The 72,089-nt window shown below is 42.6% G+C and overlaps 1 protein-coding gene and 1 long non-coding RNA gene across 2 annotated transcripts in view; both read right to left on the reverse strand.

The window, feature by feature from the left end:
• Window positions 1-9,511: 9,511 nt before the first annotated feature.
• LOC138363835 (uncharacterized) lies at window positions 9,512-56,661 on the reverse strand. The gene is made up of 5 exons (XM_069323193.1): window positions 56,545-56,661; window positions 28,650-28,729; window positions 28,288-28,429; window positions 11,237-11,455; window positions 9,512-10,984 (listed from the first exon to the last, which is right to left on the reverse strand). Exons 1-5 carry the CDS (start codon window positions 56,659-56,661, stop codon window positions 9,512-9,514), a joined length of 2,031 nt encoding a protein of 676 aa, XP_069179294.1.
• A 13,011-nt stretch (window positions 56,662-69,672) lies between these two features.
• Window positions 69,673-72,089, reverse strand: part of LOC138356385 (uncharacterized) — a 9,972-nt gene continuing 7,555 nt past the window's right edge. The window contains exon 4 of the long non-coding RNA XR_011224435.1: window positions 69,673-72,089. This exon is cut by the window's right edge and continues 163 nt beyond it. This is a non-coding gene — a long non-coding RNA (uncharacterized lncRNA).

Genomic DNA, 72,089 nt, shown 5'->3' on the forward strand with positions numbered 1-72,089 from the left:
ACGATTTTCATCATCTCCGTACTCGTTCCCTGAGTGAAGTTCCTGGGCGTTGGCTCGTCCAGTCGTCACTGCACACGTCGTTCCCTCAAGCACTCCTTCACCGAGATCACTCACTAATGGATCAGGCTGATTTTGAAGGGTGTCTCCCTTCTGAGTTCCCAGTGGGCATGATCCCATCACAACTGCTCTGAGTTCCTTGGAGTTCCACTGACGGCGAGCCACTCACTACTCCAGCTGTCGTAACTCTCTCGACTTCTCCAAGACTTTCACCCCAACCATTTAGGATGGACGGTAGAGCGACGGTCTCGCTTCATGCATGTCTGCGTTCAATGCCCGACCGTCCAAGTTCTTGCGGACCATTCATTACCCCCGTCCCATCCCTACTCCTCATCCTGACCCCTTCCCAGTGCTATATAGTCATAATGGCTTGTCGCTTTCTCCCTGATAGTTTCCTTCCTACCAAGACACTCAGCTCACAGTCCTCGACGCCCTTACACCGCTGGAACTCGGCTTCCACGCACTTCCCTAAAGTACTGCAGTCCTTGGCTGTTAGCTTTAAAGTGATGTATACAAACATAGATGGGATTATGAATAAAATAAGTGAAATTTGACAAAGCATACTAAGAAGAAACCCCAAATATAATAGCATTCATAGAAACAAAACTCTCAGGCATTGCAACAAATGCAGTATGTCCACAGGACTAATATATAGTAAGGAAAGAGAGAGAAGGGAGGAGGAGGAGTAGCTCTATGACAATGGTGCATACGAATAAAGGTAATTGCAGACGGCCTATTGACCCATGAATTGGCAGATGCATGGTAGGACTAAGAATAAAGGCAGTAGTAATATATAATCCCCTTGTTAAACGACAGAAGACCTAAAGAGGAGTACGACAGGAACAGCATGGCAACCATTAACATAATAGATAGAGAGCAGCATCTATTACCTGCAGGATGAAATCTAAACTTTTAATCATAGGTGACTTCAACCATGGAAAGATAGACTGGGAAAATGAAGCATGAAAAGGGTGGGCAGACTGCATTTTCTTGGACTGTCAGAAAGCTTTTGACAAAGTTCCCCAAATGAGACTGTTGCATATGTTGGAGAAACATGCTGGAGTAAGTGGTAAGGTGCTTCAATCGATTAGGGAGAACATAAACAACAGGAAACAGAGAGTTACTGGGAGTTTTGAGACCTCAGAATGGCGTGATGTCACCAGCAGAGTCACACAGATGAAATCTAAACTTTTAATCATGGGTGACTTCAACCATACAAAGATAGACTGGGGAAATGAAGCATGAATAGGGTGGGCAGACTGCATTTTCTTGGACTGTCAGAAAGCTTTTGACAAAGTTCCCCAAATGAGACTGTTGCATATGTTGGAGAAACATGCTGGAGTAAGTGGTAAGATGCTTCAATCGATTAGGGAGAACATAAACAACAGGAAACAGAGAGTTACTGGGAGTTTTGAGACCTCAGAATGGCGTGATGTTACCAGCGGAGTCACACAGAGTTCTGTACTTGGACCTATCTTGTTTCTGTTATACGTAAATGATATTCCAGAAGGTAAAGACTGATTCCTCTTAATGTTTGCTGATGATGCTAAAATTATATGAATGATTAGGTCAGAGGAGGACACCAAGAGGCTACAAGATGACCTGGACAGACTGAAGGAATGGTCCAAGAAATGGCTACTAGAGTTTAACTCGATCAAGTGTAAAGTGATGAATATAGGCATAGGGAGCAAGGGGCCAAACACAAGGTACCAGCTGGTTGAAGAAATCCTTCAGGAATTAGGAAGAGAGAAAAAAAATCAGGGGAGTTAATATCACACCAGACCTGTCCCCTGAAGCCATCAAAAGGATAACATCATCGGCATATGCAAGGCTGGGAAACATAAGAAATGCCTTCAGAAATTGTGTAAGGAAGCATTCAGAACAATGTATACCTCATATGTCAGACCAATACTGGAGTATGAGGCTCCTGCATTGATTCAATATATAGTCAATCACAGAACGAAGTTAGAAAAGGTTCAGAGGTATGCCACGATGCTAGTCCCCGATCAGAGGTGATGACCTACGAGGAAAGATTTCTGGAACTAAACATCACGAAACTGAAAGACAGAAAAGTTAGGGGAGACACGATCACTACGTAAAAAAAATTCTGAGTAATTGACAGAGTGAATTAAGTTAAACTATTTACCATGGGTGGTACGCGAACACAGGATAACAGGTGGAAACTTGGTACCCAAATGAGCCATAAGGTCATAAGAAAGAACTTTTTCGGTGTCAGAGTAATTAACTGATGGAATGCGTTTAACAGTGTGGTGGAAGCAGACTCCATATAGTTTCAAATGTAGATATGATAGAACCCAATAGACTCAGGAATCTGTACACCAGTTGATTGACAGTTGAATAGCAGGACACAAGAGGCAAAACTCTAACCCAACAAGCACAACTAGGTGAGCACAACCTGGTGTGCATGCACACACACACACACACACACACACACACACACACACACACACACACACACACACACATGGACACACTTGTGACCATCGTGTTGGGTGGACGTGGGTTGGGAGCTCCTGTCTCACTAGTTGAGTGGGAGGGGTAATCAGGCAACTTCGAAGTGAAAAAGTGTGTACAAGTGGATGAAAAAACCTTGAGTTTTGGCCAGAGCCATAAGGTAGTGAAGAAAAACAGTTTAAATAGCGTAATTCAAAATAGTTGAGGAAGTAATTGTGGCAGTGTGGGAGCAGACCTCACCGACCTCTGACCGCGTGACCTCACCCCGGCAGCAACCTTCTACCACCACGCAGGACGACGCTTGGAGATTCACTCACCTATTGTGTTAGCAGGACGGTAAGATACTTGGAACCCCTGTGGGTAAGGTTGCAGTATAGCAATGACTAGGTCAGGAAGGGTGTCTAGGTCCAACAGTATTATGATTGAGGAAGAAGATAGGTTTGTGGAGAAGATGATTGGGAAATTTGTAGAGAAGAGGGATGTTTGGATAGGTGATCTAATCCAGGGGATTAAAAGTGAAGTCTTTAATAAGATACAGGGCGAGGTTCAAAGACTCAAACAAGAGTTTATGGATTATATTCAAGAGGAAATCAGGAAGAGCAGGGTAGAATGGCAAGGAGAAATATCTAGGCTTACTAATGAATTTGGCAGGAATAAGGGAAGCTTGGCAGGGGAAGGGGGAGTAGTAGTAGGTGGAGTAGCGGGTGTAGGAGGGGTGGGGGTCAGCCAGGGAGAGGGCCACCAGCATGACCATGAACTGAGAAAGAGGACAATCATAATCCATGGATTACTTGAAGCCAGGGCACCATCGAGGCAGGAAAGGATGGAGATTGAGGATTTGGAACTACAGGGGATCTTGAGAGACATGAGAGCCCAGATGGCAGGGAATGAGGTGCAAGTCCACCGACGCATTGGACCATACAACTGTAACAGGAAACGACCTGTCCTGGTACAGTTCACTAACGAAGAGGCAGTGGATTACATACTGCATCACAAACACCTACTCAGAGGTAGCGAAAATTACTACAACGTATTTATTGACAAATTCATGACGAAGGAGGAACAGATTGCCCACAGAGCAAGCAAACAACAGTACGACTCTTCCCATTTGAGCGCAGCTACACACCCCAGTGCTAAACCACCCCATGCTAACCAGCTCACACGTGCTTCTCAGGTCACCCCTTTCCCAAATCAGCCGCCCCTGCTTATCTCCCCAGCACATCCCTTGACCCCTCTGACCCCACTGGAGTCAAATTCATCCCACATTCCAAGGACCCCCTCATCACCTCAGCCCCCAAAACCCGTCCAGCCCTCATCCCCTCAACCCCCAAAACCCACCCAGCTCTCATCCCCTCAACCCCCAAAACCCATCCAGACCTCATCCCCTCAACCCCAAGAACCCACCCAGACCTCATCCTCTCAACACCCAAAGCCTACCCAGCCCTCACCCCTCCTCATCCCCTCTCCTTCCATGTGACCCCCCACCCTTGCGAGGGAGGTGGGAGGTCCCCCCCACCCCCTCTATCCTTCCCCCTCCCAACCTCTCAACCTCTATCTGTCTCCCAACCTTACGCTATCTCCCAACCCCTCTATGCCCTCCCCAATCTTCAGACCCAGTATGCCCTTCCTACTCCAGACCTACCTACCCAGGCCCTACCCCAGACCCTCCTACCTACCTTCCTAGAAGCCCAGCCCCCAGTAGCCCCCCAAGCACTCTTTCTGAACACCCCCCTCCTGAACTCTTTCACCCCCCATACACCCCCCGGACCCCCCCAGACACCCCCCGGATCCCCCCGGACATCCCCCGGACCCTCCCCGCCCCCAGTCATCCCCCAGACACCCCCCAGATCCCCCAGATCCCCTCTGCCCCCAGTCACCCCCCAGACATCCCCCAGATCCCCCCAGACCCCCAGAGAAAGGGAGAACTCTGGTACAAGAGTTTCCATGAAGAATCTCAAGGTTTGGTACACCAATGCTGATGGGGTATCTAATAAAGCAGAAGAGATAAAAGAAAGAGTGAGTGAAGCAGATCCTGACATAGTTGCAATTGTGGAAACTAAAATTAATGACATGATCTCAGATACAATCTTTCCTGAAGGGTACCAGGTGATACGAAAAGAGAGGACACAGAGACAGGGAGGGGGAGTAGCACTCCTAATAAAGCGGAAATGGAAGTTTGAAGACCTGGGAAATCGAGTTACCAATGAGTGCACAAGCTTCATACATGGAACTCTGACAGTAGATGGGAGGAAGATTGTGATCCTGGTAATCTACAATCCCCCACCAAACAGTAGAAGACCCAGGCAGGAGTATGATGACAACAACAAAGCATGTATAGATGAACTGCAGAAGGCAGCAACACTAGCCCACAGAATGAGAGCGAAGCTGCTGATCATGGGGGACCTAAATCATGGAGAGATAAATTGGGAATCAAGGAATCCCCATGGAGGGGACGAAACGTGGGGAGCAAAATTAGTAGATGTTATAGACAGGAATTTCCTGACACAACATGTGAAGGAAGACACAAGGGAAAGAGGAGGAGATGCACCGAGCCTATTAGACCTGATTTTCACCCAGAACGTAGAAGATATCGAGAATTTAGAGCATGAAATACCTCTAGGGGCCAGTGACCATTGTGTCCTAGTCTTTGACTACATGATGGAATTCAAACTTATGACCATGGGACAAGAGATCTGGGAAAGGAGAGCTGACTACAGGAAAGGGGACTATATGAGGATAAGGGACTATCTGGGTGAAGTGCAGTGGGAGGAAGAAATTAGAGGAAAAACAGTCCAAGATATGATGGACCTAGTCATACAGAAATGCCAGGAGGCCGAAGAGAGATTTATACCAACGGTAAAGGGAAAAAATAAGAAGGAATATAATAACCCATGGTTTAATAGACAGTGTCAGGAAGCAAAAATGGCCAGCAGACGGGAGTGGAGGAAGTACAGAAGACAAAGAACAGAGGACAACAGAAGCAGATACAACAGAGCTAGGAACGATTACATTAACATAAGACGAACATCGGAAAGGGACTATGAGAACGATATTGCAATCAAAGCGAAAAAACAACCCAAGTTACTACACAGTCATATAAGAAGAAAAATGTCGGTGAACGACCAAGTGACAAGACTAAGGAAGACAGAGGGGGCATATACTGAAAGTGACAAGGAAATCTGCGAGGCACTGAATGCCAGTTTCCATGGAGTGTTCACTACCGAGCCTGAGCAGCTCCCATTGTTGGAAGGGGTTACCCTAGATGAAAGACTATCAGATATAGAGGTGACAGCAGAGGAGGTAATGAAACAGTTGACAACTCTAGATGCAACTAAAGCAGTTGGACCAGACAAAGTATCACCGTGGATACTAAAAGAAGCAGCACAGGCCCTCAGCGTGCCTCTGGCAATGATCTTTAATGAGTCACTTATGTCAGGAGAATTGCCCAGTTGCTGGAAGAAGGCAAATGTCGTGCCGATCTTCAAGAAAGGAGATAGGGAGGAGGCACTTAACTACAGACCTGTATCACTGACAAGCATCCCCTGTAAAATACTGGAAAGAATAATTAGGCTGCGACTGGTTGCACACCTGGAGAACATTAGGTTTGTGAACAAACATCAACATGGGTTCTGGACAGGGAAATCGTGCCTAACAAACCTTCTGGAATTCTATGATAAAATAACGAGGATAAGACAGGACAAAGATGGTTGGGCAGACTGCATATTTCTGGACTGCCAAAAAGCCTTTGATACAGTACCGCACATGAGACTGCTGTTCAAGCTCGAGAGGCAGGCGGGGGTGGGGGGAAAGGTCCTAGAATGGATAAGGAACTACCTAACAGGAAGGAGCCAAAGAGTTACGGTAAGGGGCGAGAAGTCGGACTGGCGAACAGTAACAAGTGGAGTACCACAAGGATCGGTGCTGGGACCAATTCTATTTCTTGTATATGTTAACGACATGTTTACAGGCGTAGAGTCCTACATGTCGATGTTTGCGGATGATGCAAAGTTGATGAGAAGAGTTGTGACAGATGAGGATTGCAGGATCCTCCAAGAGGACCTGAACAGATTGCAGAGATGGTCAGAGAAATGGCTACTAGAATTCAACACGAGCAAATGTAAAGTTATGGAAATGGGACTAGGACATAGGAGACCAAAGGGACAGTACACAATGAAGGGGAACAGCCTACCTGTAACGACGCGTGAAAGAGACCTGGGGGTGGACGTAACACCTAATCTATCTCCTGAGGCACATATTAATAGGATAACGACAGCAGCGTACTCTACACTGGCAAAAGTTAGAACATCATTCAGAAACCTAAGTAAGGAGGCATTTAGGGCGCTTTACACTGCCTACGTAAGGCCAGTCTTAGAGTATGCCGCCTCATCATGGAGTCCCCATCTGAAGAAACATATAATGAAACTGGAAAAGGTTCAGAGGTTTGCAACGAGACTCGTCCCAGAGCTACGAGGGATGGGGTATGAAGAGCGCCTGAGGGAATTGTGCCTTACGACACTAGAAGGAAGAAGGGAGAGGGGGGACATGATAGGAACGTATAAGATACTCAGAGGAATTGACAGAGTGGACATAGACGAAATGTTCACACGGAATAGTAACAGAACGAGAGGACATGGATGGAAGCTTGAAACTCAGATGAGTCACAGAGATGTTAGGAAGTTTTCTTTTAGCGTGAGAGTAGTGGGGAAATGGAATGCACTTCAGGAACAGGTTGTGGAAGCAAATACTATTCATAATTTTAAAACCAGGTATGATAGGGAAATAGGACAGGAGTCATTGCTGTAAACAACCGATGCTCGAAAGGCGGGATCCAAGAGTCAATGCTCGATCCTGCAGACACAACTAGGTGAGTACAACTAGGTGAGTACACACACACACGCGCACACACACACGGGGGGGGAGGGGGTGGCTGTCATTTTATTGGCATGGTAATGTTATTGCAGGTTTGTTTGGGAAGAAGTTAATGGAGGAACTTCGAGGCTGGAGAAGAAGGTACGCTGAAATCTGAGGTAGAGCAGAACTCCATGTTGTAGAGTTCGAGGGTTACATGATACAAAAAGTTTCCTCTAGCATTCTATCCATCCAATTCGCAAAGGGGGGAACACATTCTCACATTCTAACTTTCGTTGTGTACGTTTTTATTTATTAAATGTTTGTTAACAGATAGTCTTCGCTCTGTTATCCCAAGTAAAGGTGACGGGGAATCCCTCTCCATGTATACAACGATTTCAGAGTGATCCTCCAATATGAAATCTTGTGTCCGTTACTGATTAATTGATGACAGCAGTAGTGTAGTTGCAGTGTTTGATCTTATTATATCAGGGAAGTGGTGGGGGTCTCTGTTCGCTAGTACGTAAAGTTAAATATCATGTTTATAAAATTTGTAACCCCTGATACATCTGAACTCCTGTTGTCTCTAACAGAACACTTAATTACACCACCACTCCTGTTGTCTCCAACTGAACACATGGTGTCAAAACCATTACTGTTGTCTCCAATAGAACACGCAGTGACACCATCACTCCTGTTGTCTCCCACAGAACACGTTTTCGCATGTTCAATTCAACTGCAAACATTTTCAAAAGGTTTAAACAAACTTTAAGATTTCGGCCTTACAGCTATCTACACTGCTTTATTTGCCCGAGATGCTAACCATATCTTCCTCATTTCTCATTATCTAGACCCTTACTCCATACTTTTGTTCAAAATATTTTATTGTTGAGCCTTTGGGGCCAATGAGACGGTTGTAAAATTTACTAGGGATGGTCAAAAATTAATTTACAATTTATGGACCTAATAGTGTATTGTTTGTTTGAGGCTGATGCTTTTCCTGCCTCCGGTCATTTTGCTCCCAACTTGTAATTAAATTTTTCATCTCAATTTTGAGGGCGTCCACTCGATCTTTCTCTCCTTCCATGAACATCTTCCCTGTGATGTCATTTTTATTCAACTTAATCAAGACCTTAAACTTATTTTCTAATTATCTTACATTTGATCCACCCGTACCCAAAATACGGCTGTGGTATTGGATGGGATACAAAAAGTTTTCAGAAACTATTTTTGATCCATCTATTGGTCCATTTTTGCCGGGAGGATAGAAGGCCGACTAGGGGCTCTATCTTTGTGTATTTAGGGTCCCTTGGGTCTTTTGAGAGCGCCGGGTTTCATTGAGATTGTCCCCTTGTTGGACGGTGCTCCCCTTGGGTCTTTCTTGGCGATTACAACCCTGAAGATTACTCAACTGCGCTGTTCCTTGGCTCCCGTGCCCTTGCGACCATTTTGCAATTTAATTTTGCATCTCAATTTTGAGGGCGTCCACTCGATCTTTCTCTCCCTCGATGAACATCTTCCCTGTGATGTCATTTTTATTCAACTTAATCAAGACCTTAAACTTATTTTCTAATTATCTTACATTTGATCCACCCGTACCCAAAATACGGCTGTGGTATTGGACGGGATACAAAAAGTTTTCGGAAACTATTTTAGATCCATCTATTGGTCCATTTTTGCCGGGAGGATAGAAGGCCGACTAGGGGCTCTATCTTTGTGTATTTGGGGTCCCTTGGGTTTTTTGAGAGCGCCGGTTTTCATTGAGGTGGTCCCCTTGTTGGACGGTGCTCCCCTTGGGTCTTTCTTGGCGATTACAACCCTGAAGATTACTCAACTGCGCTGTTCCTTAGCTCCCGTGCCCTTGCGACCATTTTGCAATTTAATTTTGCATCTCAATTTTGAGGGCGTCCACTCGATCTTTCTCTCCCTCGATGAACATCTTCCCTGTGATGTCATTTTTATTCAACTTAATCAAGACCTTAAACTTATTTTCTAATTATCTTACATTTGATCCACCCGTACCCAAAATACGGCTGTGGTATTGGACGGGATACAAAAAGTTTTCGGAAACTATTTTAGATCCATCTATTGGTCCATTTTTGCCGGGAGGATAGAAGGCCGACTAGGGGCTCTATCTTTGTGTATTGGGGGCCCCTTGGGTCTTTTGAGAGCGCCGGGTTTCATTGAGGTTGTCCCCTTGTTGGACGGGTCTCCCCTGAGGTCTTTCCCTTGTCAGAGGTGTATCCTCTGGGGGATGTTCCTTTGTCGGGGGAGTTTCTTCGGGGGGATCTTCCCTTGTCTGACACGTTTCCTCTGGGGGATCTTCCCTTGTCTTAGAGGTTTCCTCTGGGAGATCTTCCTCTGTCACAGGTGTTTTCTCTGGGGGATCTTCCTTTGTCAGGGGGGTTTCCTCTTGGGGATCTTCCCTTGTCAGACATATTTCCTCTGGGGGATCTTCCTTTATCAGGGGGGTTTCTTCGGGGGGATCTTCCCTTGTCTGACACGTTTCCTCTGGGTGATCTTCCCTTGTCTTAGAGGTTTCCTCTGGGAGATCTTCCTCTGTCACAGGTGTTTTCTCTGGGGGATTCAGACATATTTCCTCTGGGGGATCTTCCTTTATCAGGGGGGTTTCTTCGGGGGGATATTCCCTTGTCTGACACGTTTCCTCTGGGTGATCTTCTCTTGTCTTAGAGGTTTCCTCTGGGAGATCTTCCTCTGTTACAGGTGTTTTCTCTGGGGGATGTTCCTTTGTCAGGGGGGTTTCCTCTTGGGGATCTTCCCTTGTCTTAGAGGTTTCCTCTGGGAGATCTTCCTCTGTCACAGGTGTTTTCTCTGGGGGATCTTCCTCTGTCAGGGGGGTTTCCTCTTGGGGATCTTCCCTTGTCAGACATATTTCCTCTGGGGGATCTTCCCTTGTCTTAGAGGTTTCCTCTGGGAGATCTTCCTCTGTCACAGGTGTTTTCTCTGGGGGATCTTCCTCTGTCAGGGGGGTTTCCTCTTGGGGATCTTCCCTTGTCAGACATATTTCCTCTGGGGGATCTTCCTTTATCAGGGGGGTTTCTTCGGGGGGATCTTCCCTTGTCTGACACGTTTCCTCTGGGGGATCTTCCCTTGTCTTAGAGGTTTCCTCTGGGAGATCTTCCTCTGTCACAGGTGTTTTCTCTGGGGGATCTTCCTCTGTCAGGGGGGTTTCCTCTTGGGGATCTTCCCTTGTCAGACATATTTCCTCTGGGGGATCTTCCTTTATCAGGGGGGTTTCTTCGGGGGGATCTTCCCTTGTCTGACACGTTTCCTCTGGGTGATCTTCCCTTGTCTTAGAGGTTTCCTCTGGGAGATCTTCCTCTGTCACAGGTGTTTTCTCTGGGGGATGTTCCTTTGTCAGGGGGGTTTCCTCTTGGGGATCTTCCCTTGTCAGACATATTTCCTCTGGGGGATCTTCCTTTATCAGGGGGGTTTCATCGGGGGGATCTTCCCTTGTCTGACACGTTTCCTCTGGGTGATCTTCCCTTGTCTTAGAGGTTTTCTCTAGAAGATCTTCCTCTGTCAAAGGGGTTTTCTTTGGTGGATCTTCCCTTGTCCGGGTGGTTTCCTCTGGGGTATCTTCCTTTGCCAGAGAGGCTTCTTCATTAGTTACAGATTAGTCCTCATGTTGGTGTCCCCTTGTGCACAGGGGGTCGTCTTAGGGACCTTCCCGTGTGAAACAGGGGTTTTCTGACTGATCGACCCCCAAACTTTTCCACTCCTTGTACTTTCTGAGTTGATACAGCATAAATAGCAGTCCTGCTGCAAAAATAATGCAGATCTCCAACCAGGATTCCGTTTACTCGCATACTGGTTCGTCACCCAGCTACCGCACCAAGGCCTTCAGATCTTCCACCTGTTGCAGGATGTGCTGGTGCCCCAGGTGTAGCCCCACCAGAGGCACCCAGTGCCACAAGGAGTTATCGGTTATCGGCTGGACATCGAGAAAAAGGGAAATGTCAACCTTGGATGATGGCGCGGTGAGGAGGAGTTTATCAGTTAGCTGGCGCAATAAGGTGGTATGGGTGCTCCTGTGCTCTCGCAGGGTCTCCACCTAAACCAGGAGATGATGCAGGAAAACTTTTTTCTGATTGTGCCTGACCTGAAGCAACACGTGCCCACACGCCACTAGCGCTACCGTCAATATCAACACTTTAAGTTTTGTTAACATTTTGGAGGAGATATTGATCCAAAATTTAGAAGATACTGGACTGGGCAACAGAAGGAAGCAGGAAAGAAGACTATCAATGGCACATATAATATAGTGAGGTTGGAAGTGTTGATGCATTCTGTATTAGTGGTGGGTATATGTAGTTATAGAATATTGTTGTTGGGGACGAGTGTGTTGTATAATGTAATTGTGTGGTTGGAGTGTTATATAATGTTGTTGTGTGTAAGGAGTGTGTTGTACAATGTTGTGAGGGAGGAGTGTGTTGTATAATGTTGTTGTGTAGGTGGAGTGCATTGTATAATGTTGTTGTGTGGGAGCAATGTGTTGTATAATGTTGTTGTGTGGGAGGAGTGTGTTATATAATGTTGTTGTGTAGGTGGAGTGTATTGTATAATGTTGTTGTGTGGGAGGAGTGTGTTGTATAATGTTTTGTGTGGGTGGAGTGTGTTGTATAATGTTGTTGTGTGGGTGGAGTGTGTTGAATAATGTTGTTGTGTGAGTGGAGTGTATTGTATAATGTTGTTGTGTGGGTGGAGTGTGTTGTATAATGTTGTTGTGTGGGTGGGGTGTGTTGTATAATGTTGTTGTGTGGGAGGAGTGTATTGTATAATGTTGTTGTGTGGGTGGAGTGTGTTGTATAATGTTGTTGTGTGGGAGCAGTGTGTTATATAATGTTGTTGTGTGGGAGCAGTGTGTTGTATAATGTTGTTGTGTGGGAGCAGTGTGTTGTATAATGTTGTTGTGTGGGTGGAGTGTGTTGTATAATGTTGTTGTGCGGGTGGAGTGTGTTGTATAATGTTGTTGTGTGGGTGGAGTGTGTTGTATAATGTTGTTGTGTGGGTGGAGTGTGTTATATAATGTTGTTGTGTGGGTGGAGTGTGTTATATAATGTTGTTGTGTGGGAGCAGTGTGTTGTATAATGTTGTTGTGTGGGTGGAGAGTGTTGTATAATGTTGTTGTGTGGGAGGAGTGTGTTGTATAAAGTTGTTGTGTGGGTGGAGTGTGTTGTATAAGGTTGTTGTGTGGGTGGAGTGTGTTGTATAATGTTGTTGTGTGGGTGGAGTGTGTTGTATAATGTTGTTGTGCGGGTGGAGTGTGTTGTATAATGTTGTTGTGTGGGTGGAGTGTGTCTTAGGATGTTGATGGAATGGGAAGGAGGGAGGGAGGGAATTAGCAGGGGAAAGCGCCAAGCTATTACGACTAGATAGCACTTGGAAGGGGTCTGGATAAGCATTTAGGAGGAGACGGAGGGGGGGGAGGAATGATGCCCAACCACTTAGAAGGTCGGGGATTGAACGCCGCCCTGCATGAAGCGTGTCCGGTCCAGCCGAAATAAGTTGTTGTGGAGGAGGAGTGAGATTTAGAATAGTGTTGTGGAAGTCGAGATGGTGTTGTTGAATGGTGTTGTGTGGAGCCAGTACAAAATGGTGTTGTATAATGTTGCTGTGGGGGACGATATAGTGTTGTAGAATTTTGCTGTGGAGGAAGAGAGGGTGTTGTAGAATGTTGTTGTGGGGGAGGACAGTGTTGTAGAATGTTGGTGACGATGCTAGGAGTGTAGTAGTCACGGTGACGATGCTGGGAGTGGAGTAGTCAAGGTGACGATGCTGGGAGTGGAGTAGTCATGGTGACGATGATGTGAGTGGAGTAGTCATGGTGACGATGCTGGGAGTGGAGTATTCATGGTGACGATGCTGGGGTGGAGTAGTCAAGGTGACGATGCTGGGAGTGGAGTATGCATGGTGACGATGCTGGGGTGGAGTAGTCAAGGTGACGATGCTGGGAGTGGAGTAGCCATGGTGACGATGCTGGGAGTGGAGTAGTCATGGTGACGATGCTGGGAGTGGAGTAGTCATGGTGACGATGCTGGGAGTGGAGTAGTCATGGTGACGATGCTGGGGTGGAGTAGTCATGGTGACGATGCTGGGAGTGGAGTAGTCATAGTGACGATGCTGGGGGTGGAATAGTCATGGTGACGATGCTGGGGGTGGAGTAGTCATGGTGACGATGCTGGGAGTGGAGTAGTCATAGTGACGATGCAGGGAGTGGAGTAGTCATTGTGACGATGCTGGGGGCGGAGTAGTCATAGTGACGATGCTGGGGGTTGAGTAGTCATGGTGACGATGCTGGGAGTGGAGTAGTTATGGTGACGATGCTGGGAGTGGAGTAGTCATGGTGATGATGCTGGGAGTGGAGTAGTCATGGTGACGATGCTGGGAGTGGAGTAGTCATAGAGACGATGCTGGGGGTGGAGTAGTCATGGTGACGATGCTGGGAGTGGAATAGTCATGTTGACGATGCTGGGAGTGGAGTAGTCATAGTGACGATGCTGGGAGTGGAGTAGTCATGGTGACGATGCTGAGAGTGGAGTAGTCATGGTGACGGTGCTGGAAGTGGAGTAGTCATAGTGACGATGCTGGGGGTGGAGTAGTCATGGTGACGATGCTGGGAGTGGAGTAGTCATGGTGACGATGCTGGGAGTGGAATAGTCATGGTGACGATGCTGGTAGTAGAGTAGTCATGGTGACGATAATGGGGGTGGAGTAGTCATGGTAACGATGCTGGGAGTGGAGTTGTCATGGTGACGATGCTGGTAGTAGAGTAGTCATGGTGACGATAATGGGGGTGGAGTAGTCATGGTGACGATGCTGGGAGTGGAGTAGTCATGGTTACGATGCTGGGAGTGGAGTAGTCATGGTGACGATGCTGGGAGTGGAGTAGTCATGGTGACGATGCTGGGAGTGGAGTAGTCATTCTGACGATGCTGGGGGTAGAATAGTCATGGTGATGATGCTGGTAGTAGAGTAGTCATGGTGACGATGCTAGGAGTGGAGTAGTCATGATGTCGATGCTGGGAGTGTAGTAGTCATGGTAACGATGGTGGGAGTGGAGTAGTCATGGTGACGATGCTGGGGGTGTAGTAGTCATGGTGACGATTCTGGGAGTGGAGTAGTCATTCTTACGATGCTGGGAGTGGAGTAGTTATGGTGACGATGCTGGGAGGGGAGTAGTTATGGTGACGATACTGGGAGTAGAGTAGTCATGGTGACGATGCTGAGCGTGGATAGTCATGGTGACGATGCTGGGAGTGGAGTAGTTATGGTGACGATGCTGGGAGTAGAGTAGTCATGGTGATGATGCTGGGAGTGGAATAGTCATAGAGACGATGCTGGGGGTGGAGTAGTCATGGTGACGATGCTGGAAGTGGAATAGTCATGGTGACGATGCTGGGAGTGGAGTAGTCATAGTGACGATGCTGGGAGTGGAGTAGTCATGGTGACGATGCTGGGAGTGGAGTAGTCATGGTGACGATGCTGGGAGTGGAGTAGTCATGGTGACGATGCTGGGGTGGAGTAGTCATGGTGACGATGCTGGGAGTGGAGTAGTCATAGTGACGATGCTGGGGGTGGAATAGTCATGGTGACGATGCTGGGGGTGGAGTAGTCATGGTGACGATGCAGGGAGTGGAGTAGTCATAGTGACGATACAGGGAGTGGAGTAGTCATAGTGACGATGCTGGGGGCGGAGTAGTCATAGTGACGATGCTGGGGGTGGAGTAGTCATGGTGACGATGCTGGGAGTGGAGTAGTTATGGTGACGATGTTGGGAGTGGAGTAGTCATGGTGATGATGCTGGGAGTGGAGTAGTCATGGTGACGATGCTGGGAGTGGAGTAGTCATAGAGACGATGCTGGGGGTGGAGTAGTCATGGTGACGATGCTGGGAGTGGAATAGTCATGTTGACGATGCTGGGAGTGGAGTAGTCATAGTGACGATGCTGGGAGTGGAGTAGTCATGGTGACGATGCTGAGAGTGGAGTAGTCATGGTGACGATGCTGGGAGTGGAGTAGTCATAGTGACGATGCTGGGAGTGGAGTAGTCATAGTGACGATGCTGGGGGTGGAGTAGTCATGGTGACGATGCTGGGAGTGGAGTAGTCATGGTGACGATGCTTGGAGTGGAATAGTCATGGTGACGATGCTGGTAGTAGAGTAGTCATGGTGACGATAATGGGGGTGGAGTAGTCATGGTAACGATGTTGGGAGTGGAGTTGTCATGGTGACGATGCTGGTAGTAGAGTAGTCATGGTGACGATAATGGGGGTGGAGTAGTCATGGTGACGATGCTGGGAGTGGAGTAATCATGGTGACGATGCTGGGAGTGGAGTAGTCATGGTGACGATGCTGGGAGTGGAGTAGTCATGGTGACGATGCTGGGAGTGGAGTAGTTATTCTGACGATGCTGGGGGTAGAATAGTCATGGTGATGATGCTGGTAGTAGAGTAGTCATGGTGACGATGCTAGGAGTGGAGTAGTCATGATGTCGATGCTGGGAGTGGAGTAGTCATGGTAACGATGGTGGGAGTGGAGTAGTCATGGTGACGATGCTGGGGGTGGAGTAGTCATGGTGACGATTTTGGGAGTGGAGTAGTCATTCTTACGATGCTGGGAGTGGAGTAGTTATGGTGACGATGCTGGGAGGGGAGTAGTTATGGTGACGATACTGGGAGTAGAGTAGTCATGGTGACGATGCTGAGCGTGGATAGTCATGGTGACGATGCTGGGAGTGGAGTAGTTATGGTGACGATGCTGGGAGTGGAGTAGTCATGGTGATGATGCTGGGAGTGGAATAGTCATAGAGACGATGCTGGAGGTGGAGTAGTCATGGTGACGATGCTGGAAGTGGAATAGTCATGGTGACGATGCTGGGAGTGGAGTAGTCATAGTGACGATGCTGGGAGTGGAGTAGTCATGGTGACGATGCTGGGAGTGGAGTAGTCATAGTGACGATGCTGGGAGTGGAGTAGTCATAGTGACGATGCTGGGGGTGGAGTAGTCATGGTGACGATGCTGGGAGTGGAGTAGTTATTCTGACGATGCTGGGGGTAGAATAGTCATGGTGATGATGCTGGTAGTAGAGTAGTCATGGTGACGATGCTAGGAGTGGAGTAGTCATGATGTCGATGCTGGGAGTGGAGTAGTCATGGTAACGATGGTGGGAGTGGAGTAGTCATGGTGACGATGCTGGGGGTGGAGTAGTCATGGTGACGATTCTGGGAGTGGAGTAGTCATTCTTACGATGCTGGGAGTGGAGTAGTTATGGTGACGATGCTGGGAGGGGAGTAGTTATGGTGACGATACTGGGAGTAGAGTAGTCATGGTGACGATGCTGAGCGTGGATTGTCATGGTGACGATGCTGGGAGTGGAGTAGTTATGGTGACGATGCTGGGAGTGGAGTAGTCATGGTGATGATGCTGGGAGTGGAATAGTCATAGAGACGATGCTGGAGGTGGAGTAGTCATGGTGACGATGCTGGAAGTGGAATAGTCATGGTGACGATGCTGGGAGTGGAGTAGTCATATTGACGATGCTGGGAGTGTAGTAGTCATGGTGACGATGCTGGGAGTGGAGTAGTCATAGTGACGATGCTGGGAGTAGTAGGGTGTAAGCGCCAGCGGCCCTTTTTTTTTTGGGAGAGGACCCCTGTGGACTGTAAGCGCCAGCGGCCCTTTTTTTGGGGGGGGAGAGGACCCCTGTGGACTGTAAGCGCCAGCGGCCCTTTTTTTTGGGGGAGAGGACCCCTGTGGACTGTAAGCGCCAGCGGCCCTTTTTTTTTTGGGCAAATATCGTGTGTAGATCTTCGGGGTTTTCAGGTGAATTTGTGCAGTCACAGATTTGTAATTAGGGAATTCTTATGATGTAAAATAATGTCATACGAGTTTCATAAAGTTCTTATGAGTGAGTAATTTATGAGATTTTAGAAGTTTGTTAAAATTCTTATCATGAAATAATGTCATACGACTTTTGTTAAAAGTTCTTATTTGTTTCTTACTTAGAAACTAGTATATTGCCATATATCTGAATCATTTCACTGCCCCCCTCCCCCCACCCCTTCATCTCCTGCTCGTACCTCACACCCCCTCCCTCCCCCCTTACCTCGCAATCTGTTGCATCACCTTTATTTACCTTAGGCCAGCCAGCCAGACGTCGCATACAGGTTACCTCTTATCTTATCTTATCTTCTCCATAATATCTGGACCGTCCCTCCTCTCTCTCTCCTTCTTCTCCATAATATCTGGACCGTCCCTCCTCTCTCTCTCTCTCTCCCCTCTTCATATTATTCTCTCTCTTGCTATTTTTTCTGACATACTAATGTTTTATTCCTTTTTCATTAACCAGTCAGTTTTATACAAATCAACCGAAGCATCTCAATGTAACCTTTAATAGTGAAACTGTCTCAGAGACTATCTAAGCTGGCCCCAGCTACCTACCCCAGGCTATCTGCCCGAGGCAATCATCACCTGATTACCTGCCCCAGACATCTACCAGTCATTGTCGGCGTTCGCCACCGTAATAATTTATATATATACATTAGGCGTTAATAAAACTTATTTATTTATTTATAATTTATTTAGTCATCTAATTCATAGTTTACACAATTTATAATAAACGATTCATTTAGCCCGAAGTTCTAAGAAGCTCGCTCCTCAATCCGCTTGTATAATATCCGTCCTATTCACTCTTCATCTCTGTAAATAAAGAATAACAGTTTCAGATCGCGTTTACACATGTACAATATTTATCAGACACATAAAACCTCGAAACAAATGTACTCACCATTTTCCGTTAGATAATTTGTTATAGCCTCATTCAGCCAGTCGTCTCCAAGCACATTTTCCAACAAATATCGCTCTTATCATAACACAGCGTTTCATAGCAGCTCGGCATATTTTTAAATAAAGCATAAGATAGCCTCATTACATTCCTATCATTCTGCATATATTCTCCATAAGTAAAACTAGTTTCAAATAGCTTTATTGCAGTTTTTAGATCCTTGTTTGAAAGATGGTAACAGAAAAACATCGCATATAGCCCGCATACGTAAGTATTTAAACTCTGAAGTCTCTCTGTAAACGTGTATACATCACAGTCTTTATAATAATTTAAAAACTCCGAAATGTATGGCGAATACACATTTATTCCATATGAATCGAGTATAACTATTTTCCGTTTAGATTTATATACAGCAATCCAGTGACCCATTACTTACTTAGAGTCTCTTCCTAAGGTATTTATTATAAACATAATCGGTCTGTCCCGTATTTGCTTCATTATTCTATATATATCCGTCGCTAAATAGCATCCAATATATTTAGCTTTACTACCTTTCATATCGTTCAATGCCGTATTAATTTGTTTGCAGTTCATGCTCTTGTATCACACACAACTCGCCTATCGGAATAAATTCTCAATACTCCCGTTGTAATTCCGAATAAAATAATAACTTTATTTGATTTCGCTGGAACAGCAAATTCTAATGTAATTCTCAGGTTGCCCGAAGCCTCTATAGGAAGGGTATCTCTCAATTCCTCAGGCGTTAGTCTAAATGCCAGTAATGTTCTTCCTTTTATAAATGAATTATATGTCAAGGTATTGCAAGCATTAAAGCCTACTGTATTTTGAGTCTCGTAGTATAGTTTCGAACATTTATTCGGGAACTTGCAAGTTATATTAAATAAGTTTGTCCCATCACGTGTAATATATACATTAGATAAATCGCAGTGATCGAAATAAAGTGGATTAAGTGTATACGCTCCTGATATTGCTTCCATATCCATCATCATAATAAATAATTTATCTGGGATAATGCTCCCCCATGGCTGGTCAATACTTAATCTCTGCTGCCCATTACCGAGAATGAACGTCTTATGGAGTGTCTTATCAAACATATATGTAACTGGTGTATTTTGTTCAGCCAGAGCTCTATCAATAGCCTCCAATCCAGATGCAAATGGAGTTATCCAATCAATCCACATTCTAGCTAGTTTTATGTTAAACTTATATCCAGATTCAATACTGTTTATAACCCACGGATCACTGTTAAGTTCTAATCTCAAACGAATATCAATTCCATCCAAAAGATATTCGCTCAAAGTTGTAATGTCCAATAGCAGTTTAAAACAACAATTTACTCCCTCAGTTTTTAACTTTACAAATCTAGATTTAAGGTCTTCTGAGGCATTCTTAAAATAATCTACATCATATTTTTCAGGGAAAACATCATTATAGAAATACGTCAGTTCTTTAAATCTTTCAGCTTTACATTCAGAAAGCGTCGTCATTAGCTTTACATATGATAAATATGAAAATAATGAATTAGTTTCCACCACTTGCTCATTTAAATAAACAGTTACAGCTTTAAACATTGTCTGGGACAAGCCATTGACTATTGATGCATTTTTAATATCCGCTAAAGCCGTAATTCCGTCAGGTCCCGTTAATTCAACCATCAGTTCTAGCGTCAAGCTCGAAAGATCAATAAATTGACCCTTAACTCCCGGGATACGGAATTCAATATAAGAGTCTTTAAATTTATTGTTAATACTTGAATTCACAGGTAAAATATCCTGTGTCTGTCTTGAAAATATCGTACTTTCAACCATTCTATGAGGACTAACTTTAGGAAAGCCATCACTTATAGCAGCTGTATAATTTTCTAAAGGAACTTGCAATGCTGCACTAGGAGCATTTACACTCATCATGTCTGCGTCTAGCATACAACTAGTACTGTTTTTATGAAAACACGTCTTTATATCTATCCATTTTCTTTATATAGGCAGGTCTTTTCGTTTTTCTTTTCGTTATTCGGCCACCTGCTAACAATTTAGGACCTATACTTTTCAATGTTTCCATACCGCGTTTTCTAATTGAATCTTTCAAAGTACCTTGACCAGCATTTATATCCTGCAAAACATTCTGTCCCATTGTCAATGCTGCTGGCATGATAGTTTTTAATAGGAAAGGAGTTGCTCTACGAGCTAGACCAGTTAAGAAACTTAATATTCCACCTCCTCTTAAATGTCTTCTATCAAAAACAGTAATATCGCCCAGTGCTCCACCTCTCTTCCCTCGAGGAGCGATAAATCGCCCTACCTCGTCAACAGACAGCGGTACAAACCCGACCCTCATGTTAAAACAGGTCAAGAGAGAATGATAAACTCCCTCTACTCATGCCATTATATATCAACGGGTCTAATATGTAATACTGCAATCGTACATCCATCCTTTTCAAAATATACAGGCTCCCCATCTTGATCTGTTAATCTAATACTGATGCCATCAATATTAGTCGTATTTAAAGGTTTATATAATTTCCTGTGTGTTACATTACTTTGAAACGAAACAACATCCAAGATATTTACAATCTGATTACCAAACATGGTGGGCTGCACCTTATCACAATATACACACAAGAAATCTATACGGCCTCCTGGCCTAGGATGATAATAGCAAGTATCTTGTACAAATAACCTGTTATTAGGTAGCTTATTCATAATAAAAATATCATAGGCTTTACCTACTTCAGCTCCAATAACTTTACATATATTTCGACCGAAAGATAAAGAAATTCGAACAACTAATTTTCCATCCTTTGTAATAAATAATTTTAACAACTTCTCACTAAATGCTGCATTAAACTTAATTCGATTAATACTCGAATCATATTTCATATAAACGTCCCCGTGATCTGGGAAATTATAATTAAGTACGGGTCCTATAAAACTCAGTGAACCTTTTGAAAATATAGTAGAAATTTCTCTATTTAAAATAGTCGTTAGCTCTATGCAATTATCACTGGCTAAAATATCCGACTTTAAAGTGAAAGATGTATTCACCGTACTCAAATCAGATAAATTTTTATTAGACACTAGAAGTTGAACTGAAATAAAACTTTCCGGGTCATTCCTCCTAACAGCGAAATAAGATGGAGGCAGGAATATATTCTTCAGGCACACTTCATAAGCTTTATTCGGGTCTAAAGGCAGCTGATTATGTAATCTATTTTCAAAAGCATTGGGAGCATTGTTTTTAAATACATCAGTATCAGAGTTACTCGCTGCATATATAACGTAACTATCCATCCTGTAGACTAATAGTAAATGATAAAAATAAACAGAAACTCACCTTAATATGATATCCAGGTAGACTCTCCTTCATCTCCAGCCTTGATCTTCCTCTTCAAACTTGGAGGAGAAAACACTTGATTTTTCGCATCTACATTTCTAAATAAATTCTTAGGTGTAGAGGTCAAAGAGTAGAACAACTTTGCAATTGGCAGTTTATCTTCTGGGAATAACAATTTCGGAGTGCACATCCTGCCTATAACGTCATCAACAATATTGATCCCAGTAACTGGCGATGTAATGTTCCCTTCCTCATCCCACTTTCAAGTCCAGTTGTATTAAAATAATTTAACAAGGAGACAGCAAAATCATAATCCTTAAGCTTTAATCTTAAGTCTATCAAGTGTTGTATAACAGGATTTGTTCTCACTGTCATCGTAGGCTTCTCAACACTTACTGCCGTAGGCTTCTGTTGATCAATAGCTTTTCGTGGTACAAGATAGAATTCTTTCATTATTCCTTATTAAATAGCCTTGAAATTAAATTTATAGCTATGGGAAGTAAAATGCCCAATAAATTACCTCCTCTTTTACTTGTTAATATGTCTTTCTTGAGTGAAATAGCCTTCTTCTTACAGGCTAATGTATGGAGTAGAGCTCTATATTTAGAAAGTCTCTTTAAAATAGGCTTCCCAACTTCAATTTTATTTTTTAAGAAATTATTAAATATTTCTGATAAGCAAAGTATATGTTCCTTTTTAAGAGTCTTAATTAACTTTTTCCTAGAATTATAACCTAATCTAGCTAATAGTTCAATAAATCCACGATACTTGCTAACTAAGGGCTGCTTCTTCATAGTTTCTTCACGTCATCTGAATTCACCCACTGATCAAATGAACTGTCGTAACCGACGTATCTAACTTTATATAAAGTAGTATTACCAACTTTACGTTTACTTATAATTCTCTCAATTTCAAATGTATCTGACAAGAAGGTGGGAGTCAACTCCTCTCTATAAAATCCGCCTTCTATAAGTCTATTATTTAAGTCCTTTAGATAATATAAAGGCACGGGTTGTTTAGTATCAATTTGAGCAATTGTAAATATTTCCTTAGTGTTCTGTTGATGAAAACCTCTTTTGAACTTTGAAATACGATTAGATAAGGCAAGCCGTACTGTATCTCCTACAGACAGATGATTACTGATGCGTGGCTTAGTCTGCTACTCTCCTTTATACATGAGTTTAAATTGCCTAGTCACATCTTGAGGCGAAGATAAAGCATGTACATCAATAGGTATTTTCCCCTTTAATCCTCTATGTGGTGTTCTATTATACGTTTTAACCATATCAGGTAAAACATTTATGTAGGTTAAGGTGTTATAAGCCGTTAAATATTTATATATCTTAGTTTTCAATGTTCTTATAAATCTCTCTGCAATGCTGGCTTTAGTTTCCTGAGAAAATACACTGTACAGATCAATGTTTTTACTGTCTAACAATCGTTTCATATATTTATTATAGAATTCACCGCCCTTATCAGTGTTAAGCTTCCTTACACCTTTTGATGAAGGTAAATCCAGAACAGCTTTCATGGCTTCACTTACACTCTGACCTGATTTAGTGGATAGTGGAACTACATGTGCAAACCTTGAAAATATATCAACACAAACTAATAAATATTTAATATCGTTGTTGTGCTTAGCTAACAATGTCATATCAGCCAAGTCACTGGTAAAGAAAGCTTTAGGTCTAGGTGCTAAGATACGTCTTCGTTTAAATTTACGTTTTTTTAATAGATGTAAGGTATAAGCATTAGACGTTTTTAAATAGTCTTTCACATCTTTTATAGTTATTTCAGGGATTGTTTTCTTTGCAGCCTTATACAATTTTAAAACGCCACCAAACCCACCTATGGACTTGGGGTCATTGTATATCTTATTAAGAGTTTGTGTAATGTTCACCATTGATACACTATTTCATATGGGGGTTCATTTACAATATTTCCCCTAAATATTATGGATTCAGGTGTTTTAACGCCCAAGTCAACAAGTAAATACCCATACTGTCGAGAAATTACTTTCTTATATATATCTAAAAATTTCTTGGCATCTTGTTTTCCGAATATTTGTCTGCCTAATGTTTCTATCTGGGACAAGTCTCTTGATTTAAGCAGAATAAAATGAGAAGCATTTAAACTTATAGATCTAGAAAATTTCCCACTGAAAAATATATTTTGGGTTATAAAAATAACAGAGATGTTCTCATGCCGTCCCTTAGTAAATATATCACTTACTATTTTAGAGTTTGTAGATTCAACATACAAGTCATCATAAACAACTAATATATGAGATGTATCCTCTGGATCACGATCATCTAAAGGGTTTACAATTTCAGAGTAAAAAGATATCTTATGTTTAAAGAGTGGATTAGTTCTCAACTCTTTATACCCGCTTCCACAGATAATTATTTTTGCAAAGTTCTGCTGATATTTCTCTATAATTTTAGCACATAAATAGCTCTTCCCACCATTTGAAAATCCAGCAATAATAATTCTTGACGGTTCACTAAATATATTCAACTGGGATTCAGTAATAACTTTTTTCTGCCCTTCCATGTTGCTAGGATTCAATAGACTAACTACAAATATATAATGAAAGGAGTATTTAAACGAAATCTACATTCGAGTTTTATTTAAACATAACCAATAAAATCATAGTCATAACATATCCAATACAGTAATAAAATCATAGAATATACATTATTATAGACATTTGAATCATAGTCATTTTCATATCAAATACAGTAATAAAATCATAGAATATCAAATATCATAGCCAATAAAATCTTAGTCATAACATATCCAATACAGTAATAAATAAATCAGTCTTAAAATAGCAATTTGAACATATCAAATACAGTAATAAAATCATAGAATATACATTATCATAGACATTAAATCATAGTCATAACATATCCAATACAGTAACAAATCATATCCAATACAGTAACAAACCTTAGTCATTTTCATATCAAATACAGTAACAAATCATAGCCAATACAATATCATAGACATTTGAATATAGTTATAGATAATACATAGACAATACAGTAACAGACTTAGTTGTTGTTAGGGAATAATTGCTGAGAGACTCTATCCCGCTTTTCCCAAAGATTAAAAATGGGGAACAATTGACGTCTTGGTTGGGGATTATCTACAATTACTGGATCCCCTACCTGCACCTCTTCCTCTACCTGAACCTCTTCCTCTACCTGTACCTCTTCCTCTACCTGTACCTGTACCTCACGCTCTGGAATGTCTGGGTGACCGTAAGCTAATGACTCTGTGGGACTAATGAGGTACCTCTTGTCATCAAAAGCTGACAGACCGCGCTTAGTTGTTTTACACGTGCATATCTGTCCATTAACATTACGAATAGATCGGGATACAAAATTAAAAGTTGTATTTGTCTCTAATGTGTTCTGAAAAGATGCATGTGTTATTTTCTTTTGTTGGTGATAAGGAATCCCTTTACATTTACATAAATGTTCATTATCAAGGGTTAGGAGAGAGTAAGTTTTAGGCTTGAGTGCAATTAATTCAGTTATGATTTTCTGCTTTACTTCTGACTTGAGGAGTCCTAGTTCACCTTTGCCAGTAGCAGAATACATGGGATGATCTTTGTCGAAATTACTGAAATCCATATAATCTACTAGAGGAGCTTTTGTCATTTCTTGGAAAGCATCTTTACAGGTCAGAGTAAATATGAATGAGTCTGTATCCGTATAAATTAGTCTAGCTCTCTCCCCATAATGTGCTTTAACTACATTATACCAGAACTCGTATAAACGCCTCTTGGCTATCTGCAAGATCTGATATCCCATGTAAGAAGGAGTGGTAACTTTAAGGATGTCTTTCATTACTGTACAGAGAACCCTATCTTGACCTAAAGAGACAGCTCGTTTATACAAAGGGTTTCTTGCATGAGTTAAGAATGAATGTTTTGTCGTTACTAGATGGTGAGTATTAGCATATCTAGATATATTTGTCATTGATTTCCCGTACAGACTATTACTTATGAGTTTAAAAGCTTTTTCTTTAACTTTACAGGTGGTATTGGCTCGTTCTCGAATGTTGGTTGAAATAAAATCTTTTAAATAGGGAGCCTGTTTAAATTCATAGATTGTTTTTACTCGTTCAACTTCTAGTCCTAGTTTTAATAGCAATTGCAGGAAATCGAGGCTTACTAAGTAGTCGTTTTGGGGCAAGTGGGATGCAATTAACTTAGTATTTTTAGGTGGGAGCTTACGTTTTTCATCATTAAGGGTTTTCTTACTGTACTCTGACAAAAACTCCTCCGTTATATTAGTATGAGACAATACAAGGGGCAGATCATCAGTATACCTGGCTACCTCGGGAGATACATGTTTTGTATCGCATAAAATCCAATAACCTTTGTCTTGATTACAGGGGATATGTTGTAACCCTTGCCCTAATAAGGTATCCCGCTCAAGGTCAGTTAATTGTCTAATCCCTCCCTGGGGAAGTACCTCAGCCATGCACGCTGCATATAAGCTGTTAAAGTCGAGGTACAAAATGTGAGTATCGTCATCAGAGCTAGGGTTAGATGTAGTGTGCTCGTTAACAGCCTGTGTAAATTGTCTAATGGAAGATGTGAACCCTCCTCTAAGATTCCTTCTCAACAAATCATATATATTCTGATCATACACATAGTCAAGTACAACTTTTGATTTAAATAAGAACGCGTCCCAAGCATAACTAGGAAGTGATACATAGAAAACAATATCTAGTTCATAAATTTCTTTCAGTGATGTTCGACAAAAGTGTAAATATATCAACTAGCATTCCCACGTCAACTTTTAAATATAACATGAGGTAATCCTTGATGTTTGTACAGTTCCCTAAATTAAATACTTTAAGAGCATTGTTATAATCTTCTCCAGACAGTGGAGAGTCATGTAAAACATTGTAAAACTTATCTCGCGAAGGGAGCTGAGGTTCGTCTAACACGTCCATGGAAGAAATATAATCATAACATAGGCTTTGTTTACCTTTAATTAACAGAGCTTTAGCTTCATCGGATACGCCATTTAGTATGTGTTCAGTGTACTTGGTGGGTTTCTTACCGGCAACGTGCTCGCTTGCTAAGGTTCCTAATGACCCATTAAGGAGAGCTAGGCTATCTAGGAATTTAAGTTTACCTATGATGACTTGCATAAATTTCAATCCTTCCTTGGTTAGAATTTCTACATCGCGGTGAGGATTTTTGGACAGTTCTTTAAGTATAATTCCTAGATCATATGCAGCATTATGGGAAAATGTGGTCAAGTATCTACGAGCATTTTTACATTGTAAATTGCAACGAGCACAATAAGCACCTAAGTAATTATTTTCCTGAATAGCATGATTATGATGTCTATGTTTATCTTTCTTATCCTTGAAAGTTTGATGACACAATTGACACGTATTTTGTCTTTGAAACATTCTTTCCTGTTCTCTAGACAAGTTCTTAGGGAAGTTGGGGAGCTGAGCATGAATAGCTTTCCATGAGGCTTCTAGCTTTGTAATAAAATGATTGACCGCGTCTGGGCCTACGTATGAATACGTTTCTACGACATTGAATTCCCTGTCTAAAATCATGTAAGCATAAGCAATTGCTTTATGCTTACATTCCACCATGCCTCTAGGATTTTGACGGTCTAATAGACATTCAAAATCGTAATAGGCGGTGTGAGTTGGGCTATAGGTCCTACCGTAATTTTTAAAACTGATTTTATCACTAGGATTATAGAACGAAAATACTTGGGATACTGTGCATGACTCTTCGTGAGCCTGAATTTCATCTAAGGGAGCATGCAAAAGACAAATTTTGCAGAATTTATGAGTGTCAGGAATTTTATACCGATTATGGTTAATACTCTTTACAAATTTATCAAAGTCCTTGATCAGACAGAGATGCTTGCCTTCTAATAACAACAAAGGGACTTTATCGGCATACTTTTCCTGGCTTTTCCTAGCTAAACTAAGATAGTATCTGTTACTTTCATGAGTTATTGTATAAATATAAATAGAAATTTTGTTAAGCTTCTCTATTTTCTTAAGGTTATCAAATGATACGGGGAATCTGATTTCATCTGCCCATACTACGAATCTTCTACACCATCGAAGGCTTTTGTAATGTTGTCTAACGTTTTTTATAGTCCTGCCCAATGCTAAGTTTTTATACGCCGCAATGCACTGTAACAAACACTCATCTCCTTCACTTTCAGGATTAAATACTGATTCTTTACCCTTTAATTTTGCAGGATATGGTACATATGATCCAAGGTGCATAGGGTGGCGAATATATGAAAAATTAATGGCAAAGCCTGACATGGAATGAATTCCTACACTTGAGGATTGGACATTTTTTAGGCATTCGTCAATTTTAGCAGACATTTCGTCAACCCATGAATTTACAAGAACTTCCACCTCTTCCTGTGTAACAGTCTGAGTTTCTCCTCTAATTGAAAATACTTCATCTAATATTTCATATTGATCGTCGGCATGATTAAGTTTTTGCAAAATTAGGCTTACATCAGGGTAAATGTGAAATGAGGGAGGGAATTCTTCCTGTATTTGTCGGAACTGATTGTCTATATATTCTATAAAAAATTCCCTATACCTATTTATATATAAGCTGGGGTCAGCGTCTAAATGACCGGGAATGGAGAACGAATGTCTCGAGAATGAACCTTCGAAATGGTGTATGACTTCTAACACTCGCGGAACAACGTTATCTAAGTTAAGTACCTCTGGGGAATCTGGAGCGTTGACTTCTTCATCTGATATGTCGTGAACGGGGGGTTGATTGTCTTCTTCTTCTTCATCCGAGGATGCCTGCTGGTTGCCGTCTGGTGCATCTTCTTCTAGCTCCTGGGACAGCTGGGGTTGACTGCGTACAGGCGTGCTCCACTCAGAGGGTTGGGTTGAATCCAGGGGCGATTCTGTAATATAATATTAGCAATGAATAAACATTAAGAGGAAAACAAATAAGAGGATTTGAAAACCTTATTAGGAAAATATCGTGTAAATAAGAGGAATTATTAAAAGGGAAAACAAAAAGTCTAAATAAGAGGAAAAACTGAATTATAGATAAATAATAATAATATTACTTACGAGCTGGGATGTTGATTCCACCAAGTATGAGATTCTCTTGATCACGAATAGGAACTACTGTAATGGAAACATTTTTCTGTATGAGCACATATTACTTATTTATACACTTGTTAAAATATACAATTATTAACTTTTAAAATTACGAAAATTATTGTGAAAACGTACGGTTATTTATGATGCGACGGCGTTTGGGCGGAGGTTCAATGACGTTTCTGGCTTCGGTGGGAGGTTCCCGGTTAACGGAGAAACGACAGTATGGGCAGGAAGTAGAACCATGAACTGAAATGAAAATAATATATATAAATTGACTGTATGTATGTATGTATGTGTGTTTCGGATATATATTTTCTTTGAAAGTTTATTGAATGTGCGAGAAAAAGCGGTACTTACGATTTGCACAATAGAGTTGTCCACAGCTGGTACAGGTTACGTCAAAATGTCCAGGCGGTGTAGGCCCGTTGCATCCTATACAGTACAGTCTGCATTCTTGAAGAGCGTTGATGGACATTTCACCTAGGCATGTTAAACATCGTGTTTGACACACATGCCCGATTTCGTTGTTGAGAGGAGACAGGCACAGAGGACACACTGACACTGACATGATGATATGACTAGACTGGGGGAACCTTGTGAACAGGATGAAGATTGAATGCTGACTGAAAGTGTAGGCCTCTGAGACTTTGGCGATCTGAGGGGGCCCCTGAATGAGCGTAATAACGATAGTGTGCCCCTGAGTGAGCGTTTGGCTGTTTTATTAATAGCGAGAATGATTGGCGAATATTGGGAATAAACTCTTTTATTATAAATTGTGTAAACTATGAATTAGATGACTAAATAAATTATAAATAAATAAATAAGTTTTATTAACGCCTAATGTATATATATAAATTATTACGGTGGAGAACGCTGACAATGACTGATAGATGTCTGGAGCAGGTAATCAGGTGATGATTGCCTCGGGCAGATAGCCTAGGGCAGGTAGCTGGGGCAAGCTTAGATAGTCTCTGAGACAGTTTCAGTATTAAAGGTTACATTGAGATGCTTCGGTTGATTTGTATAAAACTGACTGGTTAATGAAAAGGAATAAAATATTAGTATGTCAGAAAAAAGGAAGAGGGAATAATATGAAGAGGAGAGAGAGAGAGAGGAGGGACGGTCCAGATATTATGGAGAAGATAAGATATGATAAGAGGAGACTGGCTGGCCGGGCGTAAGGTAAATAAAGGTGACGCGAGAGATTGCGAGGTAAGGGGGGGGGGGACTTATACAGATAACTTTCTAAATTTATATGAATAACTAAGGCTTACATAGACGATTTTGTAAGTTGAAAACATGTAAAATATGTCCGTAGAGTTCTCCTGGAAACCCTAAAGAGCTACACACGATATTTGAATTTCTCCTATAAGGCCTTAACAAACTTCTAAGTCTCGGAAATTATTTTTCTCATAAGAACTTTAACAAACTCGTATGACATTATTTTTCATTATAAGAATTCCCTAATTACAAATCTGTGACTGCACAAATTCACCTGAAAACCCCGAAGATCTACACACGATATTTGCCCCCCCCAAAAAAAAAGGGCCGCTGGCGCTTACAGTCCACAGGGGTCCTCTCCCAAAAAAAAAAAAGGGCCGCTGGCGCTTACACCCTACTACTGTCATAGTGACGATGCTGGGAGTGGAGTAGTCATAGTGACGATGCTGGGGGTGGAATAGTCATGGTGACGATGCTGAGAGTGGAATAGTCATGGTTACGATGCTGGGGGTGGAGTAGTCATGGTGACGATGCTGGGAGTGGAGTAGTCCTGGTAACGATGCTGGGAGTGGAGTTGTCATGGTGACGATGCTGGTAGTAGAGTAGTCATGGTGACGATAATGGAAGTGGAGTAGTCATGGTGACGATGCTGGGAGTGGAGTAGTCATGGTGACGATGCTGGGAGTGGAGTAGTCATGGTGACGATGCTGGGAGTGGAGTAGTCATTCTGACGATGCTGGGGGTAGAGTACTCATGGTGATGATGATGGTAGTAGAGTAGTCATGGTGACGATGCTGCTAGTAGAGTAGTCATGGTGACGATGCTAAGAGTAGAGTAGTCATGGTGACGATGCTAGGAGTGGAGTAGTCATGATGTCGATGCTGGGAGTGGAGTAGTCATGGTAACGATGGTGGGAGTGGAGTAGTCATGGTGACGATGCTGGGGGTGGAGTAGTCATGGTGACGATTCTGGGAGTGGAGTAGTCATTCTTACGATGCTGGTAGTGGAGTAGTCATGGTGACGATGCTGGGAGGGGAGTAGTTATGGTGACGATACTGGGAGTAGAGTAGTCATGGTGACGATGCAGAGAGTGGAGTAGTCATGGTGACGAGGCTGAGAGTGGATAGTCATGGTGACGATGCTGGGATTGGAGTAGTCATGGTGACGATGCTAAGAGTGGAGTAGTCATGGTGACGATGCTGAGAGTGGAGTAGTCATGGTGACGAAGCTGAGAGTGGAGTAGTCATGATGACGATGCTAAGAGTGGATAGTCATGGTGACGATGCTGGGAGTGGAGTAGTCATGGTGCTGATGCTGGGAGTGGAGTAGTCATGGTGACGATGCTGAGAGTGGAGTAGTCATGGTGACGATGCTGAGAGTGGAGTAGTCATGGTGACGAAGCTGAGAGTGGGGTAGTCATGGTGACTATGCTAAGAGTGGATAGGCATGGTGACGATGCTGGGAGTGGAGTAGTCATGGTGACGATGCTGGGAGTGGAGTAGTCATGGTGACGATGCTGGGAGTGGAGTAGTCATGGTGACGATGATGGGGGTGGAGTAGTCATGGTGACGATGCTGGGGGTGGAGTAGTCATGGTGATGATGCTGGGAGTGGAATAGTCATGCTGACGATGCTAGGGGTGGAGTAGTCATGGTGACGATGCTGGGAGTGGAGTAGTCATAGTGACGATTCTGGGAGTGGAGTAGTCATGGTGACGATGCTGGGAGTGGAGTAGTCATGGTGACGATGCTGGGGTGGAGTAGTCATGGTGATGATGCTGGGGGTAGAGTAGTCATGGTGACGTTGCTGGGAGGGGAGTAGTCATGGTGACGATGCTGGGAGGCGAGTTGTCATGGTGACGATGCTGGGAGTGGAGTAGTCATGGTAACGATGCTGGGGGTAGAGTAGTCATTCTTACGATGCCGGGAGTGGAGTAGTCATAGTGACGATTCTGGGAGTGGAGTAGTCATAGTGACGATGCTGGGGGTGGAGTAGTTATGGTGACGATGCTGGGAGTGGAGTAGTCATGGTGACGATGCTGGGAGTTGAGTAGTTATGGTGACGATGCTGGGAGTGGAGTAGTCATGGTGACGATGCTGGGGGTGGAGTAGTCATGGTGATGATGCTGAAATAGAGTTGTCATAGTGACGTTGCTGGGAGGGGAGTAGTCATGGTGACGATGCTGGGGGTGGAGTAGTTATGGTGACGTTGCTGGGAGTGGAGTAGTCATGGTGACGATGCTGGGAGTTGAGTAGTTATGGTGACGATGCGGGGAGTGGAGTAGTCATGGTGATGATGCTGGGAGTGGAGTAGTTATGGTGACGATGCTGGGAGTGGTGTAGTCATGGTGATGATGCTGGGAGTGGAGTAGTCATAGAGACGATGCTGGGGGTGGAGTAGTCATGGTGAAAATGCTGGGAGTGGAGTAGTCATGGTGACGATGCTGGGAGTGGAGTAGTCATAGTGACGATGCTGGGGGTGAAGTAGTCATGGTGACGATGCTGAGAGTGGAGTAGTCATGGTGACGATGCTGGGAGTGGAGTAGTCATAGTGACGATGCTGGGGGTGGAGTAGTCATGGTGACGATGCTGGGGGTGGAGTAGTCATGGTGACGATGCTGAGAGTGGAGTAGTCATGGTGACGATGCTGGGAGTGGAATAGTCATGGTTACGATGCTGGGGGTGGAGTAGTCATGGTGACGATGCTGGGAGTGGAGTAGTCATGGTGACGATGCTGGTAGTAGAGTAGTCATGGTGACGATAATGGGGGTGGAGTAGTCATGGTGACGATGCTGGGAATGGAGTAGTCATGGTGACGATGCTGGGAGTGGAGTAGTCATTCTGACGATGCTGGGGGTAGAGTAGTCATGGTGATGATGCTGGTAGTAGAGTAGTCATGGTGACGATGCTGCTAGTAGAGTAGTCATGGTGACGATGCTAAGAGTAGAGTAGTCATTGTGACGATGCTAGGAGTGGAGTAGTAATGATGTCGATGCTGTGTCGTGACGCTGAACCCCGGTTCATTCCGAACACAGCGATTACACAACACATAACACCTTGCCTCAGCAACCGTTACTACCACCTATACTCCTACACACACCAGACCCTTGAGGCGTACCAATAGGTTTGTACTGGAACACAATGAATGAACATATGGAATGTATTTAAAGGCCGTCGTGTTTTGTCATTTAATTACAAAGAATAGACTCTGACAAATAATAATATATTAACATACTCTATTAGGTCAATACACTTCCAATACCCATAGACCACTTGACCTCCGCGATCACCACACACACTCGTAACTTCCGCCTAAGTCCCTAATACGGAATGATTACTACAACTCTCCACACCCGGTTAGTCTTACATTCAATACTCACATACTGCAGACTTAACTTGGTCACTAAGATCACAACAGGCTCTCGCATAGCTGTCTGCTACACTTCGCTGCTGCCACAAACGGAGACCTCGGAGGACTTGCTAGTCCAACTTCCACAACCAGACTGACTCCAGTCAGCCATCTACCTCAACCATTTCACCCCACCTCTCAAGGAAGGTATAATCCGATTAACCTTATCCCTAGAGAGGTAATCTTGTTCCTAGAAGCCTGACGAAGAATAATTCCTCTTTCCAGGAATTAATCATTTGGCTAAACAGCTTCGGTCTTAATCCATTGACCTTTCTTAGATATGTGATCCATAGTCTGTCTACTTACATGTACTTCCAATCACCATTCGTTAAGTGTTGTAGTAATGATCCTCTTGCTAATAATTCCTACTAACTTGTGGATTACAACACCACTCCCCTCCTTAAACACGCATATGTCCCCATATGCATCATTGCAATGGTTCCATTAGTGCAAGGACCTGGAGGATGCACCCACCATATGTGTACAACTACAAAATCATCCAAAAAGTTCATCATACACACGATGAAATAAATTAAAATTTTCCCCGACATGACTCACAACACTTCTCCAACATATACATTATATTCACATCATAGCACAGGTAAAATAGTCTGTAATAATTTTTCCCATCTCCAACAATGCACATATACCTAAACTGCTGACATATAATTACATACAAACATAACCATAAAATTACATGGACCAGAATGCTGGCACTTAAACAGAAATGACACTAGTCATTAATATATACACAACACATATATATCTAAGGTTCTTCATCCTTAGTAATTATAATTTAACATCTTGCCCTGTACTGTTGACATAAGGGCTTACAATGATCACACAATGTTTCACTGGCCTCCTCCACAATTGGCAGCATCACTTCTCTTGTCTTCGTGTCCCATGGTTGCTAGGTCATAGATCTTCCATGACCCAGACAAAACCCAGGCTGTCCAGCCTGGTGAATGTTGTCAATGTCCCATCGTTGCTCTGAGGTAACGTGATCCTGGCCTCCAGAGCAACGGAGATTCCTACCCCAGGGTCATGTTCCCTTGGGTCTGTGCTGACGTCTCGTTCCAGGGCACCAATCCCAGAACGCTGTAGATCCCTCATAGCTCTCTGGTCTAGGCCCATCCGCCCAGAGTGTGTCCACCTGTATTCACACCTTCCCGACCGCTGTACTGTACCTGCAAAATATTCCCTCGGAGCCCCCTGGCTCAATCCCATTATCACATAACCCCCTCGGCTCCTTACTCTCTCCCCGTATATAGCCTGAGCGCAGCTGCAAAACCATTGCAGCTGGCCCTTATCCCTGCTTTGATGTCAGGGAGCGAATTTCGCCTATAACGTCACGTTGGCTTCACTTCCTCCCCCTTTTTTTTTCTCTAGAATTACTGAGTGTAGCCTCATAGCTTCCCTTCTACTCTACCTGAAGCTCTGTGACATGATCCCGGGGGACCTTCTCAAGCCTAACACTCAGTAATGGTGCCGATGAGGTAATATACAGTATATACATGCACATACATTATCACAATAAATACCTCATTAAAATAATTTCACACTTATGTCACTAAAACATCATACTGCCACTGGCTCGCCTCTAGCGAGATTCCTGTAACAACTTAATAAGAAATTAGTATATCTACTTCGCTCGTCCACTGCAACCACCAACACCTGAAATTTTGAAATTCTACATTATAATCTTATCCATAAGACTTACCCACTCCGACACACCATCACCTCTGGTCAACCCAACCACTGATGACCTCATTATAACACCACACTCCATACCAGGCGTCCAAACGCCACAACACTACACCACCCACTACACATGCTACTCTACACCACTCTCTACACACTACCCCACACTCTACAAAAACTACCATGCCCATGCACCACTACACACCACACTCTACACACTACCCCACACTCTACAAAAACTACCATGCCCATGCACCACTACACACCACACTCTACACACTACCCCACACTCTACACACTACCCCACACTCTACAAAAACTACCATGGCCATGCACTACTCTACAGTACATTCTATGCTCCTTCTGTGTTCATGACCCCACGAGAGCGGGTCGGATAGCGATGTGTCACCGTCGCCTGTGGACCTTGTCCTCGGTCCTGCGAAGGCTGCTCTGTGTTATCTACCCTTGATTGCCAACTCCTCGTACCCCTACCTATGTTCTCAGCCGCTGGTGTGTTCTCCCCTGGCACACTCCCCGTAGGGTATGGCTCCTCACTTGCCTGACCGGTCAGTGTATAGACGCGGTCTGGGTGACAGGAGAACACATGCCCTGTGTTTAGCACCTTAACCTTCACTTCAGCATTCTTTTTGCTAATTACCCGACATGGCCCCACAAACTTGGGTGCCAACTTACCTTCTGCCTGAGCGTGCATCTGCTTCACGAATACCCTATCACCTTCATTGATCACCTTTGCTTGGACCTTGTTCCGCGCATTATAATATGCCTCTGCTACCTCTGTCGACTTTCTTAAATGTAGTTTCACCAAGTCAAATGCCTTGGTTGCTCGCCTACAGACAACACTTTTGAAGTCTAACGCATAGCATGGCGGTTGCTTGCTTGTGAACGTCGTGAACGGAAGTCGGGGATCGAACCCATGCAACAAAAAATGCGGGGTTTCTCCCACCGACCTATTGAACGCCGTGTTGAGCGCCGACTCCACCATCGACAAACTCTGATCCCATGCAAGCACATCATCTGCAGCCAAATGCCGCAGAATACTAATTACTTCAGCATTGTGTCTTTCAACCAAACCATTCGCCGATGGTCGATATGCCAGCACTGGAGTATGTTTGAATTGATACACACTCGCGATGCTTTGAAATACTTGATTGATAAACTCTGACCCTTGGTCTGACACAACTTGTTGAGGAGCCCCAAACCTAGTTAACACACTTTCCACCATGGCCTGGGTCACATCCTCTGCCGACTTAGAACGGAGTGCACTCACCACAGTGAACCGTGTGAGTGCATCCACTGCTACAAATATGTACCTCGCCCCTGAATGAGCTTGTGGTAGCGGCCCAATGAGATCTATGTGTACTCTCTCAAAGGGAGTACTCACCTCCGGCCACCTACGCAAAGGTTCCGCCCCCAACCTATGTGCCTTGTACCTCAGACAACTGTCACAAGAGGCTACATAGACCTTGATATCTTTACCCATGGATGGCCAATAGAACCTTTGACGTGCCCTCTGCAACGTCTTGGACTCCCCCTCCATGGCCTGCTGCTGGGATGTTATGACACAGATACATTGCAGTCCTCTGGAACTCCGGTGTCAAGACTGCCTGGTATACTGGTTCAGACCGTATACCCGAAACCCTACCAAGATGATACAACACCTCATCTTCAACCACAAACTCATCCACTGGGGCTGGAAGTGACTTCCCCAACTCCGCACGCTGACCCCTCAAAAACTTCCTTACCTCCCCCCACAGGGGGTGACCTTCCTGACTCCGTATCAACTCCCTCACATTCCACGACACATCTTCCTCCCCCCTTTCACTCACCACTGCTATATTGTGACACCTTGACAACGCGTCAGCGACCACATTGCTTTTCCCTGGTACATGTTCAAAGTTTGTAATGTTAAACTCTGAGAGCGAGGTAACCCACCGTGCCAGCCGCTGACAAGGCTCCTTGGACTCGAACACATACTTAAGGGGTTTGTGATCGCTTCTGAGCCAAATTTCATGTCCAAGCAAGATGTACCGGTTCCGTTGTAATATGAATGTGATCGCTAGCGCTTCCCTCTCAATCGTACTATAGTTCCTCTCTGCAGGACATAGTACTCGTGAACAAAATGCAATGGGACGCTCCCGTCCTCGCTCATCCACCTGAGCTACCACACCGCCTATCGCTGCTCCAGAAGCATCCGCATACACCAGAAATGGTTTGCTAAAATCTGGGTGCGCCAAGATACTGCGAGAGCTGACAGCAGCCCTCAGTACCTGGAACGCCTGCTGTTGTTCCTTCCCCCACACGAACTCTGCAAGTCCACTGATCTGATGTAATGGTCTTGCAATTTTTGAAAAATCTTTAATAAATCGCCGATAATAGCTAATCAACCCCAGGAAAGATTTGCACTCTTTCTTGTTCTGTGGAACTGGGAACTCTTGAATATCCCTGGTTTTATCTGGCAATGGACTGATACCCATCCGGCCCACTGTATGACCCAGGAATGTTACAGATTCTCCAAAAAAACTGCATTTTTCGAAATTCACTTTGAGGTTGTGTGACCTCAGCCTTAGCAAGAGTTTCCTCAAATTATGCATGTGCTCCTCTAATGACTTTCCCAGCACGATTACGTCATCGAGGTACAGCAACGCTGTGGGACCTATCAACCCCGATAATACACTCATCATTAGCCTACTGAACACAGCAGGTGCTGACTTCAACCCGAAAGGAAGTCGTTTATATTGCCAGAGCTCGTTGTTGCACGCACTAAACGCTGTGATTTCCCTCGACTCTTCCTCCAGCGGTATCTGGTGATACCCACTGAGTAGGTCTAATGTGGTAAAATATTGTGTACCCTTCAAGTGTGTCAATGTGTCCTGTATGTTAGGTAATGGGTATGCTTCGTCCTTCGTCAGCTTGTTTATTCTGCGGAAATCTACGCATAACCTCACTCCCCCATTCTTTTTCCTGACTACTACGAGAGGGCTGTGCCACGGTGAACTGGATGGTTCAATGATATCATGCTCCCTTAGCTGGCTTATCTCCTCTTTCACCTCCCTCTGGTGTGCCACTGGTATGCTATATGCTCTCGTATATACTGGATGTGCGCCCTCTACGTCAATTCTATGTGCTCCTTGAGTAATGCACCCTGGGGGTTCCCCTCTCAACGCAAAAACATCCGGGAACTCCCTGACTAAGCCCCTTAAGGCTTCCTTAACCTCCCTTTCCATGGACATCCTATCCACTATTCCCATTAATTTATCCATTCTATCCTCATCGCCCTCACTCTGACTTACTGACATGGCTGCAATAATCTCCTCCACAGGGTGCGCCCACGCTACCTGTGCATGCTTACACAAGGTGACTGGCCACCGAGAGGGATTAAAAACCCTCAACCGAATTACCCCTTCAATGATGTCTTCAATAGTCTCCATTATCACCAACCCTGCTGGATTATCTAATGGCTCAATTTGCACAACGTCTACTCCCTTGGCTTTACATGCCATTTTAATCACTAAGGATGCTTCTCCCGGAATGGTGACATCCTTGGGTACCGTGACTGCCCACTGTATATTTTGGTCCCCAGCCGAGTTACCACAGTTACCCCTCACTACTGCTACTCCTTCTCTACTCCTCACCTTGTTAACGTCTACCGCTTGACCCCCACATACCAATTTATTCCCCCTTGCGCTGAACGCTATGGTACATGAGTATTTTTCGAGGAAATCAATTCCCAGGATAATGTTGGTATGTTTCAGCCCTATATCCTGTATTACTACAAAACTATGTTTAAACCATCTATCTTCTAGCTGGAAATCCACAGTTGTCTCACCCAACACCCGCAACGCATTATCCCCCACCGCCGTTAATCTCCTGTTGTTCGGTATCAGCCTGACGTCTGATCCTAGCACGCTACGACTCATGATGGACACGGAAGCACCGGTGTCCACCAAGGCTGTATAGATAGTGCCCTTTAACCGTAAATGCACCTTTATGGGATGACCCGACCCGACGGTACACAACCACTGTCCGCCACCCCCTACTGTACACACTGGGTAATTAGGCGGAACAAAAAGCTTACACTGCCAGGCCAAGTGACTACCGTCACCACACAGCTTACACACTTTTGTCTGCTTAGGTCGTTCTGGCTCGTGTTTACCTGCAGTGTACCCCGTTCCCCGGGGATACCCTCTACCGGTACCCTGGTTCTGGTGGTACATTCCTGTTGCTCCCTGAGCAGGCGAGTACCTAGGTGGAGCAGGAGTGAACCTGCCTCCACGTGCCCCTTGATTATAGCCTCCTCGCTGCCCACGAGTACCCTGATGGGGTCCCCACGACACCCCACTCGTATTGTGTCCCTGGAACACCCTTGGCTCCCAGCCCTTATTATTGTTACGTCGGGGAGCACCTCGCCCCTTGCCCTTGGAATGTGTGACCCCCGCCGCGGGTCCATCCTCCACTGGCTGAGCTACTGGGGCCCAGAGCTGAGCCTGTCTCTCTTGCGTGTCTGCTAGATTTGCCTGTTCCTTAGGGGACACTAGTAGTAGGATTGAGGCCAATGACCGGCAATTTTGATTTTTCCCCATGCCGGTCATTGGCCCCGGGCCAATGACCGGCAATTTTGATTTTTTCCCATGCCGGTCATTGGCCCCGGGCCAATGACCGGCAATTTTTATTTTTTCCCATGCCGGTCATTGGCCCCTGGGTTTTTCGAACTTTTTTTCCCATGCCGGTCATTGGCCCCTGGGTTTTACAAACTGTTTTCACCATTCCGGTCATTGGCCCCTGGGTTTTACGAACTTTTTTTCCCCATGCCGGTCATTGGCCCCTGGGTTTTACGAACTATTTTCACCATGCCGGTCATTGGCCCCTGGGTTTTACGACCTGTTTTCACCATGCCGGTCATTGGCCCCTGGGTTTTACGACCTGTTTTCACCATGCCGGTCATTGGCCCCTGGGTTTTACGAACTGTTTTCACCATGCCGGTCATTGGCCCCTGGGTTTTACGAACTGTGTTCACCATGCCGGTCATTGGCCCCTGGGTTTTACGAACTTTTTTTCTCCATGCCGGTCATTGGCCCCTGCCATTTTCGCTCAAGGGGATTAAACGGCCGCCTTCAGTCATCCCCAAATTTCGTTAGCTTAGTGACCCTGCACAGGCATGTTAAAGGGGATTAAAAAGCCGGTCATTGGCCCCAGGGTTTTCTCGAATTTTCTTTCATGGCCTGACCCATGCACAGGCATAGCCAATGGTCAATGACGTCATCAACTTACCTCGGGATTAAAAGGCCGGCTCCTGGCCCCATCATATTTCGTTACCTGAGCAACCCTGCACAAGTATCGCTAATGGATAATGACGTCACCCCCGTCTTCATTTTCCCTGTATAAGCCCGTTTTCTGTTACAGTGTAATTATTCCCATTTTCGATATTTATAGCAAAGGGGGATTCAAATGCTGCCTTCTGTCAAGCCTAATGTGCAATAGCGTTAATCATTATAAGCTCGTTTTTCTCAATAAGGTATTGCCGTACTGTTTCCCATTGTCTAAGATTACATAATAATAACATAAGAAATGACTTCAAACCCTGTTTACAGAACCAGTATTTACCCAGGTCTTTTTCCTAAATCTAAAACTTATTCCAATTTATGTCCATTGTTTCATGTTCTGTCTAGTGTTGATAATTTTAATAGTCTATTAATATTCCCCCTTTATCATGTCCATTCATTCACAGCTCTATCATGTCACCTCTATTTCTTTTCCTTTCTAGAGAATGTAATTTAAGCTTTGTCAATCTTTCTTCAGAAATTGCTTATTGAGCATAGGGCAAAATAAAAATGAAAACTTACTATCTTTCATTTGTATGAAAACAATCCCCTGCCGGGCGTAGTGACTTCAATGCGATTTCAGTACTTATCCAATATTACTGTATAAACTAACAGTACCCTGCCAGGCATGGTGACTTCAATGCGATTTCAGTACTATTCCAACATTACTGTATAAACTAACAGTCCCCTGCCAGGCATGGTGACTTCAATGAAAAGCAAGCCTCTCATGTTTTGAAATAAAGCCTTCGTTTCTGACGTCATCATCCCTAATGTGGCGCGAGGCGCGCTAAATGCGGATCCCAGGAGGTTCACACATAAGTGTGAACTCTTAATCTAGCTTAATACCTCACCTATACTCTGTGCTTCATCAAAGTTGATATTCAGCTACAATAGCTCGTATTTTCGCTCGTTGCTTATATTTTCTGTTATTCATAAACCCGACCAAACCTTCCTAACCTAACCTAACATATTATTTATAACAAACAAATACATTCTACAGACCAGTTATTGTTGTTGTTTAGTGACATCGTGAAAAGCGAACTCAGGTATAGGGATAATGTATTGATGGTCATTAGCATATAGGTGTGAAGGTATTACAGTACCTTACTGGTCAACTATGTATGACGTCACCAGACAACCAATGCTACCTTTGGCGTCCTACTGGCATGTGTATTTAATGTTATTATTCAAAAATGACTAGACTAACCATCCCCACCTAACCTAATCAGAGGTATAAGAATATACATTTTAGTCATCCACAACTGTAATCATTATTCAGTGATAAGTTCAAAAGTATAACAGAAGGCCAAATGTCATACTGCAATTTAAGCAGAATCGTACATCTGGCAGCATAGCAGGTGAGCTGAACATAAGAATAAAGGTAACTGCAGAGGTCCTATTGGCCCATACGAGGCAGCTCCTATATATTTCCACCCAATCTCATTCATGTCCACCCTATGCTTAAAACATCCAAGGGATCCCACTTAAAGTATTAGTTTACAATAATAGTTTTAATAAATAGGTCTTATTCTAGTTTTATACACAACAGCATTTATGAAACCCTATAGCTAGATATTCTACTATAATCCACAAGTAGTTACCACACATCTGGCAGTACAGCGGATTTGTGGCTGTGTTCATAGGCTAGTCAACTGTCCTCACATCCATCAAATAGATATCCAAATGTCGCACCTCAATTCATCCATCTAGCAACTCAGCTGGATGTTAGCCACTATATTCATAGGCTAATCATTTCTACACCTCAAAAAATCCTAGTCTTGCTACGCAAATCAGGTGACTTGTTTCTAAACCATCAGTCGCAAATACAATCATGCATACCTACACATACTTCAAAACCTATGCATTCATAGAGAATAGCCTAGTTTTTTGCCACCATTTCCCCATTAATCAGATGTAATTTATGCCATACACACAGAAAATACAGCATTTACACACCAAATATTCCATTTATGCACAAAATATATTATTTACACTCAAAATATGCCATCACATAAAAAAATATGACATTTTCATACAAAATATGTCAGTTGCATACAAAAAATATACCATTTACACAATATTGCATGTACACTCAGAGTATGACATTTACAAAGTACGGTATTTTGCACAAATATATCAAAAGTCTTAAGCATTTAGACAATCAAAAATGCGCTTTCACTAAAATTACACAATTTCACAAACATAATTTTCACAAAATACCCACACATTGTCTCATAAACCAAAATACACTTACACCATGGAGATCTATTTTATCAGATTACAGAGCTTACACAAAATACACAATTTTCACACACAAATACAGTTGCACCAGTTCCACTTCAACAAATTAAAAACACAACTTGCATAAATGCACTATTATCACAAAAATTATTATAAAACATGGACGATTATTACACAGTTTGTGTAATTATTTTACATCTTTGCACAATTAATACAAGAAAACTTGCTATATAATTACTCAACTTGCACAATGACAATCAATACGCAAAGGTATAAATAAACAATTCGTCCATATGCAATTACACAACATGCGCAATTAATACACAACTTATACAAATATTGCACATCTTTCATAATTATTACACAACTTGTACAAATGCATATCTAGCACAAATACGTACAATACATAACTACCCCAAATATGAAAATACACAACTATCATAAATACACAATTTACACAAATACAATTGCGGCATTTACACAACTTGCTCAAAAATATAATCAATACACAACTTACCAAAATATGAACAATACATAACTAGCACATATTCATTAAATACACAACTGAGCAATTTCCGCAAATACACATACAAAAACATATACAATTAATACATACAACTTGCACAAAACAATACACAATTTATAGAAATGTAATCAATACATAATTGCAATAATCATTCAACTTATGCAAAACACATAATCTGCACAATTAATACACAAGTATATTAATTGTGCTATATATGTACAAACACAACCAACTAGGACAATCAATACACAATTTGCATGATATTTTTCTGGGTATATTTAGGACATTAATTATAATATGCTGAGTTTAACCAACTCCCCAAAAGTCAGAATTTCACATATAAAAATGGTGCATATGACTTCCAATGAGCTCAATATATAACACATTCTTTTTCCATTAAGATATCAACATTATTAGCGCTAAACTATTCATCTAACATATGTCCACTGTTTTTATGTCTTATTAATACCTTCCTTGTTACATTCTCTCCAATCAGGCCACCATATTTATGTATTTATTCAAACCATCTAACAGACTTATTTGTTCTAGCCTTAGTTATGTTAGGGCAGGTGGGGTTAGGTGAAGTCAGTATTGTCTATGATAATTTTAGACAAATTTGCTATATCTTATCAAAATGCATCCTGTTAAAACTTAAATTCATCGAAATCTATCAAAAATATACTTATACTACGCAAATTTGACTAAATTCAACCTAGCTAAACTTACTAAATATGAGCATCCCATATCCTCACATACAAGCCTATGTCGCCTCTGTCCATACATTATATGAGTCTGCCATATAGCACGAACCCCAAATAGGAAAATTTACACTATTTCATAAACATACTAGTTCATTAGCCTAAGATATTATATATGTCCTTCCCTACACGACCTCACCTAACCTGACCTAGCATATCCAACCCTGGATTTTGTTAAAGTTGGCGAAATTTATACTATGCCACCTAAATTTCACCAAATTTAAGGCAATTTCCACCAAATATACCCAAATATTGCGTAGCATAGCACTGCCAAAGCCCATTTTCTCCTATTCCATACTACCCTACACAACCTCACCTAACCTGACCTAGCATATCCAAACCTGGATTTTGTTAAAGTTGGCGAAATTTATGCTATGCTACCTAAATTACACCTAATTGAAGGCAATTTCCACCAAATATACACAAATGTTGTGTATCATAGCATCGCCAAAGCCCATTTTCTCCTATTCCATACTACCCTACACAACCTCACCTAACCTGACCTAGCATATCCAAACCTGGATTTCGTTAAAGTCGGCGAAATTTTTGCTATGCCACCTAAATTCGACCAAATATACCCCAATGTTGTGTATCATAGCATCGCCAAAGTCCATTTTCTCCTAGTCCATCCTACCCTACACAACCTCACCTAACCTATCCTAGCATATCCAAACCTAGATTTGGTTAAAGTCGGCTAAATTTAAGCTATCCCACCTAAATTCTATCTAATTTAAGGCAAATCCCACCAAATATATCCAAATGTTCTGTATCACAGCACTGCCAAAGCCCATTTTTACCTACATTTTCTCCTATTCCATCCTACCCTACGCAACCTTACCTAACCTATCCTAGCATATCCAAACCTAGATTTGGTTAAAGTCGGCGAAATTTAAATTATCCCATATAAATTTGACCTAATTTAAGACAATTCCCACCAAATATACCCAAAAATGTTTTTGGAACATAGCACGGCCAAAGCTCATTTTAGCTGAGTTTTCATCTATTCCAACCTGCCCTAGACAACCCTACCCTGCCTCTCCTGGCATATCCAAAGTCAGATTTGCTTATAGTTGGCAAAAATTTATGCCTTTCCCACCTAAATTTAACCTAATTTAAGCCAATTTCCACCGAATATACCCAAATGTTTTGTATCTTAGCATGGCCAAAGTTCATTTCACCCAAGTTTTCACCTATTCCATCTTACCTTACACAGCCATACCTAACCTGACCTAGCATATCCCAAGCTAGATTTGATTAGAGTTCGTGAAATTTATGCCTACTCGCCTAAATTCAACCTAATTTAAGACAATTTCTACCCAATATACCCAAAATGTTTTGTTACATAGCTCAGCTAAAGACCATTTTAGCTGAGTTTTCACATATTCCAACCTACCCTACATAGCCTTACCTAACCCTGACCTAGCAGATTTGATTAAAGTTTGGGAAATTTAAGCTATCGCCATCAAATTGGAGACAATTTCCACCAAATATGCCTAAATGTTGTGTATCATAGCACAGCCAAAACCCATTTTACCCGCATTTTCACCCATTCCATCTAAACCTGGACCTAGCCTCTGATACTACATATACTCAGAGAAGTGATGTTTTTTTGGATATGAACCTAAATGCCCGTGCCTAACCTGCAAGAGTCTTGGAGCTTTGTTGAATATTTTATCTATTTTTCTTCGAAAACTTGAGTTTTGGATATGAACCTATCCGCACTGTGCCTAACCTGCTAGGATCTTTGTTGAACAGTGTAACCATATTCATAGAAAAGTGATGTTTTGGATATGGACCTAACAGCCCCTCTCCTTTAAAACTTGGAACTGCGTTCAATATTGTAGATATAGTGTTGGGTATGTGTTTTGTTTTTACACATCAACCCAACCGTCCTTGACCTAACCTCCCTTCATCTAACTTCAAATTTATCGTAAATATGGAAGGAACGTGTTGTTTGTGCATCAACCCAACCGTCCTTGACCAAACCTCCATTTATCAAACTTCAAATTTATCATAAATATGGGAGGACCATGTTATTTGTGCATCAACCCAGCCGTCCTGGGCCTAACCTCCCTTTATCTAACTTCAAATTTATTGTATTTATGGGAAGAAGGTGTTGTTTATGCATCAACCCAACCTCCCTGGACCTAACCTCTGATACACGAATCTTGGTTCAATATTGCATCATACTCGTAGCATATTTTTTTCACATAATTCAACCATCCTCCACCTAACCTCTATTACCTGGGGGGAGGGAGGTTAATGGAAAATATGATAATAATGGGAATTTTCTCTACATCAGTTCAACTCAACCATCCTTAACCTAACCTTAGAAAGGGATATAACTCACCAAAACTATTTAATTACCATTTACCCAATTTTCCTTATCCTAACCTATAACTAAAGGGTTTAGACCCCCCTTTACCACGATATTATAGTATAGGGTTAAATTAGGGAATGTTAGGTTTATATGTGAAAATATATTCTTACCTTAAATATATAGTATAATTTCGAGGTAAAGGGGGGTCTAAACCCTTTAGTTATAGGTTAGGATAAGGAAAATTGGGTAAATTGTAATTAAATAGTTTTGGTGAGTTATATCCCTTTCTAAGGTTAGGTTAAGGATGGTTGAGTTGAACTGATGTAGAGAAAATTCCCATTATTATCATATTTTCCATTAACCTCCCTCCCCCCAGGTAATAGAGGTTAGGTGGAGGATGGTTGAATTATGTGAAAAAAATATGCTACGAGTATGATGCAATATTGAACCAAGATTCGTGTATCAGAGGTTAGGTCCAGGGAGGTTGGGTTGATGCATAAACAACACCTTCTTCCCATAAATACAATAAATTTGAAGTTAGATAAAGGGAGGTTAGGCCCAGGACGGCTGGGTTGATGCACAAATAACATGGTCCTCCCATATTTATGATAAATTTGAAGTTTGATAAATGGAGGTTTGGTCAAGGACGGTTGGGTTGATGCACAAACAACACGTTCCTTCCATATTTACGATAAATTTGAAGTTAGATGAAGGGAGGTTAGGTCAAGGACGGTTGGGTTGATGTGTAAAAACAAAACACATACCCAACACTATATCTACAATATTGAACGCAGTTCCAAGTTTTAAAGGAGAGGGGCTGTTAGGTCCATATCCAAAACATCACTTTTCTATGAATATGGTTACACTGTTCAACAAAGATCCTAGCAGGTTAGGCACAGTGCGGATAGGTTCATATCCAAAACTCAAGTTTTCGAAGAAAAATAGATAAAATATTCAACAAAGCTCCAAGACTCTTGCAGGTTAGGCACGGGCATTTAGGTTCATATCCAAAAAAACATCACTTCTCTGAGTATATGTAGTATCAGAGGCTAGGTCCAGGTTTAGATGGAATGGGTGAAAATGCGGGTAAAATGGGTTTTGGCTGTGCTATGATACACAACATTTAGGCATATTTGGTGGAAATTGTCTCCAATTTGATGGCGATAGCTTAAATTTCCCAAACTTTAATCAAATCTGCTAGGTCAGGGTTAGGTAAGGCTATGTAGGGTAGGTTGGAATATGTGAAAACTCAGCTAAAATGGTCTTTAGCTGAGCTATGTAACAAAACATTTTGGGTATATTGGGTAGAAATTGTCTTAAATTAGGTTGAATTTAGGCGAGTAGGCATAAATTTCACGAACTCTAATCAAATCTAGCTTGGGATATGCTAGGTCAGGTTAGGTATGGCTGTGTAAGGTAAGATGGAATAGGTGAAAACTTGGGTGAAATGAACTTTGGCCATGCTAAGATACAAAACATTTGGGTATATTCGGTGGAAATTGGCTTAAATTAGGTTAAATTTAGGTGGGAAAGGCATAAATTTTTGCCAACTATAAGCAAATCTGACTTTGGATATGCCAGGAGAGGCAGGGTAGGGTTGTCTAGGGCAGGTTGGAATAGATGAAAACTCAGCTAAAATGAGCTTTGGCCGTGCTATGTTCCAAAAACATTTTTGGGTATATTTGGTGGGAATTGTCTTAAATTAGGTCAAATTTATATGGGATAATTTAAATTTCGCCGACTTTAACCAAATCTAGGTTTGGATATGCTAGGATAGGTTAGGTAAGGTTGCGTAGGGTAGGATGGAATAGGAGAAAATGTAGGTAAAAATGGGCTTTGGCAGTGCTGTGATACAGAACATTTGGATATATTTGGTGGGATTTGCCTTAAATTAGATAGAATTTAGGTGGGATAGCTTAAATTTAGCCGACTTTAACCAAATCTAGGTTTGGATATGCTAGGATAGGTTAGGTGAGGTTGTGTAGGGTAGGATGGACTAGGAGAAAATGGACTTTGGCGATGCTATGATACACAACATTGGGGTATATTTGGTCGAATTTAGGTGGCATAGCAAAAATTTCGCCGACTTTAACGAAATCCAGGTTTGGATATGCTAGGTCAGGTTAGGTGAGGTTGTGTAGGGTAGTATGGAATAGGAGAAAATGGGCTTTGGCGATGCTATGATACACAACATTTGTGTATATTTGGTGGAAATTGCCTTCAATTAGGTGTAATTTAGGTAGCATAGCATAAATTTCGCCAACTTTAACAAAATCCAGGTTTGGATATGCTAGGTCAGGTTAGGTGAGGTTGTGTAGGGTAGTATGGAATAGGAGAAAATGGGCTTTGGCAGTGCTATGCTACGCAATATTTGGGTATATTTGGTGGAAATTGCCTTAAATTTGGTGAAATTTAGGTGGCATAGTATAAATTTCGCCATCTTTAACAAAATCCAGGGTTGGATATGCTAGGTCAGGTTAGGTGAGGTCGTGTAGGGAAGGACATATATAATATCTTAGGCTAATGAACTAGTATGTTTATGAAATAGTGTAAATTTTCCTATTTGGGGTTCGTGCTATATGGCAGACTCATATAATGTATGGACAGAGGCGACATAGGCTTGTATGTGAGGATATGGGATGCTCATATTTAGTAAGTTTAGCTAGGTTGAATTTAGTCAAATTTGCGTAGTATAAGTATATTTTTGATAGATTTCGATGAATTTAAGTTTTAACAGGATGCATTTTGATAAGATATAGCAAATTTGTCTAAAATTATCATAGACAATACTGACTTCACCTAACCCCACCTGCCCTAACATAACTAAGGCTAGAACAAATAAGTCTGTTAGATGGTTTGAATAAATACATAAATATGGTGGCCTGATTGGAGAGAATGTAACAAGGAAGGTATTAATAAGACATAAAAACAGTGGACATATGTTAGATGAATAGTTTAGCGCTAATAATGTTGATATCTTAATGGAAAAAGAATGTGTTATATATTGAGCTCATTGGAAGTCATATGCACCATTTTTATATGTGAAATTCTGACTTTTGGGGAGTTGGTTAAACTCAGCATATTATAATTAATGTCCTAAATATACCCAGAAAAATATCATGCAAATTGTGTATTGATTGTCCTAGTTGGTTGTGTTTGTACATATATAGCACAATTAATATACTTGTGTATTAATTGTGCAGATTATGTGTTTTGCATAAGTTGAATGATTATTGCAATTATGTATTGATTACATTTCTATAAATTGTGTATTGTTTTGTGCAAGTTGTATGTATTAATTGTATATGTTTTTGTATGTGTATTTGCGGAAATTGCTCAGTTGTGTATTTAATGAATATGTGCTAGTTATGTATTGTTCATATTTTGGTAAGTTGTGTATTGATTATATTTTTGAGCAAGTTGTGTAAATGCCGCAATTGTATTTGTGTAAATTGTGTATTTATGATAGTTGTGTATTTTCATATTTGGGGTAGTTATGTATTGTACGTATTTGTGCTAGATATGCATTTGTACAAGTTGTGTAATAATTATGAAAGATGTGCAATATTTGTATAAGTTGTGTATTAATTGCGCATGTTGTGTAATTGCATATGGACGAATTGTTTATTTATACCTTTGCGTATTGATTGTCATTGTGCAAGTTGAGTAATTATATAGCAAGTTTTCTTGTATTAATTGTGCAAAGATGTAAAATAATTACACAAACTGTGTAATAATCGTCCATGTTTTATAATAATTTTTGTGATAATAGTGCATTTATGCAAGTTGTGTTTTTAATTTGTTGAAGTGGAACTGGTGCAACTGTATTTGTGTGTGAAAATTGTGTATTTTGTGTAAGCTCTGTAATCTGATAAAATAGATCTCCATGGTGTAAGTGTATTTTGGTTTATGAGACAATGTGTGGGTATTTTGTGAAAATTATGTTTGTGAAATTGTGTAATTTTAGTGAAAGCGCATTTTTGATTGTCTAAATGCTTAAGACTTTTGATATATTTGTGCAAAATACCGTACTTTGTAAATGTCATACTCTGAGTGTACATGCAATATTGTGTAAATGGTATATTTTTTGTATGCAACTGACATATTTTGTATGAAAATGTCATATTTTTTTATGTGATGGCATATTTTGAGTGTAAATAATATATTTTGTGCATAAATGGAATATTTGGTGTGTAAATGCTGTATTTTCTGTGTGTATGGCATAAATTACATCTGATTAATGGGGAAATGGTGGCAAAAAACTAGGCTATTCTCTATGAATGCATAGGTTTTGAAGTATGTGTAGGTATGCATGATTGTATTTGCGACTGATGGTTTAGAAACAAGTCACCTGATTTGCGTAGCAAGACTAGGATTTTTTGAGGTGTAGAAATGATTAGCCTATGAATATAGTGGCTAACATCCAGCTGAGTTGCTAGATGGATGAATTGAGGTGCGACATTTGGATATCTATTTGATGGATGTGAGGACAGTTGACTAGCCTATGAACACAGCCACAAATCCGCTGTACTGCCAGATGTGTGGTAACTACTTGTGGATTATAGTAGAATATCTAGCTATAGGGTTTCATAAATGCTGTTGTGTATAAAACTAGAATAAGACCTATTTATTAAAACTATTATTGTAAACTAATACTTTAAGTGGGATCCCTTGGATGTTTTAAGCATAGGGTGGACATGAATGAGATTGGGTGGAAATATATAGGAGCTGCCTCGTATGGGCCAATAGGACCTCTGCAGTTACCTTTATTCTTATGTTCAGCTCACCTGCTATGCTGCCAGATGTACGATTCTGCTTAAATTGCAGTATGACATTTGGCCTTCTGTTATACTTTTGAACTTATCACTGAATAATGATTACAGTTGTGGATGACTAAAATGTATATTCTTATACCTCTGATTAGGTTAGGTGGGGATGGTTAGTCTAGTCATTTTTGAATAATAACATTAAATACACATGCCAGTAGGACGCCAAAGGTAGCATTGGTTGTCTGGTGACGTCATACATAGTTGACCAGTAAGGTACTGTAATACCTTCACACCTATATGCTAATGACCATCAATACATTATCCCTATACCTGAGTTCGCTTTTCACGATGTCACTAAACAACAACAATAACTGGTCTGTAGAATGTATTTGTTTGTTATAAATAATATGTTAGGTTAGGTTAGGAAGGTTTGGTCGGGTTTATGAATAACAGAAAATATAAGCAACGAGCGAAAATACGAGCTATTGTAGCTGAATATCAACTTTGATGAAGCACAGAGTATAGGTGAGGTATTAAGCTAGATTAAGAGTTCACACTTATGTGTGAACCTCCTGGGATCCGCATTTAGCGCGCCTCGCGCCACATTAGGGATGATGACGTCAGAAACGAAGGCTTTATTTCAAAACATGAGAGGCTTGCTTTTCATTGAAGTCACCATGCCTGGCAGGGGACTGTTAGTTTATACAGTAATGTTGGAATAGTACTGAAATCGCATTGAAGTCACCATGCCTGGCAGGGTACTGTTAGTTTATACAGTAATATTGGATAAGTACTGAAATCGCATTGAAGTCACTACGCCCGGCAGGGGATTGTTTTCATACAAATGAAAGATAGTAAGTTTTCATTTTTATTTTGCCCTATGCTCAATAAGCAATTTCTGAAGAAAGATTGACAAAGCTTAAATTACATTCTCTAGAAAGGAAAAGAAATAGAGGTGACATGATAGAGCTGTGAATGAATGGACATGATAAAGGGGGAATATTAATAGACTATTAAAATTATCAACACTAGACAGAACATGAAACAATGGACATAAATTGGAATAAGTTTTAGATTTAGGAAAAAGACCTGGGTAAATACTGGTTCTGTAAACAGGGTTTGAAGTCATTTCTTATGTTATTATTATGTAATCTTAGACAATGGGAAACAGTACGGCAATACCTTATTGAGAAAAACGAGCTTATAATGATTAACGCTATTGCACATTAGGCTTGACAGAAGGCAGCATTTGAATCCCCCTTTGCTATAAATATCGAAAATGGGAATAATTACACTGTAACAGAAAACGGGCTTATACAGGGAAAATGAAGACGGGGGTGACGTCATTATCCATTAGCGATACTTGTGCAGGGTTGCTCAGGTAACGAAATATGATGGGGCCAGGAGCCGGCCTTTTAATCCCGAGGTAAGTTGATGACGTCATTGACCATTGGCTATGCCTGTGCATGGGTCAGGCCATGAAAGAAAATTCGAGAAAACCCTGGGGCCAATGACCGGCTTTTTAATCCCCTTTAACATGCCTGTGCAGGGTCACTAAGCTAACGAAATTTGGGGATGACTGAAGGCGGCCGTTTAATCCCCTTGAGCGAAAATGGCAGGGGCCAATGACCGGCATGGAGAAAAAAAGTTCGTAAAACCCAGGGGCCAATGACCGGCATGGTGAACACAGTTCGTAAAACCCAGGGGCCAATGACCGGCATGGTGAAAACAGTTCGTAAAACCCAGGGGCCAATGACCGGCATGGTGAAAACAGGTCGTAAAACCCAGGGGCCAATGACCGGCATGGTGAAAACAGGTCGTAAAACCCAGGGGCCAATGACCGGCATGGTGAAAATAGTTCGTAAAACCCAGGGGCCAATGACCGGCATGGGGAAAAAAAGTTCGTAAAACCCAGGGGCCAATGACCGGAATGGTGAAAACAGTTTGTAAAACCCAGGGGCCAATGACCGGCATGGGAAAAAAAGTTCGAAAAACCCAGGGGCCAATGACCGGCATGGGAAAAAATAAAAATTGCCGGTCATTGGCCCGGGGCCAATGACCGGCATGGGAAAAAATCAAAATTGCCGGTCATTGGCCCGGGGCCAATGACCGGCATGGGGAAAAATCAAAATTGCCGGTCATTGGCCTCAATCCTACTACTGACACTTCCTTGAAAATGTCATCCTCTGTCAGTTTATGTGTCGGGCTATTCTCCGCCCAAAACACTGCATGTTTCACCGCTTCCTTAAAAGACTTAGCTTCCCTGCAGTGTAACGCACTTTCCCGCGGTAATGCACCGAAAAAAACACTCCGTTGCATAGAATCTCTTACTACCCCCCGTGAACTGCGTTTCCGTCCGCTCAATCACATCACCCAAGAGTCTTATTCTATGGCCAAACGCCCTTAATTGTTCCCCTGGTTCTCGTTTAAGTGCAGCTAACTGAGCCTTTAGTTCTACTGCATCGTGCTGCACATCGTAATGATCTATCAGTTCCTGCTTAAACTCGCTATAACTATTTATTTCTCTAATTTCCGCCGAGTTGAGCAGGGTCTTTGCTTCCCCTTTCACCTTGGAATATGCCAATGCAATCTTTGCCTGATCCGACCATGACTCCACACTAGTCGCCTTCTCTAGAGCAAAGAAAAATGTTCTAATATCCGTCAGTAACTGACCTTTCGAATCCCGTTTGGCGCCCCAAAACGTGGGTATGTCTCCATATACCTTAGGTCCTGCATTAGTCGTCTCATGCGTGCTCAACACATTTTTCAACCACTGTGCAACCTGCCCAATTCTCTCTGACGCTGCCGCCTGCGCCGTAAGCAACGCCGCCGTGTTATCACCACTCTCACCCTGACCGACATTACTCGTGGCCTGGCCACTGGCGCCCCTATTACTACCCGTACCCGTCATGGCTACTCGCCCCTTATGTGCTCGTGTATGAACCAGCTTGACGCTTTGCCGTACAGTAACCTTACTTGGCCTTATTCCCTTAATCTCACTAGAATCACTTATAATTTTAAGCCACCATTAACAACGTCACTTATCAGTTCCCCACACTACTGTTTCCACCCCTTAGGGGACCTTTCCCTGCCGCACAACGTGGCCACTCCACTTGGCCACACACCTTGGCCCTACACCCCACTATGGCCACTCCCTGGCCCACGCACCTTCCCTTCCTCACTCCAATATCCACCGTCCTGAACACAACCCGACGTCTACCAATTCCCGAACATTCCCTCACCAACTAAACCGGTAACACACTTCCTTCATATCTCAAAGTGTTCCAAACCTGTTTGCGCTGCCACCAAATATGTCGTGACGCTGAACCCCGGTTCATTCCGAACACAGCGATTACACAACACATAACACCTTGCCTCAGCAACCGTTACTACCACCTATAATCCTACACACACCAGACCCTTGAGGCGTACCAATAGGTTTGTACTGGAACACAATGAATGAACATATGGAATGTATTTAAAGGCCGTCGTGTTTTGTCATTTAATTACAAAGAATAGACTCTGACAAATAATAATATATTAACATACTCTATTAGGTCAATACACTTCCAATACCCATAGACCACTTGACCTCCGCGATCACCACACACACTCGTAACTTCCGCCTAAGTCCCTAATACGGAATGATTACTACAACTCTCCACACCCGGTTAGTCTTACATTCAATACTCACATACTGCAGACTTAACTTGGTCACTAAGATCACAACAGGCTCTCGCATAGCTGTCTGCTACACTTCGCTGCTGCCACAAACGGAGACCTCGGAGGACTTGCTAGTCCAACTTCCACAACCAGACTGACTCCAGTCAGCCATCTACCTCAACCATTTCACCCCACCTCTCAAGGAAGGTATAATCCGATTAACCTTATCCCTAGAGAGGTAATCTTGTTCCTAGAAGCCTGACGAAGAATAATTCCTCTTTCCAGGAATTAATCATTTGGCTAAACAGCTTCGGTCTTAATCCATTGACCTTTCTTAGATATGTGATCCATAGTCTGTCTACTTACATGTACTTCCAATCATCATTCGTTAAGTGTTGTAGTAATGATCCTCTAGCTAATAATTCCTACTAACTTGTGGATTACAACAGCTGGGAGTGGAGTAGTCATGGTAACAATGCTGGGAATGGAGTAGTCATGGTGACGATGCTGGGGGTGGAGTAGTCATGGTGACGATGCAGAGAGTGGAGTAGTCATGGTGACGATGCTGAGAGTGGATAGTCATGGTGACGATGCTGAGAGTGGAGTAGTCATGGTGACGATGCTAAGAGTGGAGTAGTCATGGTGACGATGCCACTCCTCAGGCAGACAGTTGAACACTCTGCAGTGCTCGTTCAGTAGTGGCTCACTGCTTCTACAAAGCAGACTGGTGAAGAGACCTTGGCTGCCTTGGGTAGACTGATTCATCGTACATCACAGCCGTCCTAGGTTGACTCTGTGAAAACAGACACATGATCAGTACTGGGACACTACATGGGAACCACTAGGAAACATCACTTACTGGCATAGACACAAACGTCCACCTTTTCGCCCCATAGATGGCCTATTGCCGGCATATCCTGTCATCACTAGATGGCGTTATCCATGTTGTGGGTTTTTATTGGGAGCGAACTCACAGATGGCGTTGTCGTCACTGCTCCGTGCTCTGATGATGAATTTGTGATATGTTTGGAATACATATCTATATGTATTTTTATGGAAATAATGGTGCCAGAAGCACACCTCTGGTGGCCGCCGGCAGCTCGCATCAGCTGATCCAGTTTAAAGGGACCACTGGCCCCTCAATGGGAGGCGGCTCCGTCAGCGTGGCTCCACAGTCCTCCAGCAGGTTGGCCACTCACTGCACTCGCTGTCTTCCCCAGGCAGTAGATGATATTTATGTGCGGTCCCACAGCCTAATCTACTCCTATGACACTCTAGTAAATGCCTAAACATAATAATAGGCCTATCTTGCCTAACAATCAAGGGAAAAATGATTACCTTATCAAATCCTGTCCTCAGAAGCCTGGCCTCAGGCGGTCACTGGGGTTCCTCCGTCCCTCACGTTGTTCCTTGACATTCCAGATAAGTCACCAATCCATAGGCGTCATGACGATTTTCGTCATCTCCGTACTCGTTCCCTGAGTGAAGTTGTTGGGCGTTGGCTCGTCCAGTCGTCACTGCACACGTCGTTCCCTCAAGCACTCCTTCACCGAGATCACTCACTAATGGATCAGGCTGATTTTGAAAGGGTGTCGTCTCCCTTCTGAGTTCCCAGTGGGCATGATCCCATCACAACTGCTCTGAGTTCCTTGGAGTTCCACTGACGGCGAGCCACTCACTACTCCAGCTGTCGTAACTCTCTCGACTTCTCCAAGACTTTCACCCCAACCACTTAGGATGGACGGTAGAGCGACGGTCTCGCTTCATGCATGTCTGCGTTCAATGCCCGACCGTCCAAGTTCTTGCGGACCATTCATTACCCCCGTCCCATCCCTACTCCTCATCCTGACCCCTTCCCAGTGCTATATAGTCATAATGGCTTGTCGCTTTCTCCCTGATAGTTTCCTTCCTACCAAGACTTTCAGCTCACAGTCCTCGACGCCCTTACACCGCTGGATCTCGGCTTCCACGCACTTCCCTAAAGTACTGCAGTCCTTGGCTGTTAGCTTTAAAGTGATGTATACAAACATAGATGGGATTATGAATAAAATAAGTGAAATTTGACAAAGCATACTAAGAAGAAACCCCAAATATAATAGCATTCATAGAAACAAAACTCTCAGGCATTGCAACAAATGCAGTATGTCCACAGGACTAATATATAGTAAGGAAAGAGAGAGAAGGGAGGAGGAGTAGCTCTATGACAATGGTGCATACGAATAAAGGTAATTGCAGACGACCTATTGACCCATGAATTGGCAGATGCATGGTAGGACTAAGAATAAAGGCAGTAGTAATATATAATCCCCTTGTTAAATGACAGAAGACCTAAAGAGGAGTACGACAGGAACAGCATGGCAACCATTAACATAATAGATAGAGAGCAGCATCTATTACCTGCAGGATGAAATCTAAACTTTTAATCATAGGTGACTTCAACCATGGAAAGATAGACTGGGAAAATGAAGCATGAAAAGGGTGGGCAGACTGCATTTTCTTGGACTGTCAGAAAGCTTTTGACAAAGTTCCCCAAATGAGACTGTTGCATATGTTGGAGAAACATGCTGGAGTAAGTGGTAAGGTGCTTCAATCGATTAGGGAGAACATAAACAACAGGAAACAGAGAGTTACTGGGAGTTTTGAGACCTCAGAATGGCGTGATGTCACCAGCAGAGTCACACAGATGAAATCTAAACTTTTAATCATGGGTGACTTCAACCATACAAAGATAGACTGGGGAAATGAAGCATGAATAGGGTGGGCAGACTGCATTTTTTTGGACTGTCAGAAAGCTTTTGACAAAGTTCCCCAAATGAGACTGTTGCATATGTTGGAGAAACATGCTGGAGTAAGTGGTAAGGTGCTTCAATCGATTAGGGAGAACATAAACAACAGGAAACAGAGAGTTACTGGGAGTTTTGAGACCTCAGAATGGCGTGATGTTACTAGCGGAGTCACACAGAGTTCTGTACTTGGACCTATCTTGTTTCTGTTATACGTAAATGATATTCCAGAAGGTAAAGACTGATTCCTCTTAATGTTTGCTGATGATGCTAAAATTATATGAATGATTAGGTCAGAGGAGGACACCAAGAGGCTACAAGATGACCTGGACAGACTGAAGGAATGGTCCAAAAAATGGCTACTAGAGTTTAACTCGATCAAGTGTAAAGTGATGAATATAGGCATAGGGAGCAAGGGGCCAAACACAAGGTACCAGCTGGGTGAAGAAATCCTTCAGGAATTAGGAAGAGAGAAAAAAAATCAGGGGAGTTAATATCACACCAGACCTGTCCCCTGAAGCCATCAAAAGGATAACATCATCGGCATATGCAAGGCTGGGAAACATAAGAAATGCCTTCAGAAATTGTGTAAGGAAGCATTCAGAACAATGTATACCTCATATGTCAGACCAATACTGGAGTATGAGGCTCCTGCATTGATTCAATATATAGTCAATCACAGAACGAAGTTAGAAAAGGTTCAGAGGTATGCCACGATGCTAGTCCCCGATCAGAGGTGATGACCTACGAGGAAAGATTTCTGGAACTAAACATCACGACACTGGAAGACAGAAAAGTTAGGGGAGACAAGATCACTACGTAAAAAAAATTCTGAGTAATTGACAGAGTGAATTAAGTTAAACTATTTACCATGGGTGGTACGCGAACACAGGATAACAGGTGGAAACTTGGTACCCAAATGAGCCATAAGGTCATAAGAAAGAACTTTTTCGGTGTCAGAGTAATTAACTGATGGAATGCGTTTAATAGTGTGGTGGAAGCAGACTCCATATAGTTTCAAATGTAGATATGATAGAACCCAATAGACTCAGGAATCTGTACACCAGTTGATTGACAGTTGAATAGCAGGACACAAGAGGCAAAACTCTAACCCAACAAGCACAACTAGGTGAGCACAACCTGGTGTGCATGCACACACACACACACACATACACACACACACACACACACACACACACACACACACACACGGGGGGGAGGGGGTGGCTGTCATTTTATTGGCATGGTAATGTTATTGCAGGTATGTTTGGGAAGAAGTTAATGGAGGAACTTCGAGGCTGGAGAAGAAGGTACGCTGAAATCTGAGGTAGAGCAGAACTCCATGTTGTAGAGTTCGAGGGTTACATGATACAAAAAGTTTCCTCTAGCATTCTATCCATCCAATTCGCAAAGGGGGAACACATTCTCACATTCTAACTTTCGTTGTGTACGTTTTTATTTATTAAATGTTTGTTAACAGATAGTCTTCGCTCTGTTATCCCAAGTAAAGGTGACGGGGAACCCCTCTCCATGTATACAACGATTTCAGAGTGATCCTCCAATATGAAATCTTGTGTCCGTTACTGATTAATTGATGACAGCAGTAGTGTAGTTGCAGTGTTTGATCTTATTATATCAGGGAAGTGGTGGGGGTCTCTGTTCGCTAGTACGTAAAGTTAAATATCATGTTTATAAAATTTGTAACCCCTGATGCATCTGAACTCCTGTTGTCTCTAACAGAACACTTAATTACACCATCACTCCTGTTGTCTCCAACTGAACACATGGTGTCACAACCATTACTGTTGTCTCCAATAGAACACGCAGTGACACCATCACTCCTGTTGTCTCCCACAGAACACGTTTTCGCATGTTCAATTCAACTGCAAACATTTTCAAAAGGTTTAAACAAACTTTAAGATTTCGGCCTTACAGCTATCTACACTGCTTTATTTGCCCGAGATGCTAACCATATCTTCCTCATTTCTCATTATCTAGACCCTTACTCCATACTTTTGTTCAAAATATTTTATTGTTGAGCCTTTGGGGCCAATGAGACGGTTGTAAAATTTACTAGGGATGGTCAAAAATTAATTTACAATTTATGGACCTAATAGTGTATTGTTTGTTTGAGGCTGATGCTTTTCCTGCCTCCGGTCATTTTGCTCCCAACTTGTAATTAAATTTTTCATCTCAATTTTGAGGGCGTCCACTCGATCTTTCTCTCCTTCCATGAACATCTTCCCTGTGATGTCATTTTTATTCAACTTAATCAAGACCTTAAACTTATTTTCTAATTATCTTACATTTGATCCACCCGTACCCAAAATACGGCTGTGGTATTGGATGGGATACAAAAAGTTTTCAGAAACTATTTTTGATCCATCTATTGGTCCATTTTTGCCGGGAGGATAGAAGGCCGACTAGGGGCTCTATCTTTGTGTATTTAGGGTCCCTTGGGTCTTTTGAGAGCGCCGGGTTTCATTGAGATTGTCCCCTTGTTGGACGGTGCTCCCCTTGGGTCTTTCTTGGCGATTACAACCCTGAAGATTACTCAACTGCGCTGTTCCTTGGCTCCCGTGCCCTTGCGACCATTTTGCAATTTAATTTTGCATCTCAATTTTGAGGGCGTCCACTCGATCTTTCTCTCCCTCGATGAACATCTTCCCTGTGATGTCATTTTTATTCAATTTAATCAAGACCTTAAACTTATTTTCTAATTATCTTACATTTGATCCACCCGTACCCAAAATACGGCTGTGGTATTGGACGGGATACAAAAAGTTTTCGGAAACTATTTTAGATCCATCTATTGGTCCATTTTTGCCGGGAGGATAGAAGGCCGACTAGGGGCTCTATCTTTGTGTATTTGGGGTCCCTTGGGTCTTTTGAGAGCGCCGGTTTTCATTGAGGTGGTCCCCTTGTTGGACGGTGCTCCCCTTGGGTCTTTCTTGGCGATTACAACCCTGAAGATTACTCAACTGCGCTGTTCCTTAGCTCCCGTGCCCTTGCGACCATTTTGCAATTTAATTTTGCATCTCAATTTTGAGGGCGTCCACTCGATCTTTCTCTCCCTCGATGAACATCTTCCCTGTGATGTCATTTTTATTCAACTTAATCAAGACCTTAAACTTATTTTCTAATTATCTTACATTTGATCCACCCGTACCCAAAATACCGCTGTGGTATTGGACGGGATACAAAAAGTTTTCGGAAACTATTTTAGATCCATCTATTGGTCCATTTTTGCCGGGAGGATAGAAGGCCGACTAGGGGCTCTATCTTTGTGTATTGGGGGCCCCTTGGGTCTTTTGAGAGCGCCGGGTTTCATTGAGGTTGTCCCCTTGTTGGACGGGTCTCCCCTGAGGTCTTTCCCTTGTCAGAGGTGTATCCTCTGGGGGATGTTCCTTTGTCGGGGGAGTTTCTTCGGGGGGATCTTCCCTTGTCTGACACGTTTCCTCTGGGGGATCTTCCCTTGTCTTAGAGGTTTCCTCTGGGAGATCTTCCTCTGTCACAGGTGTTTTCTCTGGGGGATCTTCCTCTGTCAGGGGGGTTTCCTCTTGGGGATCTTCCCTTGTCAGACATATTTCCTCTGGGGGATCTTCCTTTATCAGGGGGGTTTCTTCGGGGGGATCTTCCCTTGTCTGACACGTTTCCTCTGGGTGATCTTCCCTTGTCTTAGAGGTTTCCTCTGGGAGATCTTCCTCTGTCACAGGTGTTTTCTCTGGGGGATGTTCCTTTGTCAGGGGGGTTTCCTCTTGGGGATCTTCCCTTGTCAGACATATTTCCTCTGGGGGATCTTCCTTTATCAGGGGGGTTTCATCGGGGGGATCTTCCCTTGTCTGACACGTTTCCTCTGGGTGATCTTCCCTTGTCTTAGAGGTTTTCTCTAGAAGATCTTCCTCTGTCAAAGGGGTTTTCTTTGGTGGATCTTCCCTTGTCCGGGTGGTTTCCTCTGGGGTATCTTCCTTTGCCAGAGAGGCTTCTTCATTAGTTACAGATTAGTCCTCATGTTGGTGTCCCCTTGTGCACAGGGGGTCGTCTTAGGGACCTTCCCGTGTGAAACAGGGGTTTTCTGACTGATCGACCCCCAAACTTTTCCACTCCTTGTACTTTCTGAGTTGATACAGCATAAATAGCAGTCCTGCTGCAAAAATAATGCAGATCTCCAACCAGGATTCCGTTTACTCGCATACTGGTTCGTCACCCAGCTACCGCACCAAGGCCTTCAGATCTTCCACCTGTTGCAGGATGTGCTGGTGCCCCAGGTGTAGCCCCACCAGAGGCACCCAGTGCCACAAGGAGTTATCGGTTATCGGCTGGACATCGAGAAAAAGGGAAATGTCAACCTTGGATGATGGCGCGGTGAGGAGGAGTTTATCAGTTAGCTGGCGCAATAAGGTGGTATGGGTGCTCCTGTGCTCTCGCAGGGTCTCCACCTAAACCAGGAGATGATGCAGGAAAACTTTTTTCTGATTGTGCCTGACCTGAAGCAACACGTGCCCACACGCCACTAGCGCTACCGTCAATATCAACACTTTAAGTTTTGTTAACATTTTGGAGGAGATATTGATCCAAAATTTAGAAGATACTGGACTGGGCAACAGAAGGAAGCAGGAAAGAAGACTATCAATGACACAGATAATATAGTGAGGTTGGAAGTGTTGATGCATTCTGTATTAGTGGTGGGTATATGTAGTTATAGAATATTGTTGTTGGGGACGAGTGTGTTGTATAATGTAATTGTGTCGTTGGAGTGTTATATAATGTTGTTGTGTGTAAGGAGTGTGTTGTACAATGTTGTGAGGGAGGAGTGTGTTGTATAATGTTGTTGTGTAGGTGGAGTGCATTGTATAATGTTGTTGTGTGGGAGCAATGTGTTGTATAATGTTGTTGTGTGGGAGGAGTGTGTTATATAATGTTGTTGTGTAGGTGGAGTGTATTGTATAATGTTGTTGTGTGGGAGGAGTGCGTTGTATAATGTTTTGTGTGGGTGGAGTGTGTTGTATAATGTTGTTGTGTGGGTGGAGTGTGTTGTATAATGTTGTTGTGTGAGTGGAGTGTATTGTATAATGTTGTTGTGTGGGTGGAGTGTGTTGTATAATGTTGTTGTGTGGGTGGAGTGTGTTGTATAATGTTGTTGTGTGGGAGGAGTGTATTGTATAATGTTGTTGTGTGGGTGGAGTGTGTTGTATAATGTTGTTGTGTGGGAGCAGTGTGTTGTGTGGGAGGAGTGTGTTGTATAATGTTGTTGTGTGGGAGGAGTGTGTTGTATAATGTTGTTGTGTGGGAGGAGTGTGTTGTATAATGTTGTTGTGTGGGTGGAGTGTGTTGTATAATGTTGTTGTGTGGGTGGAGTGTGTTGTATAATGTTGTTGTGTGGGTGGAGTGTGTTGTATAATGTTGTTGTGTGGGTGGAGTGTGTTGTATAATGTTGTTGTGTGGGTGGAGTGTGTTGTATAATGTTGTGTGGGAGCAGTGTGTTGTATAATGTTGTTGTGTGGGTGGAGTGTGTTGTATAATGTTGTTGTGTGGGTGGAGTGTGTTGTATAATGTTGTTGTGTGGGTGGAGTGTGTTGTATAATGTTGTTGTGTGGGTGGAGTGTGTTGTATAATGTTGTGTGGGTGGAGTGTGTTGTATAATGTTGTTGTGTGGGTGGAGAGTGTTGTATAATGTTGTTGTGTGGGAGGAGTGTGTTGTATAAAGTTGTTGTGTGGGTGGAGTGTGTTGTATAAAGTTGTTGTGTGGGTGGAGTGTGTTGTATAATGTTGTTGTGTGGGTGGAGTGTGTTGTATAATGTTGTTGTGTGGGTGGAGTGTGTTGTATAATGTTGTTGTGTGGGTGGAGTGTGTTGTATAATGTTGTTGTGTGGGTGGAGTGTGTCTTAGGATGTTGATGGAATGGGAAGGAGGGAGGGAGGGAATTAGCAGGGGAAAGCGCCAAGCTATTACGACTAGATAGCACTTGGAAGGGGTCTGGATAAGCATTTAGGAGGAGACGGGGGGAGGGGGAGGAGGGGGGAGGAATGATGCCCAACCACTTAAAAGGTCGGGGATTGAACGCCGCCCTGCATGAAGCGAGTCCGGTCCAGCCGAAATAAGTTGTTGTGGAGGAGGAGTGAGATTTAGAATAGTGTTGTGGAAGTGTAGATGGTGTTGTGTGGAGCCAGTACAAAATGGTGTTGTATAATGTTGCTTTGGGGGACGATATAGTGTTGTAGAATTTTGCTGTGGAGGAAGAGAGGGTGTTGTAGAATGTTGTTGTGGGGGAGGACAGTGTTGTAGAATGTTGGTGACGATGCTAGGAGTGTAGTAGTCACGGTGACGATGCTGGGGTGGAGTAGTCAAGGTGACGATGCTGCGAGTGGAGTATTCATGGTGACGATGCTGGGGTGGAGTAGTCAAGGTGACGATGCTGGGAGTGGAGTAGTCATGGTGACGATGCTGGGAGTGGAGTAGTCATGGTGACGATGCTGGGGTGGAGTAGTCATGGTGACGATGCTGGGAGTGGAGTAGTCATAGTGACGATGCTGGGGGTGGAATAGTCATGGTGACGATGCTGGGGGTGGAGTAGTCATGGTGACGATGCTGGGAGTGGAGTAGTCATAGTGACGATGCAGGGAGTGGAGTAGTCATAGTGACGATGCTGGGGGCGGAGTAGTCATAGTGACGATGCTGGGGGTGGAGTAGTCATGGTGACGATGCTGGGAGTGGAGTAGTTATGGTGACGATGCTGGGAGTGGAGTAGTCATGGTGATGATGCTGGGAGTGGAGTAGTCATGGTGACGATGCTGGGAGTGGAGTAGTCATAGAGACGATGCTGGGGGTGGAGTAGTCATGGTGACGATGCTGGAAGTGGAATAGTCATGTTGACGATGCTGGGAGTGGAGTAGTCATAGTGACGATGCTGGGAGTGGAGTAGTCATGGTGACGATGCTGAGAGTGGAGTAGTCATGGTGACGATGCTGGGAGTGGAGTAGTCATAGTGACGATGCTGGGAGTGGAGTAGTCATAGTGACGATGCTGGGGGTGGAGTAGTCATGGTGACGATGCTGGGAGTGGAGTAGTCATGGTGACGATGCTGGGAGTAGAATAGTCATGGTGACGATGCTGGTAGTAGAGTAGTCATGGTGACGATAATGGGGGTGGAGTAGTCATGGTAACGATGCTGGGAGTGGAGTTGTCATGGTGACGATGCTGGTAGTAGAGTAGTCATGGTGACGATAATGGGGGTGGAGTAGTCATGGTGACGATGCTGGGAGTGGAGTAGTCATGGTGACGATGCTGGGAGTGGAGTAGTCATGGTGACGATGCTGGGAGTGGAGTAGTCATGGTGACGATGCTGGGAGTGGAGTAGTCATTCTGTCGATGCTGGGGGTAGAATAGTCATGGTGATGATGCTGGTAGTAGAGTAGTCATGGTGACGATAATGGGGGTGGAGTAGTCATGGTAACGATGCTGGGAGTGGAGTTGTCATGGGGACGATGCTGGTAGTAGAGTAGTCATGGTGACGATAATGGGGGTGGAGTAGTCATGGTGACGATGCTGGGAGTGGAGTAGTCATGGTGACGATGCTGGGAGTGGAGTAGTCATGGTGACGATGCTGGGAGTGGAGTAGTCATGGTGACGATGCTGGGAGTGGAGTAGTCATTTTGACGATGCTGGGGGTAGAATAGTCATGGTGATGATGCTGGTAGTAGAGTAGTCATGGTGACGATGCTAGGAGTGGAGTAGTCATGATGTCGATGCTGGGAGTGGAGTAGTCATGGTAACGATGGTGGGAGTGGAGTAGTCATGGTGACGATGCTGGGGGTGGAGTAGTCATGGTGACGATTCTGGGAGTGGAGTAGTCATTCTTACGATGCTGGGAGTGGAGTAGTTATGGTGACGATGCTGGGAGGGGAGTAGTTATGGTGACGATACTGGGAGTAGAGTAGTCATGGTGACGATGCAGAGAGTGGAATAGTCATGGTGACGATGCTGAGCGTGGATAGTCATGGTGACGATGCTGGGAGTGGAGTAGTTATGGTGACGATGCTGGGAGTGGAGTAGTCATGGTGATGATGCTGGGAGTGGAATAGTCATAGAGACGATGCTGGGGGTGGAGTAGTCATGGTGACGATGCTGGAAGTGGAATAGTCATGGTGACGATGCTGGGAGTGGAGTAGTCATAGTGACGATGCTGGGAGTGGAGTAGTCATGGTGACGATGCTGAGAGTGGAGTAGTCATGGTGACGATGCTGGGAGTGGAGTAGTCATAGTGACGATGCTGGGAGTGGAGTAGTCATAGTGACGATGCTGGGGGTGGAATAGTCACGGTTACGATGCTGGGGGTGGAGTAGTCATGGTGACGATGCTGGGAGTGGAGTAGTCATGGTAACGATGCTGGGAGTGGAGTTGTCATGGTGACGATGCTGGGAGTGGAGTAGTCATCAGCACATCAGCATCATCAGTCATCAGACCCAGCACATCGGGTCCCGGATGTGTTGGGTGCTGGGGCGGCTGCGAAGCCTCCTGCTGTGTGTGGGCCAGTTCCCCCTGTGGTGGAGGCTGCTGCCGTTCTGCGTCGGTCGTCGGTTTGTCCAGCTGGTGGGACCCGTGTTTTTGGGTCCGCTTCCGGCTCTGACGATCTCCGGCCGGAGCCCAAGCGTTCCAGGCGTTCGTCGTCTGCCTGGGCCGATGTTGGGGAATTCGGTGACTGTGGGTCCTTGGGAGATCACGGTGTGGAACCGGATGTGTCGCTGTTTCCACGGTTGGTGGTGGCTGAGGTTCATGTGCCTGCTGATGCTGGTGCCCAGGTTTCGGGGGTGCCTTCCGTTCCTTCTCCGCCTGGGGATTCTCCGCAGTGGGAGGTGGTGGCTCCCGCTCCCAGGGATGGTGTGGTTGCTGGTGCTGGGCGTGGTCTAGTTGTACATTACGGAAGGATGCGCGCCGCCCTGGTTCCCTGCAGTCGTCTGGTGGTGTGCCCGTGGCCGCTAGTGCCCCGGTGGTGCTGTCCTATGTCCAGCCCCCTCTTGTGAGGGTGTGTGTTGGGGACCTGGGGGACGTGTTACCGGCGTCGGTGATGCCACCGAGTCAGTGGTCGGCGATTGCAGAGTTACTGCTGAATGACGAGCCGGGGGAATTTCATGGTGGGGGTGTTCCCTTGATGTGGGGGATTGTGGCAGTTACTCGCGTCAGGAGTGATACCATTTGGGTCCCCTGCTTGCGAGTGTTTGTAGCTAGGGTTCCGGATGACATGGCGTCCCCGGTGGGTGTACGAGACCCTTGGGGGTGGTTACGTTGGGAGGCGTTCAATGTGCGATTCCCCCGGGCTTTGTTCCCCAGCAAGTATGTCCGCTGATTGGCCGGTGTTTTGCAGAGTGTGTATTCTCTTCATGTATTACCTTGTATTACCTTGTTGTATTGTGTTTTCTTTTTAATTTTCCCTTTGTTTATATTTATGATTTGTTTGTGTGTGCATTGTCTTGTGTTATGTTTCATTTTCTAAATTTTGATGTGTTTTGTTGTCGGTCCTTCTGGCCGGTGTTTGTTTTGTTTATTTGCTTACATTATATTGATTGTTTGTTATTGTTTTTGTTCTTTAATTTGTCTTGATGTATGCTGTTCCTCCATTTTTGCTAATTATTGTCTTGTGCTGTCGGTCCTTCTGGCCGGTGGCTTCTGTATTTTGTTTTTGTTTTCTCTGATATTTTATTGTATTTATTGTCTTTATCTTGCATGCTTGCATGTAAAAATAAAAAAAAAAAAAAAAAACTTACAAACATTTGGGAGGTAGATTTAATATTGTTAAATCCACCTTAAAATATTAAGTAATCATGAGGTTAGTAAAACATGGTAATTAATATTTTCTATAAAGTTAGTAGATTAACTACAATTAATAATGAATAAGTTAGGAGGGCTTAGCTGCCGAGTAGGTCTACCTATGAAACGTCAGGGAACGTCTCGAGAGTCAGGCTAAATTCTTGCCTCCTAGTTTGGGTATTGAGCCCACGTGTAAACCATAAGTTGAGGTGGCTGGCTCCCAGTTGCTTCTCTCTACTCTACGAATAACGTACAATATAACTCCTGAAGTGCTAATATTTTATATAATAATCTCCAAATAATTTTATATAATAATCTCCAAATAATTTTATATAATAATCTCCAGATAATTTTATATAATAACCCCAGATAATCTCAAATAAATAGATTAACTGCCTATTAAACCTAAACTTACTCTGGATGTTAAAATTCTCCTGCGGCGTAACGGCCTGCTTATTCTATCACAGTTAAATATGGCCATAAATACCAATAGAACGTCATTAGCCGACCGAACACACTTTCCCTTATCACGTGAAGTTAGTAGCAAAGTCTGGGAGCTGTGAGACATCTGATGACCCAAATATTGGATAATGCTAGTTGGCTTGCTTCAGCAGAGATCAGCTCGTGCTCGTGTTATTGTGAGACTCTGTGCGCCAGTGACGCGTCCTCCTACCTCCCTCATGGTGAATGGCCAGAAAAGTAGTCACACTATTTAATTTATCTCGTTCCCAAACGAGATGACATTGGCGTCATTTTATACCTAAATTAATATGTTACATCAAGTACCAGAGAATAATTTTCCATTGTTCATAATACTGGATCGAAAGGTTTTCCATGATTAAAAACTCATTTTTGAAATGCTGAACACGTGACGTGATTATTATTCTTGCTGTGAATCAACATGTCATGGATGTGAAAATTCACCTTTGGGACAGAAGTACACTTTAATTTTTGTTAAATTTAATTAATTTCGAATCTAAGTAACAGATGCAAATGAAAGCAAATTGCAGACTCGTTTTCTCGTACGTTAATTAGATAGAGAAATCGTATCGGATCTGGGTTCGAACTCCAGTATAACATTATGTGGAATTTTTTTTAATAAGGTTCCATACGAGCATAAAATACCAATACCAATACCACCATGCCAATGCTGGAGAAAGAAGTTCCAGTTAAACTGAATCAAGTTTATAAAGACACATCATATTTTGGCGGGTTATGGGGTATTTGAAGATTATATAAAGCTCTTAATTAATTAATCCGACAATAATGATCGATGTAAAAGAGTACCTGAAATCCTCCAAAGCATGTACAGTACTCTTCATTATTTACAGCTACTTAAATTTGCGCAACGTTTTGTATTAAGCCCCAAGCCGCGGGAATTCCAGGCTATAGAGTTTGCCGAGATGAGAATGTTGATAAAACATAGTAACGGAGTAAATATCTACTAGTATGTGCTGACATATTCTCTAGAGTGGCCCAAGTGGTTCTCTTAACTAGCAAGCATAGCAAACGCACGAGTAAAGCATTTCGATTAATACTAGAAACTCCTCGCTCAAAAGGAATATGTAACTACACATACTCCGTCATATCACGTGTGTGAAGGTAATCCGGTCCGTTCTCCATCATATCACGAATGTGTAGGTAATCCTACACACAATCCATCATATCACGTGCGTGTAGGTAATCCTACATGTACTCTGTCATATGATGTGCATGTTAAAAATCCTACACATTCTCTATCATATGATGTGCGTGCAGAAAATCCTAGACATACTCAGTCATTTCACGTGCGTGTAGGTTATCCTACATGTACTCCATCATATTACGTACGTATAGGTAATCCTACAGACACCCATCATATCACGTAAGTGTAGTCTAGTATTTATTAGGAAATAAATAACTGAAGGAGAGGGTGTTATGAATAGGCAAGTTATTTATGCAACTAGCGTATCAGATACAAACTTCTTCCCTAATAATGTTCCTGGTTCTTTCTGAAATCAATTATTTAATCAATTAGAATTAGATCCAACGAGAGTATATGAAACATGTCTGCAGAAATTACTTCTTCCTTCGTCCCATTATTTCATTATGAATATTGATCTTCAACATTATATTCGCATGGGGCTTTTATGTGATACAAAGGCTCAGGGATGAGTTATTTCTATTACAAATTTTTATTGTACCCTAAAATTTAACTCGAACTATTAAAGAAATTATTCATTATATTAATATGAATATTGGTAGTATATTTTAAAATAGCAAACTGATAATATCGGTTTAATACCGTATTTAGCAAGGAGAATATAAGCTCGGATATGGAATACAGTAATATATGTAGAATATCATTATATTTCAGGACTGCTGCCAGGAAAGCATTAGGAATGAATACAAATTGAGAATTTGATATATTTATGATGAAAAAAAATGCCTGGAGTGTGGAAAGACATTTTCACATTTAAAACACTTCTTAAAGCATAAGCCTTCTGAAATACCGTGAATACATATTTCTGGTATTTCGAACAGGTTATGTGTTACTTCGAAAATTACAAGTTATATATTTTAAAGAATAGAATGCAAAGTCTATACAGCTGCTTTAGCCGAAATTATGTATTTTACTTTGACTTTCATCTATCGTATTTCAGCTTCGAGGAAGCCTTGTAAAAATGCATTTAAATATGAAGGATTTAGCAGGAATGATGCTAGAGTGGTGAGGTTTACTTACACTCATATGAAAATGCCTCCATGTAAACAATCTATCTGCATAAACAACCTAGAAGGTGCGAGAAATTATGTGATGAATACGAGGGAAAGTAACCTTTCATTGGTCAGTATCGCTCGTGATATAAATAATATTAATCTAAGAAAAGAGATCATGAGAAATATATATTATTATTCTGAGTAAACTTATATTTGTGTTTCTTTTCTTCTACATAAAAAAATAAGCAGTAAAGAACTTCACTATGTGGAACGGTACGACTCCACCATATATGATTAATGTCAATTATATGTGTTGGCTGCAGTGTTAATTGATAAAGGTGAGCGAGGGATCTATTCCCTCTTTCTCTCTCTCTCTCTCTCTCTAATACTGTATAAGCTAATTAATAAAATAAATAACATGTGTACAGTGTATATATTTATTTCCCTAGCATAAAAAAATAAATTCATAAGATGAAAAAGATGACTGCAATAAAACACAGTATGCGACGAAGGTATTCTCTTAGACTTTCACTCTTTATTTAAATAGGTTAGCTAGCCTGGTTTGAATATAACGGAGTAAGATTGAATGGGGAGGGAACAGAATGCATTTTGACGTGTGAAGAATGGCGGGGTTGACAGTGACAAATGAAGGTGACCATGGGTAATGACCTTACTTGTAAGGTAATTGGGAAAGTATACTTTGCTGCTATTGTAAACTGGAAGAACGAAACGTATTTCACCCTAAACGTTCGATCATGCTTGCAGTGACCTTGCAATGAATACCTATACACGGTAAAACCATATTTAAAACGCTGAATGATCTGAAGAACTGTTTGAATAAATTTGATACTTTTCACTTAAACGTTTCCCCAAACAAAAATTAATTTTAGTGCTATGTTGCAATGGAAAGCTACAGTTGAAAAACAATAATTAACAGTATATAGTGTAAAATCCTGCCTGAAACAATTGGAAAAACTGCATAAAATATTTTGGATTCCTCTTTTCATTACTCAAATCAGTCTCATAACAGGCTGAACCTTGACATTCAAACTAACAAAGCTGTACCAGTGTAAATATGTTCATAGTGACTACCTGAATGCCTCCAAGATAATCCCGAAAAATCCCATTGTGGGGTTTCCAACACTTTGAAAAAGAAGGTGGCCATATTGGATTTTTGAAAGGGTTTATAAAAACACCTACTACAAGCGAACTATTTTATCTGGAAGGTTGAATATATTTTTTAAATGGTGTTAAGAGAACGTGCTTTAATACTATTATAATAGTGTTTACCAATTTTTTATCTTTTTGGCTTATTTTATGATTTGAAAAAAAAAATTGTGACCTATTTTGCTCAAAACGTTACGTTGTTCTTAAATAAAATATAAATAATGAAATATTTTGAAAAAAGTCTTTGAATAAATGTTGTGGAGCATAAACAGTACTGCAGATATCATATACAGTTACACTCTGTGAGTTGCTAGTGAGCATGTGGAAGGGTTGGTGTTGAGGCGTGCACGCCACCCGAGCGCTGCGCCACTGGCCCGACAGTGTCACGGTGGGTGGCCATCAGGCCAGAAAATTTCAATAGGGCACCATCACGGAGTTTTTGGCACAGGAACGGGACGGGAACTGTCATTGTGCAGACTATTAAAGCATGGTTTTTTGTTAAATGTTCCTTGTTTAAAAGGGTTTATTATAAATGCTAAAAGTTAATATTAACTTTCAGATACTAAAATAACAAAATTTTATGATAATTTTTTTTTTATTTTATTTGTGTTTTTCCAACTGAACCATAAATTAATTATCTTTTTTCTCTTATGCAGTGAATGTAGTATGAAAATAGAGCTTTGTCTTCTTCGTTCATGTCTTTATCCTGGAAGTAAAATAGTGCAACTAACAAAAAAAGACTTTACACAGTCATTGAACTGAGCAAGCTAAGGAAAGATGGACCAGACAAAGAATTTGGAGGTTGTGAGCAAAGCGTTGTACATGTTCTTTGTCGGAAAGAATACGGAAGGACAAAAAGCGTGCCACTTCAACTGAAGCCACCGTCTTCATCACGAAAAGATTCACAATCTTTTAACTTTTAGAGTCAATGCCTATTTAGCGGTTGCAGTTGTGTAGATACCACAAAACATCGCAACCCTGGGAAGGAGGAGTGGAGTGCTGTGTCT

Source organism: Procambarus clarkii, chromosome 1, assembly GCF_040958095.1.
Source record: "Procambarus clarkii isolate CNS0578487 chromosome 1, FALCON_Pclarkii_2.0, whole genome shotgun sequence".
Classification (NCBI taxonomy): Eukaryota; Metazoa; Arthropoda; class Malacostraca; order Decapoda; family Cambaridae; genus Procambarus; species Procambarus clarkii.

Excerpts from the sequence above, each read along its gene's own strand:
- LOC138363835 (XM_069323193.1), bottom strand. The coding sequence starts at position 56,661 with ATGTTTGTATACATCACTTTAAAGCTAACAGCCAAGGACTGCAGTACT. Across the intron at positions 11,456-28,287 it reads ACGCTCCAGATTCCCCAGAG|GTGGAGACCCTGCGAGAGCA; the intron begins GTACTTAACTTA and ends CTCCTGGTTTAG. Across the intron at positions 10,985-11,236 it reads TGGAAGATCTGAAGGCCTTG|GAAGATACCCCAGAGGAAAC; the intron begins GTGCGGTAGCTG and ends TCTCTGGCAAAG.